The sequence below is a fragment of the Gouania willdenowi genome, chromosome 13 (genome assembly GCF_900634775.1).
Source record: "Gouania willdenowi chromosome 13, fGouWil2.1, whole genome shotgun sequence".
Classification (NCBI taxonomy): Eukaryota; Metazoa; Chordata; class Actinopteri; order Blenniiformes; family Gobiesocidae; genus Gouania; species Gouania willdenowi.
The window spans coordinates 16,228,894-16,300,982 of record NC_041056.1 but is presented as its reverse complement, the minus strand read 5'-3'; the positions used below and the strand labels follow the sequence as shown (position 1 = coordinate 16,300,982).

Below are 72,089 nucleotides of genomic sequence, written 5' to 3'. Positions count from 1 at the left end.
TTGTGATAGCCTAATCTCACAAAAAAATCCAAAATTTTTCATTTTTATGCCTTACCATAGCCTTACCTCTGTTTGTGGTGTTTGTCCACTTCTTTCTCATTTTCCACTTTTTTCTCAATACTCATGCCTTACTGCATTTTTGCCCCAGTTTAAGTGTGCTCATCATATTTGTACTAGTTTATAGGGTCTTGTTGATAGCTTAATCTCAGAAAAAAAAAATCCAAAGTTTTTCCATTTTAATGCCTTACCTCTGATATGGGGTGTTTGTCACTTTTTTCCTCATTTTTCATGCCTTGCTTCATTTTTGCCACAGTTAAAGTGTGCTCATCATATTTGCACTAGTTTATAGGGTCTTGTGATAGCCTAATCTCAGGAGGAAAAAAAATCCAAAAATGTTTCCATTTTTATGCCTTACTATAGCCTTACCTTTGATTTGGGGTGTTTATCACTTTTTTTCTCATTTTTCATGCCTTACTTGCATTTTTGTGCAAAAGAAACGATTATAGCTCAGTAGTAAAGTGCATGCTTTGCAAGTGTAAGGTCTAGGGTTCAATCCATGGTGTCACTGTAAATAAACATATAATGCAAATTCAGCTTGTAGGGCTTGTAAAGACCTTTCTTCTGATTTGTGGTGTTTTTTGTTCACTTTTTTCTCATTTTCCACTTTTTTGCATTATTCATGCCTTACTGCATTTTTAACCCAGTTTAAGTGTGCTCATCATATTTGCACTAGTTTATAGGGTCTTGTGATAGCCTAATCTCAGAAATAAAAATCCAAAGTTTTTCCATTTTTATGCCTTACTATAGCCTTACCTCTGAAATTGGGTGTTTGTCACTTTTTTCTAATTTTTCATGCCTTGCTTCATTTTTGCCACAGTTAAAGTGTGCTCATCATATTTGCACTAGTTTATAGGGTCTTGTGATAGCCTAATCTCACAAAAAAAAAATCCAAAATCTTTCCATTTTTATGCCTTACCATAGCCTTACCTCTGATTTGTGGTGTTTGTCACTTCTTTCTCATTTTCCACTTTTTTCTCAATATTCATGCCATATTGCATTTTTGCCCCAGTTTAAGTGTGCTCATCATATTTGTACTAGTTTATAGGGTCTTGTGATAGCTTAATCTCAGAAAAAAAAAATCCAAAGTTTTTCCATTTTTATGCCTTACTATAGCTTTCCCTCTGATTTGGGGTGTTTGTCACTTTTTTCTCATTTCTCATGCCTTACTGCATTTTTGCCACAGTTTAGGTGTGCTCATCATATTTGTACTAGTTTATAGGGTCTTGTGATAGCTTAATCTCAGAAAAAAAAATCCAAAGTTTATCCATTTTTATGCCTTACTATAGCCTTACCTCTGATTTGTGGTGTTTGTCACTTATTTCTCATTTTCCACTTTTTTCTCATTTCTCATGCCTTACTGCATTTTTAACCCAGTTTAAGTGTGCTCATCATATTTGCCCTTGTTTATAGGGTCTTGTGATAGTCTTATCTCAGAAAAAAAAATCTAAAGTTTTTCCATTTTATGCCTTACTATAGCCTTACCTCTGATAAGGGGTGTTTGTCACTTTTTTCTCATTTCTCATGCCTTACTGCATTTTTGCCACAGTTTAGGTGTGCTCATCATATTTGTACTAGTTTATAGGGTCTTGTGATAGCTTAATCTCAGAAAAAAAAAATCCAAAGTTTATCCATTTTTATGCCTTACTATAGCCTTACCTCTGATAAGGGGTGTTTGTCACTTTTTTCTCATTTCTCATGCCTTACTACCTTTTTGCCACAGTTAAAGTGTGCTCATCATATTTGCACTAGTTTATAGGGTCTTGTGATAGCCTAATCTCAGGAGGAAAAAAAATCCAAAAATGTTTCCATTTTTATGCCTTACTATAGCCTTACCTTTGATTTGGGGTGTTTATCACTTTTTTTCTCATTTTTCATGCCTTACTGCATTTTTGTGCAAAAGAAACGATATAGCTCAGTAGTAAAGTGCATGCTTTGCAAGTGTAAGGTCTAGGGTTCAATCCATGGTGTCACTGTAAATAAACATATAATGCAAATTCAGCTTGTAGGGCTTGCAAAGACCTTTCTTCTGATTTGTGGTGTTTGTCACTTCTTTCTCATTTTCCACTTTTTTCTCATTTCTCATGCCTGACTGCATTTTTGCCACAGTTAAAGTGTGCTCATCATATTTGCACTAGTTTATAGGGTCTTGTGATAGCCTTATCTCAGAAAAAAAAATCTAAAATTTTTCCATTTTCATGCCTTACTATAGCCTTACCTCTGAAATGGGGTGTTTGTCACTTTTTTCTCATTTTTCATGCCTTGCTTCATTTTTGCCACAGTTAAAGTGTGCTCATCATATTTGCACTAGTTTATAGGGTCTTGTGATAGCCTAATCTCAAAAAAAAAAAATCCAAAATTTTTCCATTTTTATGGCTTACCATAGCCTTACCTCTGATTTGTGGTGTTTGTCACTTCTTTCTCATTTTCCACTTTTTTCTCATTATTCATGCCTTACTGCATTTTTGCCCCAGTTTAAGTGTGCTCATCATATTTGATAGTCTTATCACAGAAAAAAAAAATCTAAAATTTTTCCATTTTCATGCCTTACTATAGCTTTACCTCTGATTTGGGGTGTTTGTCACTTTTTTCTCATTTTTCATGCCTAACTGCATTTTTGTGCAAAACAAATGATATAGCTCAGTAGTAAAGTGCATGCTTTGCAAGTGTAAGGTCTAGGGTTCAATCCATGGCATTTCCATGAAATAACATTCTGATGCAAAATCTGTTTGTAGGCCTTGCTAAGGAGTGTTTGTCACTTTTCTTTCATTTTTTAAAGCCTTACTGCATTTTTAACCCAGTTTAAGTGTGCTCATCATATTTGCACTAGTTTATAGGGTCTTGTGCTTCTGTCCATCCACTCTTTTCATTATATCCATGTCTTTCAAGGCTTTATTACATAATGTCGGCTGTCGTCCGGGCCGCCGCCATCTTGGTTTATGTCGTCACCAGCGCGTCATCGCCGCAGAGTTGCACGAGCACAGAATGAGTCAAATAACTGTAAAGAGGTCTTATATTAGTCTATTTTCTTTATGTATATAATATGTTCCCCACAATATAAACAGGTTCACAATATAATTATTTTTTATAGTTTCTGTTTCCACTGTATCCAGAATAATAATAATTCTCAACAAGAACTATTGATTAATTTGTCACATGACTTTTCCAGGGTTTGAGTTTGTTTTATTTAGTTTCACATCAACCTGTAGCTCATTGTTTTTTAGACTGATGACAACTTGTTTGTAGTTTTATTTCAGAAAGTTTCACTTTTACAGTTACAGTTGGAAACCTTTGTTAATTGAATATCCTAGTTACATAACAGCAATCAAATTAAACTATATCAACTAAGTGAATTAATAAAAATGGCCTGTGTAAAGGCTTTTTCAAACTAAAAAAATATCTTGTGAACTCTGTGACCTGTTGAACTTCACAACTCAAAGAATCAGAATCAAGAATAATTATTTCTTGGCAGAAATGCTTTTAAACACTTGCTGTTATTTCAGCTGACATAAAAATCTTGTTTTCAAATATGTAGAATAATTGTGAATTTATCAGTAGTAGTAGTAGTTTTAATATTTTAGTTAATTTTTTGCAGGCACCTTTTTTGTCCATCAAATGTATTTAAAATAAACTAAAATTAAAGAAAGAACGTAATTTAACTGTTGAACCTTGCCATAATTTTATTTATTTATAGATTTTTTTAAATTGAAAAAAAAAATGTTTATGGTCTTGGTCTTGGTCTCGGTCTCGGCTTGTCTCGGTCTTGGTCTTGACTCGGTCTCGGCTCCCGAAAGTCTTGGTCTTGTCTTGGTCTCGGTGCATTCTGGTCTCGGATAGTGTGGTCTTGAACACAACACTACTAAATGCTATACGTAAGTTCACAGTGTATTAGTGAATTGATCCAGCGTGGCTGCTGCAGCTGCTACGTTCTCTAGCTAGAAGCGGGATAACACTACAGGAAAGATGACAGCGCTAGAGACGATAGAGAAACTTTTATTTGAGGAAAAACAAGAGCTTTTAAAAGATGGAAGACCAACACTCGAGCTTCCAGACCTTCAGAAAAAATAAGGTCCGAACATTGGTATTGTTCACAGTGAATGGTCCAAAAGGAAGGATTGGCCTTGTGGATGCGCCTCACTGAGGCTGTTCTGAGTTGTTGTTGTCATTTTCTCCGTGATGCGCTGCCATGTCATGAGATATATCTTGTTGGAAGAGTATGGAGGCTATATTGAATAAATGCTTATGGTTCTTTATTGGTGTTTTACGATGATGATTTTGATTGATTAACACTTGCCAGCAGAATCATATGAAATTGTCATTGGTGGTTTCGATTTGCAACGTGCCCACCCAACTCTAGTGGTCACGGCACGTCACTGTTAAAAGGTCTATGTATTTTTGGGTGTCCATGGCCCCAGATGCAGCATGATTTTCTGCCAGCATTTTGAGCACAGAGGGGAAGTGCTGCATCTTCCTATTCTTCATTTGTTGGAGAAACAATCCCAGTTTTTCCTTGAAAGCCTCGACAGCATTAATCATGTCATTGATTGTCTTCCCCTTGCCTTGCAATTGACAGTTCAGATTGTTTCATTTATCTCTCACATCTGCTAGAAATGCCAGGTCCAGAAGCCATTCAGTGTCAGACAGCAGAGTTGTATCCTCATTTCTTGCTTCCATGAAAACTTTGATCTCTGTCAGAAATGCTAAAAAGCGATGCAGGACTTTTCCTCTGCTAAGCTATCTGATTTCTGTATGCAGCAAAATATCGCCACATTCTGATGACTGTTCTTCAAAAAACAACTTGAAACTTCGGTATTGTTTGGCCTTTGCTCGGATAGAATTTATTATCTTCATAACAGGTGTCATAACATGTTCAAACCCCATGACTTTGGCACAAATGGACTGTTGGTGGATGATGCAATGATAGTTAAAAAAAATGAGAAAAATCTGGGTCTTGTTTGCAGTTTGCAATGAAACCATTATGCCTCCCTGTCATGGCCGGGCATCCATCAGTTGTTATTGACACCTATTTTCTAATGGCACATTCTTTTGGGCAAAGTAGTTCTTCACTACGTTGTAAATGTCGAGACCTTTAAAGAGTAAGTACACCCCAAACCAACTTTTATCTGCTGAATATATGTGTATTTGGGTATTAAGTAGTGCTGTTGATTGATTCTAGACCCACTCTTCACATTTTAGTAAAAGTATTTTAATTTTGCGTATTTAGATGTTAAATGTCCGGTATACAGTACTGGCCACTAAGGGTTGAATGCCTGCTATTACAACTGATTTGTCCCATTGGTTGAACGGTAAACTCTTGAAACCCCTACATCATCACTTTAACTTTTGGCCCCGCCTCCCCAATAAAACCTGACATCTGCCTCCTTGCAAACTGTAGCACGTAGGTTGGATTGACAGAGTTCAGAATTATTGTTATTATCTACCACTCGGAAACGTCACCCATCCTCCCCTGCGTCTTCACCTCCTCATCCTCCTCACCACCGGCTCCTGTCTGTGCTAAAGGCTCAAACACGTATGGCTGTGGACCACCGTGGTTGTGACTGTTGGGAGGAGACTCTGGAGGCGAAAAGTCCTCCACCTCATCATATTTGTGCCTAACTGCACCTCTGATATAGCAGACAGGATTTCAGGGCCATTCCTGTGATCTTTGAACAACGAATTAGCCACGAGAGTCATTGGATTCGTGACAAAAACCCAATCTGTAAAAGGTTTTCTTTTCTTTGATAAATTATGTGCCACTTTGAACGACGCTTCAGTTGCCGCATCAGCTCCCTTCACTGGTTTCGTGAACCATGATTGCTGCCGTTGCAATCCCACTTTCAGCTCACTCACCTTAGCTAGCCGCAGGCTGCTGCCAGAAGGAAAATCCCGGTCAAATTTCTGGTGTGGTGAAGTGCTGCTCCACATTGCCTTTCTTCTCGACTGCAACGCTCGTCCTGCAAATCAAGCACACACACCTTTCTTTTACACTTGTGAAGAAATACTCAGTCTCCCACTCTTGATGGAAATGGTACGGCTTCTGTTTTTTCTTCGATGGCCCTGCCTCAGTCATTGTTTAGTTGTTTGCTAGCTTCAGTCCCGTTAAAATAAAATCCATGTTTGTTCTTTAATCACGTTCACGTTCGGCTTGGAAATATTAGCATTAGCCGCCGGCTTGCATTATTGTTACTTAAACCTGATTGGTTGATATTCATTTTGGGGTGGGGGAGGGGTGGTAGTGGTGGTGGTTATATAGATCTAGAGTTGTATTAAGTAGATAGAGTTTGCTATGAGTGAGGTTTTGTTTATGCATAGGGTAGATTATTTTTATTTAATTTTTTTATTTTTTTATATTTTGGATTTGCTTGGCGAGCTACTTATTGAGAACCTGCGAGCTCCCGGTAGCTCGCAAGCCCCCTGTTGGAGATCCCTGTTTTAAAGTAAAGAAAATAGTTCAATTTTAATAGTTTCTATGCTAAAGTTGCAAAGCATGAATAAAGACAGAAGTAAAAGCATTAGACTATTGTAATTTGTTGATTTGAATTTTCTCCTAAAAACACTGTCATTAACATGATCTGATTAGTGTTTACTAGTTAAAAATTAAAGAAACGAAGAAAAAATATAGGAAGCTTATTTTTTTTACCCTTTCTTTGCGTCACACACATTGTTTTCGGGCGAGAGAGAAAGCTGAGTTTTTGTTCATTTTCCTGTGAATAATCTTTTTTGTCTTTTGTTTTGTTTTTTGTGTCGCAAAATGGCTTATATTATTTATAATGTTTTAGCTAAGAGGTAGAAAAAAGAAGCAAAAAATAGGTCTTTATATTAAAAAAAAAAAAAAAAAAAAAACAGTAAATCCTTTCTGAAAGGATGAACATTTGTTAAAGTAACATTGCTTTGCAATGGCTCTGCCTGCTTCTGGAATCCCAGCTGGTGTCTACCTGACTGAATGATACACGTGCAGCAAGTCTTTTGTGAAATACAAAAGAAAATGTCAGACTAGGCAGCCTTTGTCCTCACTGGTTTGTGCATTACATTTTTCATGAAGGTCCTAATAGGATAAAGAATAAAAAGCAATTTTCATCTCAGTGCTTCAGTGTCAGAGATTATTGTGAAATCCCTTTTGAGAGTATGTCATTGATGTGGGTGAGAAGACGCTAATATTAACATTATATGTATTTAAGCTTATCTTTATTGAATACTTCTCGTGTTGTCACTGACAGTCAAATGTTAGGTTGACTTTGAAGACAACTATAGAAAGACTTAGTGGACAGATTTCTATAAATCACTGCAATCCACATGTTTTTATCTCTCTGAAATGTTGCCTTTTCCTGACTTCTTTATAGTGTGTTGAAATAACCCTCATCAAATGATGTGGTAACACTATGTGAGAAAAGATCATTGAACTAGGATTGACATAACTTATATTTGCTAAATCGATGCCTTCAAGACACTAGAAAAAGACTGGAAAAATGGTCTAAACACCATTTGCTGCCAATATGTCAGCAGGGGTTTCTGTGAAAAAGCATAATTGTGAAGGAAAGGCTTTGAAAGGATGACGAAGTGGTGGTGTTTTACATTTAGGTACGGGAAAAATAACTATTGCTATTCCATCAACTGTGGATCTTTAGTTCAAAAATGTAGTTCTTTGCACAACAATCACTGATTATTTTTTTTAACCAACTGTTGAAACCGAACAGTACGTGTATAATTCCTCCACTGATCTTTTTCTGCTCTCTGTCAGTTGGTAGGAAATCATGTCTCTCACACAGCAAATAAATCAAAAATAAATAGGTGGTCCATCTGATCGAGGGACAAATAATAGGTTGCCGACAGCAGAAAGGATTCTTGTGTGTTATTGTGTTTGTGTGTGTGAGGGAGAGAGAGAGAGAGAGTCAAATGGATGAGATAGAAGAGATGGGGACAGATTTTTGAAGACCTAGAGGAGAAGAGTTATGCAGGTCTGTTTCTTCTCGCCCTCCCTTCACCATATTCACTGAGCGAGGAATGAGACCATAACCATCTGGCTGTCTGACTCCATATATTTCTGTGGACTCGTTGCACTCTACAAGAAAATAGGAAGATTATTTTTTTTTTTTAAAAAAAAAAAAAAAAAAAAAAAAAAGTGGCAAGGGATAAATTGAATATAAGAGATAAAAATAACCTCCTCCATAGAAAAGAAGAAGTAGCACAGAGGGATTTTCTGACTATTGCTCAGGTAAGACGCTTCAATGTCTCATGATTCACTGCATGCATTTGCTATAACATTATTTTGCAATATAAATATTTTTTTTCTGGGAACTGATTTTTACACTTTATATGAATAAAGACATTTAAAAAAACAAAACAAAAAACTAAGCCATACTGCACATTATTCCTGTTAACAATTTATAGCGATGATATACTTAATCAGCACAAATGTCTGAGGTCCACTGTTAAGTACGCACATGCATTCATTTGTTCGCTCAAACAGCAAAGCAGCAGAAGCAGGTACCTCCAAAAATGTATCTGAATTCAGAGTAAGTAATGAATTAAACATGTGATTAAATGTATGCGTGCTGATCTACACATAGATTAAAGAACGCAGAATGCATGTGTTGAATATGTCAGATTTTGTTGTATGGTATTAGGTTTCACAGTTTATTCACAAGGTATGAAGTACACAAAGTACAAAGCTTTGCATTGCTTGACAAGCTCAGTGTGAGTGAAAACATTTCAAGGCAGAATTTTGCAAGATGCACAGTTAGTGTTGAATTTAGTGCCACCTGTAATGATAAACACTGTAATGACTATAAGAAATAGAAAGGGGGGGGGGCACATAAAAAAACCAAAGGTGTTAGAATTAGTCTCCTTTGCCACCAGTATGATCTTTAGTGACGTTCAAAATCTGATTAATTCAGTGATCCCTTGTTCTACAGGGTTTTATTGTCAAAAGTAATGAATTAACCGAGGCTGTGACCTCCCTTAATGAAAGAGCCAGTATAGCTGGTAATTAGATTTGGACGCCAGTTTGGTTTTGCCCCACAGACAAAAAGATCCTGTGGAGTAAAATTCAATGTATCTGTTGCAACGATATCAAAGACTGAGTAAATAATTTAAAGACAACCCAGAAGCTATAGACAAACGTCATACAGTTACATTTCTACAAAACTTGCACGTACATTCCTGATCTAAATATCAAAGTCACCTCATCACCACCTTGGTGACTCATATTTGTCAAACCACTGCTTCTACCAGCTTACTTTGAGCCACTCTGTTGTTCAGGATTAGACGTTACTTATAATGCATGAATTGCGTTGGTGCAAAAATGCCATCAGTCCGTGAGGGCACTAAAAAGTAAATCTGATGAAAGATGAGAAAAGAGAGCAAACAGTTTGAGTAGAGAGAGAGTCATCCAGCCACCGTCTTTCCTATTTAGCATTTTGAGTGTACTCAATTCTCATCATGCCTTACAAATTAGCAGCAGGGTCTGTATGGTTTCTACAAAGGCCATGGCAACCGCGTTACCAGGGAAAACTGGATTTCATCCAGTCTGTCAGATAAGGTAAAGTGTGATCACGAAACACAATCTAACAGGTGATTATAGATGTGTCTAAGAAATTAGAACACCATTCAATAAAGCTGACTGCCATTGAGATGGGCTCTGCAGTCGAAGGCATTGATAAGGCAGCAATGATCACTCACCGGCTTTGAGTTGGACCTGCAAGGTTTTTAACATCTCCCTAAAATGAAAATATTTATGTGAGACTTTTTGTTGGGGAGCTATAATCAAGATATGATTATTTGGCCCCTGGTTTGCATGAAGACATTCGTCATACATTAAATGGTACATGAACTGCTTAAAGCTAGGGTAGGTGATTTTCTCCAGATACACTTTTTACATTTTTGGTTGAAATTGTCTTTATGTCCTGACAGAAATTAAGATCTTATGTTCTCTGAAAAGGAAACTAAGAAAACTAATCATCTATAGCAGCTGTAAACCTGTAAAAACGTTGACCAATGAAAAAAGACTTTTCTTTTTTTCTTTTTAACCAATCACGTCTCCCTGTCTTCCTGCTCGTTCTCAACCCCTCGCGTACACAAGCTGCGTAGGTTTGGCCACCCACATCTTTAACTTAATCATGCCTCGAAAAAAGTAGCCACAGCTTACGATAGCCATTTTTTTTTATTATTATTGTTTTATAGGGATGTTTGATATTAGCTTTTTGCCTATGTGATGCCGTTATTGTCGAACACAAATTTTTCGATTTGCTATATTTACCGATATTGAAATTTACACAGATCCCCTCCCCACCAACCTAATTTTAGGGCACATAATATATCTCTCAATAAAAATAACAGGTTAGGGCTACTTTTAACGAGATGCCTCAATGGATGTATTTCATTAATAAACATCACTTGTGCTAAACAAGAATCCTTATTCAACTTCAGTAATTGATAAACTGCCATATTTTTTTTTAAGTATGTTCTCTCAAACATCATCACATATTGATTTTTTAATATAGGTGGAAAAACCAATACCGACGTCAACCAATATCATATTTTATGGCTATAATCCGCAGGTAATATCAGTCGGCTGATAATAACACCTGTCTTTAATTTTTAAGCATAATGAATTTTTTTCTCAGATGAAGCAGAAGATTCAGAATTGAGTCCCCCAGTGGTTCCTGGGGCCCTTTTGCAATTCCATGGTCTGCTTATAGCAAGCTGACTGTTTAGAAATAAATACGGTTAGTGCTCTGAGGCAAATACAGTATGTGGTACGGATTAAAGACACAGGGATGACAACAAGTGATGAAAAGAAGAGGAACAATTGAGACGCATCTATCTTAGTGGCCATGATGGGTGAGTCGTCCCACCCCAGAAAGGTATGATCAGTAAGAATATCCAATAGTGTTTGGACAAGTAACCGCAGATCTGGAACTTGCTATGAAGGCAGTTTACATAGAGGAAATAAATCTGCAAAATGAAAGTGATGCAGTAAGAAACAAATAAGAAGAAGAAACCTGAACTTATACCTAATAGCTACAAGACTGCATGAAGTGCTGCTTTGTATTCATTGGCCATAACATTTCATCTTGACATGCACAATTACTTCAACAATACCTGCCAAAAAACATTTTAAGTGAACAATGAAGCATGCAATTAGGTACCCACAACGTAGTATACAGAATTATCTTACGGAGCCGTCATAGTCATGAGGTGTTATTTGAAATAATAGAAAATACAGACATTGAGTCAAAAACAAAAAAACAGCCTCTCAAAAGGTTGAATAGAGACCATCACAGCTTTCGTTTATTTACTCTTACTAATGAAAGTTCAAAAATACAACTAAGGAAATCATTAATCAATCTCTCCCCCAGCCTTATTTCAATCATTTTCAGCAAGTGTAACGGTCAGAATCCAGACTATTCCGCTCCCAACTTCAACAGTCAGTAATAAGAGACCTGACAATACCATTCATTCTTTAACATCCTAATTGCTCAATGATCTGATACCTGTCCATCTACAGCATATTGTGTGTTTAAAATGAAACTTTAAAAGGAAATTTCTTCTAAAGGTTCACAATGTTCATATTTCTAATCAATCCAAATAGGTACGGTACCTCAGCTCTGGAAAAGTTCAGTTATTATTTCAGTCCCTGAGAAATGCACCCAAGTAAACAACGGTTTTAGACCAGTGGCTCTGACCTTTAACGTAATGAAAGCATTGGAGAAACTGTTAATTCAGCTTTGTATGGAACCATACGTGGATCAATATCAGTTTGCGTACCAAAAAATATGGAGGACGAGGAATGCCACAATTAAATAATTAAATACACCATTAATTAATTAATTAATTGAAAGTGTCAATAATTTATTAAATGTGCCAAGGATGAAATAAATGTGTCAATAATTAAATCAATTTTACATTTAATTTTCATTCTGAAAAGTTTGAAGTATAAATATTTCACTATTTATGTCATTATTTCATGGTCTGGTGTTGTTGCAACACTTCATGAATTAATATGATCTGTTTCCTGGTTACCTGCACATCAAGTCAAGCTAAATCGATCCCTGACAATGGATTGATACAGAGCTAGTAAACATTATTCTGATACACTGGGTGGCGCTATATTCCTCTTTCTACATTCTCAGCGCGATTTCAAATCTTTCTCACCAACTCACTGGAAAGTTCAGTCACATCCTCCATTGTCGTAGCCGCCGTGATTGAAAAGAGTGAAGACCAAAGCAATGGATTTGACTGGATCGATGGTAACCCCGCCCCCACAGACTTTTGACGAGCGAGTTTGACAGATAAAATTAATTCATGATCTGCTGCAACACCAGACCATGAAATAAATAAATAAGTCATGAAATATTTATACTTCATATTTTTTCAGAATGAAAATGAAATGTAAAATGGATTTAATTAATTATTGTTGACACTTTTAACTAATTAGTGAATGGTGTATTTAATTATTTAATTGTGGCACTCCTCATCCCCCATTAAAAAAGGGAGTATGAGTATGCCATTTGCATGCATTTTCTCCATCGTCTCAGAAATGTTGACTTTCTACGAAGCAAATGTGGAGTCTGCGTTTATGGTATGATATTACCAGCTAGTTCGGCAACTTGACTGTTAAATCAAGAACTCAAATACAAAAATGGCAGGAAAAAAAACATTGTTACGGCCACAACTGTAACAGCCACACTGTTTGAACGAACAACCTTCAGACTTGCATAGAATACTCTATCTGACACGTCTCATGTACTGCACTCTGATGTGACTAAGACAGATTTCAACCATGGAAGACAAAAAAAGACACTTTTTCTTAGACTTTAACTTATTTATACACAACACTCATGCTTTTCATGCAGTTATATTCTAATATCATATAGTTAGAGCCAAAACTTTTCACAAAAATATATACAGTATAATGACATGTTTAGAACATCTGAGTGCTTTTTGATAAACAGTCAATATTTTCTAAAATGACAAATACCCTAATAGTTATTCTGAATATGACCAGACCGCACTTGACAGACGTAAACTGTAAAAAAAAATAAAAAATAAATTTGAAGCTTCTAATGTAGATTTAAGGGAAGCCCTTTAGCTTGAATTTGTTCTCAGTTAATGCAACTAAGAAAGATATGCAGCTTCTACCATCATATATGAACGTTTTCTGCACATATTTATGTGCACTGTTGCACAGCAAAGTATCTGCGGAAACATGAATTCTACTTTTTTCCTCCACCAGATTTAGCATCAAAATTGACATTAACATTGATATTTTTACCATTTAAATATCCATAAAAGGAATTAGGCAATAGATGCCAACAGGAATTTTCTCTCTACGTCGTCTTTATAACTGTAGGCTCCCTAATATTTCCATACGACTGCAGCAAAGGATAGAAAATGGGATTTACCAGCGAATAGATTGAAAAACCGAGGGTGCATGGTGAATCACAGCAAGACACTTCACAGGCACTGGGGTGTAAAAACTCTTTCCAGGCATTTTAGACAAGTTAGTGAGGCTTTCAAAACATTTCCAAAGACAGATCATGTGTTGTTCCACTTCAATGCCCCTGGCTTTTTATGAATCACCCCTCTTTTAAAACGCCTGGGAAAAACCCTGCTGCCAGGAGTCAACCTCTGCTCAGGTCAACGTCAGGTTTGTCAGGTTTAACTTTTTAGTGTGCACAACAGTAGCGTAAACCGCTGAACAAACAAATAATATACATTTATTAGTAGTACGTGGCTGTGGCTTTGCTGTAAGGTTACACCACTGTGACTGACATCAGTCTAAGCATTTAATGCTAGAAGATGACCTCGGAAGCAATCATTTTTGTTCATCATTAATTCAATAATTATTAAGTTAGTAATAATAATATATATATAACATAAGAAAATAGTTGAAATATCAGTAGCGGTATGTAGAAAAGTACTATAAATATTGGAAGTATAATATATCTAATATCTAAATATAACATTAACACTACGGTAATATAGAAGTTAATTAGTAACAATCATAACGTAACCATAGGAATTCAAGAAGAAAAACAAAAGTAAAAAATACAAAAAATTAAAATTAAATTTAAAATTAATAATAATAATAATAAAAATAATAGTAATAATAACAATAATAATAATAACATTAATAATAATAATAATATTAATAATAATAATAATAATAATAATAATAATAATAATAATAATAATAATAATAATAATAATAATAATAAAGTTGTGATATTAGGAAATATGAGTAATTGACAATAATTACAATAATAATAAAATAGGTGATAATACTGTGTAATAGTGTGATAATAACTCGATGATACAGGTGAAATCAATATTATGGGTGTCAGCACAGATCATTTAAAGTGTATATTTTGATTGGTGTGTCAGGGGTTTCCAGGGAATATTATTGATGAAATGACGAAGCGAAATATTTAAGTACATAAAAAATAAGGTCGTGAGTTTACGTTAGTTGAAAGTTGAGGAGGGGGGACCAAACAAAGAGGGGTTCTGCTGTGTTGAGTGGTGATGGGTGTGTTTTGCAGATAGATGTGTTCTTCCAGTGTGTGGTGTTAATCGTTTCCAAAGATTTACTCTCAAAGCTGAGGAATCACGCTGTTTATCCATTCTGAATTGGCTGCTAATTAAACATCAGTTTTCACATGATTGTAATTCTAGAAAATCTTGTTGAATGTACTGGCGTTTGTCAAGTAGATCTTGTTAATTCTGTTTTAATTGTGTCGTTTTTCAGGTTGGGCTGCAGAAACATGGACATTTTCATGGACAAGGATTTAATTGTAAAAGCTAACAACAGCCTCGAAGTGGGACAAGAAACACTAGAAGGCAACAAAGGACTCAACCACAGTGACCCATTGGATATGTTTGTGGGCATGGAGATCCTACTAAGATTCAAGCCTCTCTTTCTGCCCCTGTACAGCATGGTGGTGGTGGTAGCTGGTGTGGGAAACCTGTTCCTTTTGGCCTGCATCTTAGCAGACAAGAAACTCCACAACGCCACCAACTTTTTCATTGGTAATTTAGCAGCTGGCGACCTGCTGATGTGTTTGAGTTGCGTTCCATTGACTGTCTCGTATGCCTTTGATAGCCATGGATGGGCTTTTGGAAGACCCCTCTGCCATTTGGTCCCTTTGCTGCAGTGTGCCACAGTGTTTGCAGCAGTGCTTTCACTCACTGCCATTGCTGTAGATCGCTACGTTGTTGTAGGTAAACAACACATTTCATTGAAAATATTATTATACAGCACACTGAAATATGAAAAACCCTACCTTTATTTTATGGAAGGATGCTGTACAACAGTGTTTCTCAAATGGGGGTACTTGTATCCCTATAGGGTACGCAATGGCACTACAGGGTAAGGTACTTGAGAGAGAGAGAGAAAGAGAGAGAGAGGTTGGAAAATGAACAAATAAAGTGTCAGTCTTGTGTCCAGATGACCAGAAATGAAAACTATAGAAATAAATCTACTCAGGAACCAATAAATCACTCTTTTTCAACCTTGGGGTCAGGGCCCCATGTGGGGTCACCTGGAGTTTAAATGGGATCACCTGAAATTTTCTTTTTTATTATTATTAATAAAACAACACAATCTTAAACAACTGTATTTTTATAAATCGAGTTCAATTAAAATGCAGTGAGCTCAGACATGATCAAAAACTTATTTAAGAAAGAAAATGTCACTACTGTACAATACCAAAATAGTTTAAAGTATGAAAGCTTTGGTATAAAATGTTTTGAATTAATTTCCTTTTAGACTTTTAGTGACACAATCAGAATAATTATACATATCACTTAGTATTTGTTGCTTCTATCATCTACCATGTAATAGGTCTGCGTTTTGTCCATGTCTTAGCTCATCCAGTCCGGAGGAGGATCTCCGTGTGGGGCTGCAGTGCAGTGACTCTGGGAGTGTGGCTTATATCATTGGCACTGGCTGCACCTCCATCTATATACACTCGATATGTGGACCTGCGGCCCAGTGGAATAGACCTGGTTGTGTGTGAGGAATTCTGGCCTAACAGCGGCAACCTGCGTCTGACCTACTCCTGCTTCATCCTTATTACGTCCTACATGATTCCCCTGCTGTCAGTCAGCATGTCCTACTGTGCCATCACAGTCAGCCTGAGACGTTACTCAGTGCCCGGGGAACCGTCCAACAGTCAGCAAAGCTGGAGCCAAAGACGGAAAAAGACTTTTTCTCTGCTGGTAGCTTCAGTTCTTGCCTTTGCTCTGTGCTGGCTGCCTCTTCAGGTAAGGCATTTGGTTAAAACCTAAATCTACATACATGACAAGTATTTATAAATGCAGGATTGGTTTAAAACAGTTCAGTGAACGCAATTAACTGTTACCTTAATGTCACAGGTGTAAATTCATGCGCAAAGACTCACATAAAACTAAAAGACGTTCGAAAATAAATTGCCTTCTGCAGACAGCTCATAGCTCTCCGGTTCCAGCTGTTTCCTAGAATATATAAAATGCAGTGGCTATCCGTACGGTCAATATACCGACATTTAGGTCACGTGATAGGTCAGTCATTGGTCAATTTAGGTCCCATGACAAAGACTAAACCAAACCCTAACCCTAACACTAAAAATTGTTGCAAAATTGGGTGTAAACCTAACCCTAACCCTAACTCTAACTGTACCAATAGCAACAGGTGTTGTCCGTACGGCAACCGTACAAATAGACACTTTCTATATAAAAAAGAGGAGATTAATCACACGCGCTACACCTGTGATTAATCACTCACAGAGTCCCTCCCTGAATCACCTCACCTCACTCTGTTATACTACAGAGTTTGCCTGATCAGATCTTGTTCTTTGATAGATAAGGCTCTGTTTGTGCTAAAGCTATCTTAAAATCCTGCATTTTATAGCTTACGAACAGTGTAGCCCTGTTCAAGTGATCAGTTGAAAAGCGTGTGACAAAGCATGGCATTTGTCAATATGAGAAAATCTAATTTTTAAATTTGCTGAAAATAAACAAATACATTTGGTTGTTCAAATATTTAAAGGAATCAATTACCTATGTTAAGTATAATTTATGGAATATGTGTCATCACATATGTTTTAATTACAATTTAACCACTTTTTTTAATGTTTTTTTTTTTTACCTCTGTCCTTATTTAAGTGATATTAATTTCAATAATGCTGTGTGTGCAGGTACTGAACCTTCTGCTGGATCTGGACCCAGAATTCCACTTAGTAGGAAAGCGCTACATAAATGTCTTGCAAATCTGCTGTCACTTGGTGGCAATGAGCTCTGCATGCTACAACCCTTTTATCTACGCTTCTCTGCACAGTAAGGTGCGCAAACATCTAAAAGGATATCTCTGTCCCTGCCGCAACCCACAGAGAGGAAAGGTGGAGAGAACAATATCCAGGACGTGATCTAATAATACTTCTGCCGAGGCTGCTAATAATCATCAGTATTTATTCATAATTATATCCTGCACTTCATCACCAAATAAACCCAACACTAGGGATGTAACGATTCACTCAACTCCCGATACGATTCGATTCACGATACTGGGTTCACGATACGATTCTCTCACGATTTATTTTACAAAATGGGACTGTATATAAATGATTGAAAAATATTCCTTTATTTTTTTTGGGAAAAAAAGACTAGAAAATACCGTACTATTTTCCTTTTATTTTTCATTGTCAAAAGAATTCCTTGATAAACTATTCAAAACAATACAATTTCACCAAAAATAAATCTTGAATGAAATAAATAAAGGAATAATACAAATGAAGAAGCCTATTAATTTAAATTCTGGTTCTATAATAAACAATGGAAAAATGCATAATAGTTCTTTTTCTTTTTAAAAGTGCAACTGAAAATGTATTTTGTGCCTTAACAATTGGACTTTAAAAAAAAAACCAGTCATTTCACTGTATTTAGGTCAGATATTTGTTTAGACCAGCAGAGGGCGCTGGTAACACAGTGGTCGGTTGGCATGCAGATATCTTGCAGTGAAGAAGAGAAGCTATGCTAGCAGACAGAGCTAATAGAAAAACGTGACTTTTACAGATATTCAAGTGATATTACAGATATTCTTTCAGTGCTAAAGGCGAAATGAATCATTTATTAACATATTTAAGAGTAGAAGGCGGCCAGAAAGAAAGTATTGGCAGACTCCGCCCGCCGCCTACACTTGTGCTCTCTGCTGGTTAAAAAAAGTACTGCGATTCAATTTTCAGAAAATCGATATCAACCGTGATACCTATGAATCGATTTTTAACTGCCTTACGATTAATCGTTACATCCTTACCCAACACAAAATCACCAACATTTGTACAACCTGTTCTCAAAAATGCATGCTCAGTATTTGTGTGAAGCTCGGAGTAAACAAAGCAATTTTGAGATAATGGTAGAAGAAACACAGGTTATGATCGAAATGTCACAATTTCAATGGAGAACACATTCACTGACAAGTCACTTAGAGATGACAGCAGCTTTGAAAGAATGAGTAAGACTGTAAAGACCTTGACAATAAAGAGAAAATTGATTGCGGCAATTATTAATGAAGGTGGAATCGTGCAGAAAAAGGTTTTTGTCCTTTTGTTATATGTCTATGTGTGTGTAAAACTGTATTATCTCTTTTCTATTGAGTATTTCTCATGTAAGGCATGTTTAAAATCCTGCTCCTTGTTCTCTGTTTGTGACGATACAACACCAGATTCATCTCCTTGATGAAATAATCTAATTTGCATCATTGTTTGTATGTATGTTGTAAGCACAGCTTGTGGGAACATGTTGCAAAGATTACCTCGTAAAAGCAGCTGAGTTTCCCCCCCCACCCCCATTTTGTGGGATTTATTTAGACTAATTTTCTAATGGTGTGACTAGATTAATAACCAGGGCTTTGGCTCTGTCTGGAAAACAAGAACAACACAATAATCAACTTAATATTCAGAGCATGACCAATAAAATCACACATAAGTGTCACCGTGCTACTGCTGCTGCTACTACTGAAGCTCCACACAAGACATTCATCACTATTAAGCAAAAAGAATAATCATTTTTATTATTCTTTTTTGCAAGAACAAAACATGCATACGTAGATGTCGCTAAAAAAAATTATCCCTCTGGAGTCCAGGGGGAACTCATAAAACCATAAAAACTGTTCCGCTTGCCTTGTTTAGTATCATTCTTATCAGCACAACTTTAGCTGCATGAATTTAGAGTTAATTGTTTATTTTGACATACTGTATTAATACAATGGACTTAAAATACACAAAAACACAAAATCTGAGTAGAAAAAGAAATAGGTCTTTTCATTGTGAAAACCACAAATGTCTTAAAATGAACCGATTTAATGAATTAATGTAATTATCTAATAAATATGTAACATTTCTCAAAAAACCCATTAAATGCCTCAATTTACATTAAAAGATGCAGGAAATGCCTCAGGCGTTTTTTAATAACTCATCTCAAACTGTTTACAAAACATCTCAATCAGATGCCACAAATGATTTGTGACACTAACACAAATAGTTCCTGTACACAATAATGGTAAAAAAAAAACTGTCAGTGTCTGATGTGGCACTGTTTATATCTTTATGGCAGAAATTCTTCCAACTGAAAGACATAATGGATCAAAACACGATGTACAGTATGTCCTAAACCTGTACTCATACTATTTCTTACTCACACTGAACGTGTCTCTGTTAAAAGCAGATTATCCATCAGCCAATCCAGCCTTCCGATTTTATAGCACAATAGCACAGGTACAATCACAAATATTGACTTTAGGTCCCACTCAACCCTGCCTGTCGTTGGGTTTAAAAAATCAAATTACTTTGGTGTCTGTTGCTTGGCAGCTGAGTTTCTCTGTTTTTTGGCTCTGAGTGAACCTTGAGGCAATATGAGTGGATTCAATGTTTGACTTCAATGCACATTTGTTGGGGGCTATTTGTTGTCTATTGTTGTGCACTTTGCTCGTGACTTTTTCTTCGCCTTCTTGCAACATAGCATATTTTTACCATTTTTAAGAAACAATTTTAAGTATTAAGAATTCTTATTCCCTTTCCCATTTGGCACAAAATTAAAGGGGACCTATACAGAAAACTCTCTTACAACAGTGTATGTAATGACATTCCTATTCATATCATTTATGAACTTGGCAAAAAAAACTTCTATCATCTTCTATCTTTCATGAGCGAGTGAATTAACCTTTGGCATAATTAGTTTGTAAATGAATCTCGATAACTTTATCACAAAAAATGGACATAAAATGCTTGATAATTTTCCAACAAAAACTGTATACTGTTACACAGAGTGGCAATGTGTAATTAGTGTTAATAAAAAAAAAGTAGCAGAATAGAAAACAAAAACATCAATGCACTTCATCCAAAGATGGACGAATCGTGAGATTAAATGTGGAAAAACTTGTAACAGATTTTTGGCTGATATATTTATTTTTGACAATAAGGTGTTCATCAGACTTAATGTATGATGCTTTCTGTACAAAATGTTGTCAGTAGTTCTGTCAGTTTTTTCTTGTTGTTGATGTTGTTATGTGTAAAAGCATTAAGGTGTGTTCACACCGAAAGCGACTTCAGCGACTCTGGCGACTAAATAACATTCAAAATCAATGTAACGCGACATAAGTGCTGTGTCTTGACATCCAATGAGTTTCTCTCTTCGTCACTTACCCGGTTGTCAGGTCACTGAAGAATCATGGATGCGGCTATCCCGTCTTGTAGGACACCTGTCCTCCTTTTTACCCAGACCGCAATAATATGAAATACCGCATCTAGCCTTCCAGCATTTCTGGATTTTGTACAACAAATACAGTGCTGCAATCGTTGTAGGATCAGCCATGTTATATGTAAAAATTAAAATTGAGCCAGAAACTATGATGAAGCACTGAAGCGAGCATAAAGCGCCACTATGTTTGAGTGACTATGTTAGGCGATTTAAGCAACTATAGTCGCTGAGGTCGCGTTCGGTGTAAACGCACCTTTACACAAACATACGTTTGTAAGCACAGTGTTACTCAAAGAAAATAGATGTGAAGAAATGTTGCTACTTGTCTTCTTTATGAAAATTAAACTTGAGGACCTTGTTTTGTGAAATGTTTTGATAACTTTCTTATTATACATTTGATCATAATCTATAAGATTAAAGCATGCGTGGAAGTGTGAGCAGCAATAGTTTTCGGTGTGAATTGGATTTGTCTTGATTATATTGACGTGAAAGAATTAGAGCTAAAGTGTTTTAGCAATGATAAATCAAGTTTTTTAGTTAAAAGATACAAGCTGAATACAGTGTCTATAAGAGCAGTGTTCTACATCAGGCTTTACAGGCCCTGTTTATGTACGTCCAGCTTAGCAAAGGTGACGTCATCACTAAAACACAGAAAGCTTGTTATTACAGTGTTTTTCCTCATCCGATGCCCTTTAAAGTTTAACCTGTAAAGCACCAGATTGTCCTTTTGTAATCAATAATGCATTATTTTTCATTCCATAATAATTCTTTATGTTGGGTTGCAGTTCAGATCCAAAAATCAATGCCTAGTTTCTATTTTTGTTATTGTGGCAAGACGAGGATCGTAGGGTAATCAATTTTTGTTGCTGAACAACGCCACCTGGGGAATTTCACTCCAGGAAGTAATCACCAATTTTATCAGGTAGGCTAAAGGCTTCACAGGTTCGAAATCACCACGGGACAAGAGACAGTGTTTGGAGTACAAATAATCTTTATTAACAATGATTGCTAAAACAATCCCACATTTGCTTTCTATACCTAATGTTAGATACGGGGCCAAGAGAGGGAAATGGACAGTGCTGGGTTACCTCGGCAGCCCAAAACCATGGAGGGAGGAGGAAACTATGCGATCATCCGTGACACTGCACACACAAACTGAAACATGATAAAACCACCACCAGGGTTTGGGTTGCCGCCCAGAATCCACAACACCCAGAGGTGTTGGGGGTGTTAAAAATACATATCCGACAAAAAAAAAAAAAAAAAACCGCAGGGTTTTTCCTGGGTTAGGGCTAAAATAAAAGGGTTAGCGGGGTAGCTAAAAAACAATTATGAGCTAAAATACAACTGACGGAACATTAACGTGGTGCATCTATCACGTGGCCTAAACTGGCCAATGAGGGGCGGTGTGTATGGATAAACTGTGGGTCAATTGACACGTATTACATACTGATAGCCACTGCTATATAAATCAAAGAAGCAATAAAGCCAGCTGGGCACGGAGAGCCAAAACAGCAGCGCCGTCCAGAGAGCCGTGATGGTGAATTAGCCTCTGACTGGACCTCACTGGTGCAGTGTCACAGCAGGCCAGGCAGCGGAAATACTCCACGACTTCGCTCGGTCCAAACACCCACGACCCACCCAAGAGGACCTCTAGCGGTGCAGCCCCAGTCCCCATAGCAACAGTAATCCTGAACACTGAAGAAACAGCGTGCGCTATGATCTCACAAGGATACACAAACCCACCCAAGAGGGCTTCCAGTGGGGCAGCCCCAGTCCCCATAGCAACAGTAGTCTGAACACTGAAAGGAAAGTGTGTGCCATGATGGCCAACATGCCAGACAGCGCTCCGGTGCGTGCACAGCCACACCACAATGGCTCCTCCACACCTGTACCTGCCACGCCACGCCAGTGGGCCCAAGAAGAATGGAGGAGAGGCCGGCAGGTGCGGCCAGACCCGTTTATATATCAGTGGCAGAGGAGGGGTGACGAACCGCACACCTATACACTATATTTCACAGGCAGAGCCAAATCATTCTCCGTATGCAAACAAACAACCTTATCAATATTTCATTATTAAAAGCTCAGTATATTATTTTCAAGATTTTATGGACTCCCTATTACAATGAGGGCCACAAGAAAGTGTTGTTGTTTTTTTTCCGTCTGAGTTCCACAGAATACAATATTGGCCAATTGGAGCATTATTGTAAGAAGGGACTAAAGTTTTTTGTGTTTTCAGAATCTTTTTGTGATTTTTCTTATAAACCTGTTGTGTTTTTGGAATTATTTCTTGTACTATTCCTTCAATGTTTTTGTTTTTTCTGCCATTTTGTGTATTTTTGTTGTTGTTTTGTGTGTTTTTGGAGTTATTCTTGTACTCTTTCAATTGTTTTGTGTGTTTTTTGAGTCATTTTGTATGTATTTTTATTGGAGCCACCCAAAATTAAACAGAGGGCCGCATGTGGTTCCCTGGCCGCCAGTTGCCTTTGTCTGCTCCATGCATTACAAAATTTGGTTTTAATACATCAACTTAATTTAGTTTAGCTGTAAAATAGATATTTTGAAGTCCATCAATCAGTAGCAAATGCACCACTAACCTGCAAATGTATGAATACATATAAGAAGTGGATGGGATTGATTAGTAGTTAATGGTTATAATTGTGGAGTGAATAAAAAATTATTTTCCATTAAGCGCTTTTTGGTAGGGAGCACACTGTTGACTGAAGCCAGAGGACATTGTCTTTTAATGGATTGTCTGCTGTATATGATGCATTTGTGGTCAGTATGAAGCAACGAGACATAACAGCTCATCAATAGATCTGTGTGATGTTATTATCATAGTTCTGATGCAGCCCATCACATTAAAAGCTGTATGTAAAATATTTAGCTTTACTGTGGTGTTAATAATGGGGACCTCATCCAACAGGACAATAGAAAGGATGCAAACCTTTGATGGAACCACTTTTGGATGAATGATAGTTAGGTTTTCTTAAGTTTTCACTTGTGGTTGGTTATAATTGGATATTAGAGCACAAACGGGACATTCGAGAGATATTCATGTAGTTTTCAGTGTTTCGGGGTTTACTCTGTGCATCTTTTCCTTCTCTAACCATCTCTGTAATGCAGAGTTGAATATCTCAAACCTCATTTGTCTGTTTCGCTTCAAAATCCTGCATTACTCCCTTTAATGCAAACAAACAGAGAGAGAGAGAGTAACTACTACTCCAAATGAATCATTATTCTAATTATTTGAACCGCTCAAAGTAACAAAACCAATCAAATGCCATAAATTGTCATATTAGGGGAAAAAAAGTGGCACAAAACATTTGAAACGCTTTGCTTTATGAGGCAGTCAAGTGGTTGTTATTTGTTGCTAACCGATTTCAAGGTGTAACTCTCTCTTCGGATTTCTTTGCTTTGGAAACAAACTTGCTTTGCTTGGAGTACTTCCAGGAGCAAGAGGTTATGTAACTTGATGTATGAAGGGTGACATAGAAACTGCCTTGACCATGTTTGTAAATACAGAAAAAGCTAGCATATCCTGTACAGATCTTTGAGAGACCATAAGAAATGTGTTACTAACCACGCAGATAACACATATTTAGGCACCAACACTCTTTATTCTGTTGCTATTAATTTGAAACATACATATATCACCAAAATCTGATGTCATTTAGGGTGATGAGAAATAGAAATTGATTGATTTTCTTCTAGAGTCTCTAAGGTTATGCAGTCAAAGTTCAAAAAATGATATTGTGTAAATATCTATTCAAGTTTTTAATTGACATAGATTTATCACATCTCAAATTGTATTTTTCCTCACAAGTTTTTGCTGCAAAAACAAACCAATTTATTATCACCTTTATTGCTGTTGTCAGCCACTCTACAGGCAAGCCGCGATCTGGAATGATAATGTGAGATTACGTCTCAGAGCAGTAACAGCCAGTGTTTGCTTATATTAACTTGCCATAATCTGTGTTTTCGTTTTATTTTGAAAAAGGTTAAAAAAAAAAACATTAACTTCCAGAGAAAGAAAAACTCACCAAACAGAGTCGCTATTAGAACCACTACTTTATTTGGTTTTATATCTTTATTTTCCATCAGCACACTGACTTGATGGATTTGGACATGCTTGAGTAATAAAGGTGTTCTCTGTTCACACATTCATCAAGTGTTGTGGAAGGGGAACACAAGTGCTCTTGAGCTTCAACAAACAACAAAACCGAAGTGGGTGCCATGAAAGAACCCCCTTGAAAGCTGAACCTTGGACTACAATCTATTTAATCAGCCATGAGACGTATGTACTCCACTCTCTTCATGCTGCATTGTGTTAAGGAAATATGAAAAGGCCAAATACAATAGCTGCTCAAATGTCTGCTGATTACTATTACAAAAAGCATTGATTACTCTGGAAAGGTACCTCTGTGTTTAAAACACTATGTGATATTTACAGTGCATCTATTTACACACACATCACACAAACACATGCATGCAAAGAATATTGTGTTCTAAATCCGTGTACTGTTCATTCTTTGGTTCAAATACAAACAAATGGTGTAGTTATTATGTTTTAATGACTTAAATCCAAACAAAAAATACAGAAAAATTAAAAACCAGATAAGCATTGTTTTTCTGTTTTCAGATTAAAATATTAATGGCAAACCGGCAAACAGGACCAGAACTGAAGTCTGCTGCACTTCAGCACACACTAGGACTGTTTAGCAATTATTTCATCAAAATATAAGAACAAAAAATATTTCTTCTGCAAAAACAATTACAGCTTTTTTGAAGGCAGTGAAAATAATTATTTTTGCATGTTTTAATACCTCTAGCCACTAACAGTAGCCATCAACACACACGGAAGATGATCACAAGATATGAGGAACACCAGTAGACTCATTACACCACCCCTGGTTCCTTTAATCAAATATTATCATGCATGCTTTACGTAACATCCATTTTTTTGTTTGGATTTATTCATGTATTACTAACGTTTCAATTCACCAGTTCATCAGTAATGTGACTTATATGTTGTTTCTTTTTTGTCCGGGAGTAAAAGCGCCACCCCCATCTGTGGGTCCCCTCTGTGTGGTGAGCTTAAAACACAAAGCTCTTGTCCTAGTTTCCCCGTAACTATCCAAATAGCACACAAACAGAAGATTTAATCTTAAAACAGAAAAATGCTGTTTGTCTGTTTTTTTGTTTAGTTTTTAAGTCAGAAAAACAAAATAACCACTTTGATTAGGTTTTAAAACAGAACAAACAAAGAACGAATGGTACAGGGATTGTTTTACCACGTGCAGCATTATAGTTCATATTAGACAATGGCTGGATTTTAATGTGGTGGTGGCGGTTAGAACGCAGGCCTCTGTCTTTGTCGGCCTGTGTCTTTTCCAGCATATTTTCATCTTCTCCTGAACTAAGTTACTGACCAGCACATACAGCACAGGGTCAACCACACAGTTCAGACTGGACAGTGACAGCGCAAAAGAGAAGTAAACATGCATGTTTTGTTCAAACTGACAGTAGCGTCCTTGAGCGCTGGTGTCATCTTTGTTGTAGTAGAAGACTAAAGAGCGTGTGAGCAGGAGAATGTGATACGGAGCGAAGCAAAAGGAGAAGATCCCGATCACTCCAAAGGAAAGCAAGCGGATCTTTTTCTTAACCTGAGCGCTCAGGCCAGGACTTTTGCCCACAGTGGCCAGAACCCTTGAGTAGCAGACGGCTAACACCAACAGAGGGAGCAGGAAGCCGATTGCCACTCTGACGAGATTGAATAGGGCAATAGGCTTCTGCATTGGGTAGGTCTCATAACAACGATCATTGTTGTTCTGGTCATCATGGGCGTCAAGGAGATTGTCATAAAACAAGACCACAATGTGCATCACTACAACCACAACATAAACACTGAGACACTGAGCCCAGGCGTAGCGAGACGTTCGGCGGGCCTTGAAACGCAGAGGATAGGTGACCACCAAGCAGCGGTCCACAGAGATACAGCAGAGCAGGTAGATGCTGATGTACATGTTGGAATAGTAGACGAAGCCAGCCACACTGCAGACGTTCACACCAAGCCCCCAGTGGTGACCCTGGCGGTAATAATTGATCCAAAGGGGCATGGTGAAGATGAACAGGATGTCTGAGAGGGAAAGGCAGAGCAGGAAGATCCCCAAAACGTTTTGCTGTTTCACTTGTTGATAAATTGGTCTCAGAGTGAGCATATTAAAGATCAGACCAAAGACAAAAGCTATAATGTAAATAGACATCAGGAAGTGGCTGATTGCACTTTGTTGGATCTGAACACACATCATCGTTAGATCTGTGGTTGCCGCTGTTGGTGTTTGTGTGATGTTGCTCATTTTTGCTCTTCTTCACTTCCCTGAAGAACACAAAAAAAATAATTATTGTAACAATTAATGATTCATTGACACAGTTTGTCAACCACTTTTCTAACAGTCTTTTCAATGGTATTTATGGGAACAGGTGTTACTTTGTATTCATTCTTTTGTTTTTGGAGCTTATGATGCCTTTGCTTCGCAGAGATAGGAAGTTGAAAGATCTCAATCAGATAAGACAAACATAAGACGTGTTAAAGGGGGGGTATCATGTTTTTTTCAGGCACATAGTGCCATTCTATAGCATACTCAAATAACTATGCTACCCAAATTTTTTTGGAAAATGCAGCAAATATTAAAAAAAACTTAAAATAAATTTCCCTGTGTAGCGCACGGTTCATGACACGCAGTTATCTCTCAGCTGTTTGCTGTGACTGCAGCTGTTTTGATGGAGCTGGAAGCGGGGGAGGTGTACGAGTTTTATTTACATTTTTTATTTTATTTTTATTTTTATGCGTACATTAATGAGTACAGACAACATAAGCCAATGGTTTCTTACAAAAGTATTTAAAATATGTAAATGAAAAGCTAAATCTGCGGAGGCGGGAACTGTGGGCTGAACTAAGGAAGAGAACACAGGAGGGGGAGGGGCTCTGCTGTGGAATGGGGGGCGGTAACTCAGCTGGTGACCAAAGGTCCGAGGAGAGGAGTCTCTAGGAGGTGTGGGCGTTCCTAGGTGGACTCAGTCGTATATACACCTAAAATGGCTGCCGTCAGAGTTTTTAAAAATTACTCAAACATACATAACTAAACCAAGGCAACACTCCAGGCATGTTTTTAATGAGGGAAGTGTTAGGGTTTGTTCTGTTTCCCCTCTTTCCAGCTTGTCTTCAGGATATCATCCACAGACGAACGGCCAAACAGAGCGGGCAAATCAGGACCTGGAGGCAGCCCTTCGATGTGTCACCACTCACAATCCTAGTTCCTGGTCTATCCACCTCCCTTGGATTGAATATTCCCACAACTCCATGGTTTCCTCCGCAACGGTATGTCCCTGTTTATGGCTGCTAATGGCTTCCAACCTCCTCTTTTCCCAAGCCAGGAGAGTCATGTTGCAGTTCCATCCATCCAAAGGCATCTACAGCGAGCTCGGCGGATTTGGCATGAAGTTCGAGCAGCTCTGTCTCGTACCGCTGCAAGGAATCAGAGGCTTGCTGACCGCCACCGCACTCCAGCTCCGGACTACAAGCCTGGCCAAAGGGTTTGGCAATCATCTCATGATCTTCCCCTGCAGACGGAGTCGAAGAAACTGTCTCCCCGGTATATTGGTCCGTACGAAATTTAGAGAGACATTAATCCTATGGTTGTAAATCTCAAGTTGCCTCCTTCGTTGAGAGTTTGTCTTGCATTCCATGTATCTCTGCTGAAGCCAGTTGCCACGAGTCCTCTCAGCCCTCCGGCCGAGCCCCCGCCACCCCCCGGGTGGTGGACAATTATCCTGCCTTTACGGTTCGGCGGCTGCTGGATGTTCGGAGGCGGGGTCGTGGCTTCCAGTACTTGGTGGACTGGGAGGGTTACGGTCCGTAGGACCACTCCTGGGTTTCCCGGTCCCTCATCTTGGACCCTGCTCTCCTCCGGGACTTCTATGCTGGGCATCCCACTAAGCCTGGTCGGCCACCGGGAGGCGTCCCTTGAGGGGGGGGTACTGTTAGGGTTTGTTCTGTTTCCCCTCCCCCTTGTTTTTTGTTTCTCTGCAGGGCTGTTGGTTGACGGGGGCGTGGCTGGGACCTGCAGCAACGAGGCACACCTGGTCCTTGATGATGAGCCTGATACAAAAGCTCTGTTAGTCCTCTCCACGCTGCCAGAAAATTCCTTCACGCTCGGTACTGTTCGAGCTGTTTTGTTTGATCACTAAGGATTTTGATACTTACCTGCTTCCTCCTGTGCTCAGGATATCTTCTGTGCCTCACTGCGTTCCTGGGTCCGTCTGCTCCCAGCCAGCCTCCGTCACCTCAGCCAATTAATTTTTTTGTAAAATTAAATTCTTAAAGCTTTCCTGCCTCCGTCTCCGCTTTGGGGTCCAACTTGAAACCTTAACAGGAAGGACATAGTTGTGCTGTAATTGTTTTACAGTTGTTGATATTTGAACGTTACCTAGGGCTGTTGTTGGGATCAGCCATCAGAGTGTGTGTGTTGAGTCACGTGTTGCGTCGCAGCCGAGTGACGGTGTGGGAAGTGTAAAAATAAAGTATCAAAGTGATGGCACGTGGTCCGACTCTTGTGCGCATTCCTCCAAAGAATAGAAGACGCGACAATAGAAACATGATATAAATCTTGAAAAAGTCGATTTTATATAATACCCCCCTTTTAAAGCTTGAATGGTTCTCTGTCAGGGAAACATCAGAATCGGAATCAGAAAGGTTTTTATCCATTTAAAAACAGTACATGGAATTTATCTTAGTAGTTGGTGCAAAGAAAGAACAGAACAAGCACAAAAAACAAACCAGAAACAATATTAATAATAATGATAAATATAAAGTATAAATCAAGGATAAAGGTAATATGGGGGGTGGATGCAGGGCTGTGTTCATGAGGCTGGTGGCAGAATATCATACCATATCATGCTTTTTATTGTAATAAAATCATGTATTTGATTTCGGAATACTAAGTACATTATTAAACACTAATGCAGTTTTTCCGACAGACATGAAAGAAAAAAACGTCTCCTCCACAGCAGCAAGCTGAGCTCATTATTTTATGTAAATGCAATTGAGTTTTTTTTAAGCCGTACCTAAAATGTTGCGTGTATTGCTTAGCGTTGATTAAGACTGAGTGACAGGCAGGAGCAGCAGCACATACTTAACTCCTATAATAAGGTTTTGCATTTAGCAGAAATGATTCCAGCTTAATGCAGCTCAACTTGTCATCATAATGAGAGCTTCTGATTGTTTGGTGCAAAATAAATATTGTCCTGAGACAACGAAAATGTCTAACTTAATGGTTGACTTTAATACAAACAACATGAGTCACATGAATGCAGACACTGTGGATTGAACTTTCTAACTTTGTACCCTCAATAATAATCAGAATAATTTGGTATATCCATACAGCATTAGGCCTGCTTCACCTCACAGTTATGATGCTACTTTTGAACAATTCCTCCAGTTTATATTTCACTGTGCTGTTTTTTTTTTTTTCAAAATGCCAGACAAAAGTGGCTGAAAATAATGTTTCAAAAAGGAAAAGCTGTGTACTGTCATTGTGTTTGTCTACTGAATGTCCCTATGTGCCTGCTGATTGTTTTTGCCCTTGTACTAATAGATAATCTAGAGTGGTAGAGCAAACATTGTTCTGGCTTCCTAGAGCATTATTAGCTTTAATCTATTTTATAAGCCTGGTCTGTTTGTTGGCTCAGGATGCATCTAATGCCCTTAATGTCTTCAAAACTCAATAACAAGAAACCATTTGGCGTCTGGCGGTAGTGTGTGGCTGTACATGTGAGTGCATGTACAAGAGGAGGTCGTTGAAGGAAAGATTGAAAAGAAGCAGACGGATAATATTACTGGAACATTTTGCTCACAAATCTCATACCCTTTTATGACATGTTTAGTCATTGTCTGGCTCTGCTGACTAACCTAAGACTAGTTATTTATTCCGTTAATCCGAGTCTTTTAAGGAATTTTCAAAAGTAGCAAATACTATAGTTTAAGATGTTTCATCTCATACTTCTTCAATCATGTCTGTTCTATGCTTTTTAAGGCTTCTATACACAACTGACCCAAGTTTGAACCCCTCCTCTTATCTGGCCGAGCCAACTATGTGTTTGTCATTAACATAAACTGAGCTCAGCTAGAATGGTGTTAGAAACCTTATCTGGAGGTAATGCTTCAAAAGGTTACAGTCAAACTTTTCTCTTGAAAAAGAATGAGAACAAGTCACATTTATCATTTTTCAAACCAAAGAACATTTCTTTTTTTCTTTTTAGCTCCCTGATGAAACAGCAGTGATTCAAAGCTGATAGAATTGGCCGTATACTCCTTTGGCATTCCATATTGTCATCCTGTCTCAAAGCGTTCTACTTTGCTCTTCAGTGTGCTCCGCTGTGGGATAGCAATCTTTCCAATCCTCCAATAGACTGACATTTAAAACTTTGTTTCACTGCTGAGTTACAAGGCTTTTATGACATCATCACTGAAGTATGGTTAGGTTTTAAAAACATCAAGGTTTAAGAAAAAATAAAGAATTCCTTACATTTGTAGGTCCATGATTGTTACCCATACATGTTGCTCACCTGTTGTTTTAATAAAGATGTGTGTCTTGTTTGGGCATCAATGTTGTCCAGTGAGTGACAGCTTTAAAATACATTCCAGAGCCACTCCAGGTTGGCAGGATTTAATCCAGCGAGGTCAGACGATGGGGCTTCTTGGGCAGCTCTTCACAAATACTGACTTGCATCCAAACCACCACAATCCCACATGGTCCTTTCAGAGTCCGAGTAATTATCCCTGACTGTAACAACCCCAGACAGCACTTTTCTTTTCAGACACTGTGTGATTATTTTGTTCGGGTTGTGGTGATTTCCTTCTGCGGAGCCACGGCTGAAATGTCAGCAAGCAGCCTGCTGTAAAGATGAGGCAAAGTACAAAAAAGGAAAGACACATGTAGGAGGAGGGTAATTTAGTTACGCACACATGCAGTAAGTATTTGAGAGTGGGATGAACCACCAGTCACTGATAGAACCGATGTGATGCATCCCCTGCGTCTGAAAAAAAGACACACTGTCTGGTTTTCTAGAGGAAACTATGAATAGATCAGAAACTTTCCGTTCTACTTCACGTCAATGTTTTGTAACACCTGCGTAAACATATATTAGAGGAAAGTTTCACTTTCGTCTTCCTTTCATTTATCAAATTTATACCAAGTCAAGTCAATTCTATGTATGACTCACCAACCAGATAGCGATATAAACTGTCAATGATTTACATGTTTAGTAATTTGCACCAGTTGTAGTGCACTTCATATATCAGACAGTGTTATGCACACACAAAATGTGTCAGTAGGATACTGAATGCTCACTTTGTTGTTAAAGAAAGATATTTGACAGAATCCTGGAACAGACCTGTGAGCATGTTGAGTCAAGACCAGCCAGATGATCATTTTTGTGAGTAATACTATTGAACACTTTCCAAATACATTTCTTAAAGGCACACCGTTGACTTTTTGACCTAAAGAGTTGACCCATATGAGTTATTTTAAATGATTCCTCAGGCCAATATACAGCACTTGACAGTATCAATGCTCCGAGCTGGGCTTCCCTCTTGAAATACTGACCATGTAAGTTTGGAAAGACGGACCTTTTTTGGCCAGGTCATGTGACCTGGAGAATGCCTGGAGAACATATCACTTTACGGCAGTCACGTGACCACAGGCTCAGATATACACAGTTTCCACATATCTTCACAACATACAGGCATTTGCCAACCTGGCGCCATTGCTGGGGGCAGCTGAAACGAGTTTAGCCTCTGTTTACAGCCAAAAGAGCACAATATGGTAGTTTCGTGTTGGGTTAATGGTGCACTAATCGCAGTGATAGTTGAGTTAAACGTGGATTCTTTAGTAATGGAAGTCGGCAAGTCAGATCCGTAACTTCGAGATAAGGATTGGCCACCGCCACCCTCCTCTCCTCGCCACCAGAGACCCGGCCCCCTCCGCCGTCCCGCCATCCGCCCAGCATCAGACACCACCCCGTGCACGCTGGGTCGCCCGTCCCCCGTCTGCCCAACCAGGGAGTAGGGGGAAAGGAGGGCGGTGGTGGCGGCTGCTCCTCCAGCCGCAGCACAAGCCCAGCCCGACCGACTTAGCCCTTAGAGCCACTTCTTATCCCGAAGGTCAACAACTGTCTGCATACACGATCAAAAGACATAAAGGGAGGCTGGCCCGACTGACTGTTGATTTTTGCAAGAGTGCTACTTCGCTTGTGGCCACTAGGGGCACTTGACATCATTGTTACAGGTCTAGCGCCCCTAGTGGCCAAAAGTTATACAGTGTGCCTTTAAAGGTGCAGTCCGCAACGCTATTTTAAAGTATGTCAAAAACATGTGTAAAAAATAATTGCGAATAAGTACACCTTAAAAATTACACGTGAATTTAATTTAAAGTATATTTTAGTAAAAGATATTTTTAATAAAGTGTAATAGAGTACAGTTTTTTTTAAGTGTGTTAAAAGTATTTCCGTAGTTTGGATCAATCTGGATCACTTTTGGTGACTTACAATACAATTTAAATTTGTTTAACAAGAACAAAAAGTTGGGGATTGACCTGTAAATGAAAAACATGACTAGGCATAGAATTAAATGATTGCCCAAATACTTGTTTTCATTCTGAAATAAGAGTCCAAAAATTATCATATTTGCTGTGATACTTCAGAAATGAAGAATTGTCACTAATCCATTCTTGAAAAACAAAATAAAATTGTTGTATTTTAGGGATGTCTTAACATGTTTTTCTACTTGAGGCAGCCAAAGTATCTGAAGAAATTGTGCCTCTAAAGGGAAAGCATCTTTTATATTTTGGATGGAGCCAATGGTAACCAGCATTTAAAAAACATTTGCAAAAATGTAACCTCAGTCTGGAAGTTTCAGACATTCTGTGTTGTTACACGCTTCTCACATTTGTACCCAAGTGACTCCAACAGGAAGCATGAACGTCAAACATGATTCATATGCAGCACAGCAAAGATGCGACACAAACACCAGCTGACAGTTGTCCTACTGAAATGCAGGCTGCTTAGTTTTCTCAGGTTAAAGTTGAATTTGTAAAACAAAGGTTGTGAGGGTTTAACAGCTCGCAATAAACAGAGACTTCATGCCCGAACAGCATTTTGGCATGAATTTTATTCATCAGTCATACGCATTTATTCATACTTTGATCCTGAAGCTGTTTGCTTCCTATTTAATATGTGAGACATTCATTTATGATTCAGGTTTTAAAAATCTTCAAACACTCTTTGGATTATTGTAGAAAATTAGAAAGTCTAATAACTGCAGCTCCGACCATGGATAAATAGTAGAGCATGCAAACAACTTGTCTTACCATCAAAAACCAGCTTCAGTTCCGTTAAACCTACACATAAGGAGTCATCATAATAACAGGACTTTTAATCATCCATTATTCAATTAAAAAACCTCTGCGTCATCATACAGTGACGCAGTTTAACAGCTCACATCTGTTTGATATAAAACATTTTATGATGTGAAACGGTACACATTGAGGCATCCGCAGTGCTTTAAAACATCGATGATCATCTGCTAGTAGACAAATTATAAATGTACACAGCAACACAAAGGAGCCACTCTCTTTTACACATTATGCCTAAGTGCAAGGGCAAAATCAGCTGCTGGGAAAGCTTTTTAATGTGCTTGATGGGATGATAAACTACAGGTCACTTATTCTGCAGTCACAGTTGATGAGGAGAGGGAATCATAATGTGATCATGTTACACAGCAGCTGAACATTTCCTCACTGCAAGCTAGTGTTGTGTTCAAGACCACACTATCCGAGACCAAGACTTGCCCGAGACCAGAATGCACCGAGACCAAGACTTCCGGGAGCCGAGACCGAGTCAAGACCAAGACCAAGACAAGCCGAGACCAAGACCAAGACCAAGACCATAAAAAAAAAAAAAATTAATTTAAAAAAATATATAAATAAAAAAAATTATGACAAGGTTCGACAGTGAAATAACATTCTCTCTTTAGTTTTTAAATACATTTGACGGACAAAAAAGATGCCTGCAAAAAATTAACTAAAATATTAAAACTGCTACTGATAAATTCACAATTATTCTACATATTTGAAAACAAGATTTTTATGTCAGCTGAATGTACAGCAAGTGTTTAAAAGTATTTCTGCCAAGACATAACATGGCTGGTCACCTACACACCGCGGAGTGTTTCCTCTTTCCTGTGCTTTTACAAATGTATTATTTGTGGTTCGTGAAACTCAAATTTCACAACCAACAAGTTAGCGGACATGTCTAGCTCCCGCCGCTCTCTCTCCTTATTGTGTCTGTGTGTCACACACGTCACTCAGTCACATTAAGGAAGGTTGCGGTCATTATCCGGGCTGGATTAAAGAATGAATAAAGGATTGTTTTATCCCATTCTTCTCCTTGTTATTATCACATTATAAAAAAGTTTAAAAATAGCAGGAATTAGTGCTGGTCTCGAACGGTCTTGAGGGAAAATCCCGAGTCCGGGCAGCCCGAGTCCGAGACAAGACCGAGTCAAAATGCTTCCGAGTCCGAAACGATACCGAGACCTTTAAAATTTGGTCTCGAGACCAAGACCGGTGTCAACTACTAAAACACTACTGCAAGCTTTTCTGCTTCAGGAGTTTAGCTACAGTAGTTTTGGTTATCAGAAGATTTCTACTAAGCAAAATAACCGTGAAATAAATGTTACTTAAATAATACCTTAGGTTTTTTTTTTTTTTATGAGTGAAATACACCCACATTGTGCTACGAATAATCCTACATCTATAATAGACGGATTGGCACAAAAGATAAATAAAATGCCTTGAGTTTTCGTACACCAAATATGTTACTACATTTTAATTTGAAACTACAAGCTGTAATGAAGAGTTTGTGAGTGAGTGAATATGACCAGAATCTTCTTAAACCAACCCAAAATTGCTATTAACAACCAGAAAACACACAATATTTCACCACAAAATGATGCTTTAAGTAGAAATATTAACCCTTTACACATTGTGTGCAATCATTTACTAAAAATAACAGCCATGTCTCATTTGTGCCTTAGAGGGAAGCATAATTTTAGTAACAAATGCAGAACCATGGGATTAAAAGTGAGAAGCAAAGGGCGGCAAACTGAGTGTTGTGTTTCAGGTATTTGTTTTCTATTTATATATTTCGGAAATTTGCAAGGCGGAGGAATAACTAAGCTTGTTTCTTGTGAGAGTCAGTTCAGGTGGTGAAAAAAACATATGGTAATGTTTGAAAATGTAGTTTATTTTTTGATCTTTACAATTTGTTATTATAAAATGAAGTAGTACATTAATTGCTCCGTTTTGTGACTTTGTGGATCTCTCAAGATTTGGTAGTTAATGCAGATGTACAGTGTTTTCTTTAGAAAATGCTCAAACATTTCCGGATGCACTTATTTACACTAAAACTAAGAGGAAATGAGTTTTGAACTCCAGGTTTACACTTGGCGCTATGTTTATGGTTAGCCTTGACTCAAAAATGCAGCAAATTCAGTTCAATTTCCGCCTCCAGATTGTTAATCTAAATTCTCCCCAGCCATTATTTGAGAAAAAATTGAGAAAGACTACAGTGCTACCTACTCCATGCATGGAATGATGCTCCTGAATGCCACAATATGACAGTAGAGCATTTCTACTTCAGAAGATCAAAGCTTTAAACCATAACCTTCTACATTTATGATAGCTTGCTACTCACTACTCCGCCTATAAGTGAGTGACCTCTGAGTCATTCAGCAAACGCAGCTGTGTAGGAGGGTTGAATGTGCGTTTTTTACTAGTGTAGTTACCAGAGGGGCACTTATCCTGGAGTGCGGAACAATCTAGTCCGTTTCCTTCTGCAGTCAAAAGGTCTGTTTAAGTGCCACTCTGTCTCTATGGTGAATTATGAGTTTATATAAAAAAAATTTTTTTTTAAAAAACATCCTAAACAGACACTATATTGTACATGAGAGTGTGTGACATTGAGGAACGGGTCGTTCTTCATCAAAATCTTGACACCAGATTTTGAAAGCACCGATGAAGGACCGTTGGAGGAAAAATTATTACGTAAAAAAGCGTTGGGTGCAGGCATGGTTGCTCATTTTTTTAAAAAGCCGTTTGTAAATAACCAACCATGTCGCGATTCTGGGCGTTTTTTTTTTTTTTTTTTTTTTTTAAATCAAAAAAGATAAAAGATATTTTAAATGAAATGTCAGGTAAAAAAAAAAAGATGTTCAGGACAAGAAGGTTGATGTTGGATGTTTGTTTTACTCTCATTTAGGACATCATCCTTCCAATACAGTACACAGTCTACACATTTCCTATACAATGGTATGAGACACAGCTAGATCTGTCTACTTCATGGAAACATACAACAAGTAAAAAGTAGTAAGAGTTCAACTACAAAAATATAAAATCCCCTTTGGCTTACCAAGCTGCCTGTCTATGTGCTAATATCTCATCATTTATTGTGTTCGTGAGCTGCTTGACTACAAAGGTGAGAGAAAATCAACAACCAAAAATAGGGCAATGGTCACTTCTCAAAAGCAGCCGCTGAGGCACGTACGTGTGTGTGGTGGGGGGGTGGGGGGGGTGGAGGCGGGGGCTAATAGCTTTGTTTTCATACTGCCTATTTTGTCTACTGTGGTTAAAATCCAGTGGTTGGATAATTACTGCTGATTTCGATCAATGCGTCCTTAGCAGAATGAATTTGTGGGAATGCATTTGTGTACGGGTTCACTTCCAGTACGTTCACTTTAGATATAAAAGTCTCATCACTGAAAAGCGACTGAACAAAGCTAAAAAAAAAAAAACACTTTATTCTAGTTGATCTTGTTCAAGAAAGAAGTTTTTTTTTTTTTTTTAAAGCGCTAAACACATACTTTGTGTTTATTTTATTCTATTTATTTGAAGGCTGATGGTGTATCTGTAGATATTAGACAGCAATTAGTGAATTATAGCCTGGACATTAAAAGCTTCTTACTGCTTCACTTTTAGGCACATTGCAGCTTGTTGTTCTCATGCAAAATGGTGATTTACCGTTAGAATCCATTTGATCTGTGAATACTTGGTGGGTCAGCTAAGGTAAGAATGGAAAATGAACTGAGCAGTCTCACTGATGGAAACATTTCCCACATCCACACAAATGAAATAGGACAGGAAAGACTCAATTCAACTCAATTCAGTTTGAGTGTTTGGGTTGGAGGAGGGAAAATTGATCTATTGCTGTATCACTGGGAGCTGGCACACAGCAGATACTGAGCAGTGAAAGTCTCGACAGCTAGACATACTGGATCTAGTTGCATCACACTTTTTATGTTCGTCAAGGCAGCTTTTTTTCTCCTTCTTCTCGACTCTTTTGTCCTTTAAAGAATCATCGGTGCCTGTCCTCAGAGGATGCTGACCCGCTCAGTGAGGCCTTGAACATCCGCATCCTCTCCACCCTCCTCATCAGAGGCCATTCCGGAAGGCGGAGGCACAAAGTGGGCGGGGTATGGCAGGGTGTGCTCACATGCAAACATTTGCCAGCGGCTATCATCACTCTCATGAGTTATGTAACGCTCGCCTAGTTTAGTCTCCAGCTCCCGCAGGTCCAGCCATGCTTGGTAGTCCTGCAGAACAAGAAGCAGCGATAAACTTTCACTTTCATATGATTAAAAATAGATCAATGTTAAAAGGGTTTTAATGTGCTCCAAGTGCATCATCCTGTTTGTACCATCAACACTCGCTCCAGTAAGAACATAACGACAAGAAGATTACATTTGAACCCACAAAGCAGGCCGACACTTTCCGATTTATCCCAAGTTTTATTTACATTATTTTAGGAATTATGAAATATAGTAGAAGGAGAAATGTAATCTTAGATGTTCTGGAAGTTAGAGTATGGCAGATCCTGTGTCTATTTCCTTACATCAGTGCATTTCTAGTTACTGCATATTGAGAGGGGGGGGGGGACAACTCCTACTTCTCCTGGTCAGGTGTGGAAAAGAAAATAGAAAAAACAAAAAGTAAGAATCCAGAGCAGATATGGAAATGAGGACAACGTGAATCCAGAGACAAACAAACACATACACCATAATAATAGCATTAATTAATAGAAATGTCTATAGATGTATTCTGAAGGCTTTAAAGCATATGGACAGACAGACAGACAGACAGACAGACAGACATTTGTGTGTGTGCGTGCCTGATGCCGCGACGACAGTGCGTGTGATTGCTGTGTGTTGCTGCTGAGCTGTCAGTGCATGGAGTTGCTCCATTCCTCGGACAAAGGTCTTCTCTGCCTTTTTTTTTGCTGGCTAAATTTGAGAAACGTGAATTTGTAGACAACTGTGTGCAGCTAGAGGGCTGGTCATAATCTAGCGTTAGTTTGTATTGAGCTGCCGTAAAGCAGTACGTCTTGCCAACGGGTCGGAGAAAGGGAAAGTTGCAAGTGCTGTTTTCTGGCCAGACACAGAAGGGGGGATGAAAGATCCCCAATCACCCCATAAACACTTGTATTACCCTCACAGAGACTACGAGAAGGATTCATTAAGGTGAAAAAGTTACTTAGTTCTGCTTTAAGGTTAATCTATAGTGAAAAAACAGCAGAGAGTCTCTTTAGAGAGTTTCTTTAGAAAGTAAAGCCGACTAAAACTCTGACAACATGCTAATGTGACATGTACATGGTCAAAAATCTGTTTTATTTGACATGAAGGACGAATGCGTGATTAATGCATCTCTGAGCAGCTTAAAAGCAATAACCTACTGACAAAAGATCAACACTAAATCCAAATATAACTGTAAACAAACATTCAAATATCAAATAAAAAGTCTAAACGTGATGTACTGTCTTCACTTTGAGGGCATAGAACTTGACTTTAATTCAAACAAACAAGTACACACATAATTGTTTTAATGTACAGGCCAGGGTGTGTGTGTGTGTATCACAGATATTTACCTGAAGGTAAACATGACTTAGACTTTTGTCCACACTGTAACGTTTTCTCATCTTAACTTGCAACAGGTTGTTGATCAAGTCGATCGCTAAAACGACAAAGAAGCAGAAATTAAACAAAGCAAATAAAAGCTACATCTCCAAAAACCCTGTGTGTTATGTTCATTGGATTTTTCAAATTGTCTCTGGGAGTGAATACGTGGTGTTTTGTTTTTTTTAACTTATTTCTTCATTTTCAAAGTAGACAACTGGTAAATTTTCAAACATAACTTTCTAACTTATTACATTTCCTAAAGTTCTTACAGCAGTAGCTGTATTTAGTTGTAGTTGTGATTGACAGACAGTGACAATCGGATTTTAATAATAGCAGATATGAACATATTTCAACCACAAATACATTACTTTAGCAAAGTGATGTTACTCATAAAGGCAACCAGTTATAAATAAATAAATAAGTAAATAAATAAATAAATAAATAAATAGAACCAGATATGTGGGATTGATAAAATTGGTTTGGAGAGAGTGGATTATAATGTGGGTGGGTTGAGATCATTTTATTGCACGATTATGACCTCAGCAGGTTTCAATCTAGTAAAAAATATTTCTTTCTTGAGTCTTAAAGTATATGTGATTTTCTCCATGTGGTATATTTCTCAAAGTTTTTCAGTCCACACATCGTATGTTTGGGGTTTGGTTTTAGCCAATTAATTGTAATACATTTCATTGTTGCTATTGCAAGTATTTGTAAGAAGGTATTTTCTAGCTTTTCTATCAATGCCTGCTGGTATTAGGCTGAGAATTGCCACTCTAGGATCTTTAACATTGTCCCAAAATTGTCTCGGTTTTGTACATGCCCAAAAAATGCCAGCATGGTTGCCTATTTGTGTGCCACTGTTTGTTGATCCCATTTTAGCAACAATTTCCTGTGTTTCCTCTTAAACTCCCTCCAAGTATTTGAGTTGGTCACTAAATGTGCCGTAGTGCAGATTTCCTCCCACTTCTCTTCAGGTATATCTACATTCATTTCAGAGAATATGTTTTTTTGAACAATGCACAGGGCATATCTGCACAGTTGTTCTGTAACAGGCCAGCTCCGTTCAGTACCAAAACAAGGTCTGTATATAAATGAAGCCACCCTATTGGTTCTCCCCACCCACACTTTACCATCAGCGGAGATCTGCTTCCAGGGGTTGGGGGGGTACATGAAGGCTGCATTGCGGATCTGGTCATTTATATCTTCATCCTCATTGAAGGGGAAGGTCCCACTGAGGCTTACGTACATGATGACGCCAACCGACCACATGTCCAGTGAGCGATTGTAGCCCTGGTTCAGCAACACCTCTGGTGCCAGATAAGCAGGCGTGCCGACCACAGAGCGACGAAAAGACTTTTCACCAATGATACGTGCGAAGCCGAAGTCACAGAGTTTCACCTTCAGAGGAAAAAAAAACTTAACTTTAAGTTGCATCTGCGATACCTTTAATGCGCAGGTGCATTTGTGTGTGAGTGCTGCTGGGAGCAATGGTTTGAATGTGCCAGTGTACCTGTGGAAAAGGATCCGCAGACGCAAGCAGCACATTCTCAGGCTTTAAGTCACAGTGGACGATGTTTTTAAAGTGCAAATGTCTCAGAGCTGCAAGAATCTGCACAGAATAACACACAATCTGATCGACAGGAAGTGTATGAATACAAATTCTCAACCACATTTCTCAGTTTACACTGAAACCTTGTCTCAGTGATGCAGGGAAATGCATCATATGAAACCAAGAACAACCAAGAGGAAGAAGCATGCTCGTCACACTAGAATTTCATTACGTGTTATGAATTCACACACATAGTGCTGCATATATGTATTTAGAAACTCAAAGAAATCCCTATTTATAGCTGGAGTGTACACACACCTGTGTGATGAGGAACTTAGTGAGCCGCTCGGGCAGCCTGCCTTTCTCGCTGGAGAGGATCATCTCAAGCATGTCACCGTGGAGCTTCTCCATCACCACAAACACTTTCTCTGGAGTCTCAAACATACACTCCAGGTTCACGATGCCCAAATGACGTAAACTCTGAAAGATGTCAGGCAGAGGTGCCATGATGAGAAAACAATTGATATGTTTTAAAAATAACAGAGAAAGATTAGGGACGTAGCAGGGGTGGATCAGCTATTTCAAAAGTGAGGTTGTTCTGAGGGAAGGCCAACAGTCGACTCCCAATTTAGTTTATTAAATCAATTAACTAAAACCATGATAAAGCTGTTATTAAGTCAGTGATACTCAACATGTGGCTCTTTGTCTTAATTAGGGCCCGAGCAACAACGGTGCATAGGACCCTATTGTAATGCACCTTGTTTTTATTATTATTATTATTATTATTATTATTATTATTATATTATAAAAAGTGATTGCATTATTGAGGGCCTAAACACGTTTGTGAAAATTTGAACGCATGTTAGGACTGGCGAAAAAATTTGATATTTTGGGGGAATTGCACATGTAAATGGCAAAATGACTCAATAGGGGGGCTAGCTCAAATAGTTTCACGTACATCTACAAAATTCTGTAGAATTCTGACATCATCCCTGTAGAGGTAGAACAGATGACGTCATCACTGTAGAGGGAGAACTCTAACGGAATTTGTAAATCATTTAGTTCCTCCGCCAACAGACAGTGATGATGTCATCAGTTAGAACATTAGAACATTGGAACATTTGAAAATGGTCAGCTACGTCTCAACACTTTCAAATTTCTGCTCCTTTTTACCTTTTTCTTCAGCCTTTTTGCAACTTCCTTTGTTAAATTTTTGACTTATCACCAAAACAATTTACACTTTTTTTTTCTATTTTAGCTTTCTTTTGCCAATAAATATCCCTTTATCCTAAATTTTGTCCATTTTTGCTAGTTCTTTTTGACACTTTTATCCAATTTTTGTCGATTCTTTAACTATTTTTTTTGTCACTTTTCAACTCAATAAGCCACCTTTACACAAAAAATAACACTTGTTTCCTTTTCCCCTATATTTTGCCCCTTTTTGCTCCACATGTTTGCACTTTTTCTCTATTGTTTGCCACATTTTAATCATTAAAAATGCCTTTTGCCATTACCTACCACCTGTTTCTTGTTTTATTTTCAATTTCTTTTTGCCACTCTTGACTGCTTTTGGCCCACTGTCACTTTTCACTCTTTTCATGCTCAGTTTTTGCCAGTTTTAGACCTTTTTTTTTTGCCACTTGTTACTCATTTTTTGTCTTACACTCATCACTGTTAACACTTTGTTCACCTTCTCAGAACAGCAGCTTTGTCAAATGGCTGCAATTGGCTTGATCACCATTCAATCAATCTAACTGGACAAATATGTTTTCAACAATGAATCCCTCTGTAAAAAGTGAAGGGGGTGAATTTTTGTCACATCCCCTGCAGCCCCCATGGGTGTCACATCACCCACATCCCCATGTGTGAGACGCACCTGGGTAGAAGGACTTTAGAGCCAGGAAACAGAAAATTTAACTGCCAAACACAAATGCTGCGAAACACTCTGAACGAACAGCAATTAGGTTGGTTTCTTTGGGTTATGAATAGGCAGAAGTGAAAGCAATGGCTTACAAAAATTCACATTACTGTAATTGAGTTGCTTTTAAATGGGTACTAGTACTATTTTTGAATATATTTCTAAATCAGTAATTTCACTTGTACTTTCATACTTTTTAAAAGAAGTAAATTAATTTATTACATTTCTACACCCAACAGTTACTGAGTAAAGTAGTTTAAAAATCTTTTAAAAATTTCTTCTCTTCCTTTTTATGCATGAAATTTTTTACTGTATGCAAGGAAACCGTGACAAGATTTGTTACCAACAATAAATGTGGGGATGAAAGAAACTAGTAACTTTATCTTTGAGTACTATTTAATTGAGCTACGTTTTACTTGAACTTGAGTATTTTATTTATGACTTACTTGTACTTGTGTAAAATTTCAAACAAGTAGCGGTAGTCCTATGTGAGTAGGATATATCAGTACTCTTCACACCTCTGGTTTTAGAGCAGTTAATGAGTTACACGCTGCTCTATCGCCGCCTGCTGGAAATTTATTGTAAGTACTGTAAATAATAATAATAATAATAATAATGTTGAGTGTATATTTGGTTTAGCTTAGTAGCAGGTCAACAAAAAAGGTCCCTACTACATTAGAAGTCCTTCGATAAAAGGCAATTTAAGAATGTTTATCCGTGTGTTGTTCACCTGGAGGATGGCAACCTCATTCCTCAACTGACTCTCCTGCTTGGTAGGAAAGCGAAGCTTGTCGATGACTTTGACTGCAACGTCTCTTCCCGATTTCCTGTGCTTTCCTGAACAACAAACAAACACAGATGTGTATAAACAACTGGCCTGGCTCAAATGTGTTTGTACAGACAGGCTCTATTTTGTGTTTTGTACAGATGAGAGTCTCCACGTCTTCAAAAAGTCCAGCCAATGTGAACGCACCTCCGTAGACAACTCCAAATTGTCCAGATCCCAGCACTTCATCAGCAAAAATCTGGTACACTGTGCCGATATCATGCTGTAAAGCAACATATACCAACAATCAGGATGATTCTCAGAGCTTCAGCGAGCCGATCGTTGAGAGATTTAAGCAGATCGTACCACATTCTCCTGGATTTCACTGTTCGACACAGATATGTTGATAGAAGCTTGTCCTAGAAGAGAACAATGCAGTTACGTCACATTATATTTATGCCACATTACATTATGCATAGTCATCTACAGTCTTATGGGGCACCGATTGTAAAGTTACGCTTGCTAAAATAAACAGCAACTTTTTTTGCAACATTTAGCAACAAACCATGTTTAAAAAACGTGCAAATTTTTTTTTATTATCATTCATATAATGTCAATGTTAAATCTAAATCTAAATGTTTAATATTAAATCTAAGCTAATATTCAGATTCACTGGAAGTACCCAAATAAAAGCTTGTGCTGGCGAATTTGCAAATTAGGTAAATATTTCGTTTTACCCGTGTCATTTAGATTTAACATTTAAGATTTAGATTTAATATTTAGATTTACATTTTAACATTTAGCATTTAGATTTACAGTAGATTTAATATTTAACAGATTTAGATTTAACATTTACATTTAACATTTAACATTTAAATTCAGATTTAACATTTACATTTAACATTTAACATTTAAATTCAGATTTAACATTTAGATTTAAGTATTGCTGTAAATCTGGTCAAAAGTGACATAAAATTATTTACATACGTTTTTTAAATGTGGTTTGCTGCTTAATGTTGCAAAAAGTTGCTGTTTATTTTATGTGTAACTTTACAATCGGTGCCCCATATAGTCTGCTTTAAAGTGTTTATTTTATCCCCATCACATCAATTGAGAATATCTTTGACTGAATTGTCTCATCTCCATCACTCTCCACTTACTATGTGATGCTTTCCCCTCAGCTGGTGGAGCGTCCTGAAATATGACAGGCATGAGAGCTTGACGAATGGCGCTTTCCCATGCCTTTGCCACCTCCCGCCCAATGCCGCTGTTGGGTGCCACCTGGCTGGGGGAGGGGGGTGTCTCGGGGACAGTCTGAAGACTATTTGTAGTCAAGTAGGGGAGGGAGTTTGGATCCTCCCCTACAAAGTAGCACATAGTGCCAGTGATTAGCTCAAAACAGTGAGGGTTGGTGCCTTGTGGGGCGAGACTGAAGTTAGCAGCAGGACGCAACTCCAGAATCTCAGACAGAGGAATTTCCTGCATGGATAGAAAAGTTAAGTTCAACAAATAACTCCACATAAAAGCTAAATAAAACAAGCTTTTCTTACCTTGTAGTATTTGTTGGAGGTATTATTCTGGAAAAGGATGATGCACTTGCAGTCCAGACGCCAGTAGTGCCTCTTTCTCTGTTTGAAGGAAGTGGTACGGAAACACGAGAGACACACTTAAGTTGAAAAACACATGACTGACATGATTTGGAAGTAAAATTGTGGGTTCATTATGACTTCCCTGTGTTGCCAGATGAGAAGAAAGATGAGAAAAAGTATATGTTGCAAAAGGAAGGCTGGAAATAAATACATACAGAAGTAAGAAGAGGTCAAAAAGAGTGTTGGCGCAAGAAATTGGCTTTTAGCAATCTAATCACACATCCAACAGTTACATTACAGCTTCGTAAAAGCATGTGCACAAGCAAGCACAGTGATTTAAACAAAAGGAAGTAAGATCATGTAGAAAAGTAGAAAGAAAAATAGTAGTTTGTAGAAAAAAGGGATAAACATCTCAAACTACAGTTTCCTTAAAGGCATGATGGGCAAGTTTAAACAAGGACGAGTTAAGTAAGGGTATAGCTTGTGATTTTAATGTCATACCAGTGGGTCCTTATTGCTGTAGTGAACCATCCATCCTTCTTTTATGGCCGTGCTGGATCGACGAGTCGTATGTCTCACAGACTGTACCACTCTCATCAACGGGATGTAAACACTGAGAGAGGACGGCAGAGGTCAGAGAGTTTCTGTGCATTGAAGACTTCACCAGATCATCTTATGGCTAGTATTTGCTCAAGTCTCGTACTTTTGGTCTCCACTTGTTCCGCCCTGGTTATTCTCAGGAGAAAAGGAACCAGGGATGCTGCACAGCTCATCCGATTCCTCCATTTGTGATTTGTCCGTGGAGTCGTACTCGATGCTGTAGTCCATTGGCACCTCTGGATCTGCACTTGGACTCAACACATCTGGGACAAAATCACAACAAATATTAAGATGACGTGATCGCCATCACTTTAGTTTTGCATACCAAAGATGACAGCGGGCAATGATTCCAGCTGATGAACAGTAGAGGTTGGTTTGGGAGAGCCTGAAGCTTAGTAATACTCACCACAGTTACTTCTGTTCTCTAGGAAGTGAAGAAAATTAGTCAAATAAGTTTCATTGCTGTTGGGCGAGTGTTTTTAATCATGTAACATGTACAACAGTAACAATAGAAATATGCAAAGGATGTATTCAAATAAATGACATGCACTAAGTGTCTTAACTCACCTCCAATAGTCTCCCCGAGGCAGTTATTAGGAACTTTGTAGGCACAGCCTTTGTGGCAGTTGAACTTGCAGTCTGAATGAAGAATTAGATCATATAAAACATTCTGCCCAACACTGGACATTCACAAATATTCGTCTTTTTGTATAGCATTACCTTTGCACTGCAGACCCTGCCTGAAAAGTCCTCTGAGAAGCCGTTTGCAGTATTGACACACAGTAGGCCGTGTGTACGAGTGGACAGCAAACGTGTGAGGTACTTTCACTTTGCTCATCAGGAACTTGTCCAGGTGAACAGGCCGACCTGTGTAAAAGCGTCGCGCATCACTGGGGGTTCGTGGCTAAACAGGAAAGAGAGAAGAGAATAGATAACACTTTATTGAGTTATTTCATTCATTTACATCAGGGGTGTCAAACTCAGTTTATGAACCAGTTTGACCTGAAGTGGGCTGTAGATTTCAGGTGGAGAAAAAAAGAACAACTTTAACATTATTGTTCCCTAGTTTTCAATATCAGTTCAATTCACTTAAAAAAAATATTGATTTTGTTACCAAGTTTTGTGTAATTTAGAGAAATCTTGTGGAATTGTTTGTGAGGAATGTGTGGAAAAATTGGGAGTTTTTTTCTTTAAAAATGACTGCATTCACGTGATATAAACAAAGGAAAAATGCAAACCCCTAAAATATTGTGAAGTTGCATAATTTGAAAAATCTACAATTGGATTATTTGGTCATTTGCACAATATTTCATGTTTTTTACATTTATACTTTCTCCTGCAGGCCGAATTGGATGCTCTAAAGCAGCAGTTCTCAAACTTTTTTGGCTCAAGTACCACCTTTTTTATTTCTGAATCCAAGCACCCCCTTTGTCTGACCTCACAATTTTGCATAGAAAACTATATTTAAAAAACAAATATGGAGCACAATAATGGAATGACTGATAACACACCTTTTAAAGAATCGCATTTCGTAAATAAGTGCAAAGAAACAGTATCTAGGGCAGTGGTTGGATCGTGACCCCATTTTGACATCATGAATTTCTGCTGACCCTAAAGACATTTATTTATTTTTTTGCTCCATTTTAGTTTAACTATATTAACAAAGTAAAAGCATAGAAATACAGTTGTTTAAGATTGTGTATTGTTTCAATACAAAAAAAAATAAATTACAAAATTTCAAAAAATCTATTTTAATTTTTCAGAAATTTCAGGCGACCCCATTTAAACTCCAGGCGACCCCATATGGGGTCCCGACTCCAAGGTTGAAAAACACTGATTTAGTGGCTCCTGATTAGATTTATTTCTATATGATTTGTACCTTTTCCAGTCATCTCATGCCTGGTGTGGGACAAAGACTGACACTTTAATTGTTAATTTTCCTCTATCTTTCTTTCTCTAAAGTACCCCCTGTAGTGCCATCGCATACCCCTAGGGGTACACGTACCCACATTTGATAAACAATGCTCTAAGACCTGATTTAAAAGCTTGGTAAAGGCTTGTTTTGCTTCGGCCTGGAGAATAACTCCACTTATCTATTGATTTATGTCTTTTGCTATGGCCCAGGAAGTCCTGATGGCTCCTCTCTCCTTTATACAGCTCAAACAATGATGAGTGTATACCATTTGTGTGTGTGACCGGATGAGGCTGGTGTCCTCGGAGCAGGTGCTGGCCGTCCCTAGAGTCAACACCGACTCAGTGTTGGAGAGACGCAGTGATTGGCTGCTGCTCAGCGACGTGGTGGACAGACGCCGTTTTCGAGCTCCGCTGCAGTTGTTTGGGATGTTGAAGGCACAACGTTTGTGGTAGTTTAGACCACAGCCTGCAAAACACATTCCATATTGAAACATATGAACTGCATCAACGATCATTTTATGTTACGATCTGTCGTCTCTCACCGTCACATTTGAGTCCTTGCCTGACGAGTCCAAACAGCATCTCCCCACAGTGATCACAGAAGGCCGGGGCCCGGTAGGAGTGCACGTTGAGCGCATGTGGGCGAATCTGGAAATCTTCAAACGTGGCTGCAGCTAAGACATGACAAGCAGGTCACAAATAAGAGTGTGCATTACAAACTGAACTCTACAATAGGTTATTCAAAGGAATAAAGAGCAAAATGGAGGAGATGAAGAAGACAACTCACCGGAGAGAACCACCTCCACCATGTCACCTTCCTGAATGTCACTGGCAGCTTTGACCAGCTGCAGAATGTTGTTGGTGGATGTGTCATGTTTGAAGAGCAAGATCTTGTCATAAATACCATAAAAGCCACACTCGGGAAACTGAAAGAGACAGACACAACACAACACAACTGTTAGTTATGATAGTCGTATTTACAAATGACCAGTTGCAAAAGACTTCTGTTTAAAAAAATCAAGAAAGAAATAGCATCATATATGTATGAACAGATGAGCAAATAAAACAGAAAACCATCCATTCGCATGTAAAACATTCAACTTTGTGACAAACATTTTTTTTTTAAACCATGTAAAGGGCGATGTACTTGCTATTTGACTTAGCCTGAGAGTTAGGATGTGTCACATTATTACAAAACTGGAATGATTAATTGGAACTAGTTCATCCTGTTAGTTGCTAATTAGGAACCTATAACCTAGTTTAAAAGAGCATGAAAAGTTGGTAAAGAAGCTATTCAGACCAATATTTGTGTGTGATGGTAGAAATATCCTCAGTTAAACTAATTTAATAACTTAATAAAAATAAAACAAGAAGGCACTAAATCAAAATTTGCTGTCAAACTTAACACTGGCTTACATTACTGTTAATCAAATTGACACAACAGTAAGTGTGTGCTTGTGATAGTGTTTGTGTATCTCATCCTGGCACTTTTATATCTAAAAACAGCACAGCACTTTCATGGTCATTTTTTCAGCGACCACTAGAAAATGTCACGCTTATAACATCAGTTACACAAGAAACAGATGACTATACAAGGCCTAAAAGAGCTCCAACACCAAGAAAGCAGAACAATGGAGAAACATGATCCTATCTGAAACTATTCCATGAGGCTTGGACATAAAAGGAATGGGAGTGTCGGTCAGAAGTCAGCAAAGCAAACAAGGCTGTCATAGGGAAACCCTGCTCTACTGAATAGTTAATGCTGTCTGGTTCACTTATGTGGCCTCACCACAAAGAACACCTCAGGCACACAGAGAGACAGACACCTAGCTACAGGGGTGCCCAAATTATTTTCATTGAAGGGCCAAAAATGAATCGCGGGACGGATTCACTAAGATCTGAAATAGAGGGTGGTAAACCAGTTGTGTTCCTAAATCCTTTGGTGATGCAGTTTCCTCACTTGCTGTGAGGAATTCACTAAGATTGCAGCAATGATTAGTGCACGTGCAGAAGTGGTGGAGACCGCCTTACTTAAATGAACGTTTTGCTTGTTCAATGTGGAGACGTGAGTGCACAGAAGTACACAATGACACTTGAGGAAGTTAAATTAGAGACAGATGGACTTCTCTGTCTGTTGCTTCTGCTGCACAAACTTTTAATAATGTAGAAAACTAATTGAACAAATAAACGTTTTTTGTGTGTTTGTTTTTTAACTTTAAAACCTAAAGATATTTTTCCCCCTAATTGAATGTGGCTGCTCCATCATGTCCTGTAACTTTGCTCTGATCAGTCCATGAAAAACAGGCAGATCTGGACAAAAACCATCCTATTGATCTGTCAATGATCGGAGTTAATGCAGCAACACAGTCAATCAGTTTGAAGATGATCTACTGACCATCATACAGCAGGTCTGACCTCCTGAGTAGCGCTGTGTCATCACACTCTCAGATGTGAACATTGTTTCTTAGACTAGAAAAAAAAAATTTTTTCCATTTATGCTGTGTTTTGTGTAAACATTTACTGCAGCGGATCTCTGCGTGTGTCTGCACCTGCTTGTCAGTCGTACTATTTTCCTGTGCTAAAACAATCACCACAAACAGCTCCAGATATGATGAATTGCATTGCGCCCACTGAATTAATGTATTTGCATGTCCTCCTCCCATTTATTTGCGCTCCCTTAAGAGATCCGCCTACTTTACATATTCATCAGAGGGAAATGCGCTAAATGGATTTGAGGGCGCATTCTGACGCGCTGAAGATGCGCACTCCTGATTCCCAAGAGTTTGTACTCCTTATTAGGACGTGAAGTGACTTTTGCACACCTCTAAACCTTTAGTGAATTCGCCTCTCAATGTGCAGTGCATGAAAATACATATGCCAATAACATAACTGTGCAAATTAAACACCTATAAAGTAGTTTTGAAATTGAAGAACACTTTTCTTTACTGTTTCATGGCATAGAATTATGAAACATCTAAATGTCTTCATTCAAAGACAGTTTAGTGCAATATGAATTCAACAAAATCAGACACAACATACCCCGCCTATATGATGAAAACACTATTTTTCACTGCCTTGAACAATCCTTTAAAACCCAAGAAAAATTATGTAATTGGCCATTAGCTTTAAATGTATTTTCTTATAAATCACTGTACTGTATTACATTTAATTCTGGTTGAAATAGAGATTATATAGAGTACTATAGAGAGCAGAACATGCTCCAAAAAAAAATAAAAACAACATGACAACTGAGCTATGCAGTCAGTTATGGGTAAACTTCAGAATCAGAATCAGAATCAGAATGAACTTTATTGACCAAGTGATGTATGTTATACACACAGGGAATTTGACTTGGTGAACTGTGCTCTCTCTAATAGTGTAACATCAAATAATAACAATCAAGTAGAAAAAAAAAATATATATATAAATATATATATATAAACATAAATATAAACAGTAGTTAGACTAATATGTGCAAAACTAAATAAAATAACAAGATAACGATAACAAGATAAGATAATAATAAACTTGCAAGTAAACAGCTCATTTGTACATTTTAATCCCACATGTCCTCCCTGCATTTTGGTTGTTGTTGTTTTTCTCAGTGTGGAGTCAAACGCCCTCATCCGGCCAAACATGAGCAACTTACAGGAAGGGGAACCCTGGCCTCCACCCTGGAACAACAGGATCACATACATACACCTCTGCTTTCTACAAGACCAACCCCCCCACCACACACACACACACACACACACGCACACACACACACACACACACACACACACACACACACACACACACACACACACACACACACACACACACACACACACACACACACACACACACACACACACACACACACACACACACACACACACGCACACACACCACAGAGCAAAAGATCTATCGATATATACCCTCCCTGTTCCTTTTTCTCTCCTCTGCACAGACACAATCTGCCTCTCGGTTTCCCAGCAGTAGCTCCACATGGCCACACGTGAACTCCAGGCCTGGTTTGTCCCAGTGCCAAACTAACAACCGAGCACACTCCACCCAGCAGAGGCCTTCTACCATCACCACACAATCCACAACAGCACAATAAAAAAGCTGGTACAGCCTCAATTATGAAAAAAAAAAAAAAAAAAAATAGAAGTGACAGAAGAAAAAAGACCATACACAAAGGAAGATTCCATTAAACTTTGGAAGGGATGTTGAATCAATATTCACCAGTTCACTGGTATCACTGCTACTGGATCAGTTTGAAAAATTGAAAAATCATAATCTCTCATGATTGGTAAATATTCCAAAAATTCACATCTCGGTTCATATTTTCATGAAATTTCACTCAGTTTTGTCAAGTATGTTCTTCAATTACCCCACAGAGTTTCATCCAGATTGGATCCGGATTGTGCATTTTATTTTATTTTTCTAAACGGGGGTACCCATATGTATTGTTTTTAAGGGGGATATAAATTCTTCCAAGCCTTTAAAGTGTCAATAACCATAATACCACGATCAGGATCACTGATCCAGAAAACTGTTAGTATCTGGCAAAGAGGTTTGATGGTGGGTGGAGGTTTGTGCTCTCCGAGAGCTCTTGTTCTACATTGTTTTACATTCTGACTGATATTGCCTTTGTGTCTTGAATAAGAAGTATGAAAAATATTAAAAACAATAACAATGGTCATAGCTCAGTGACACAAAGCTCTGTTAAGATCAATGACATGCAAACAGTGAAAAACACTTTGTCAGTTTCAGATAATAAGAGACATTTGATCTTCATGAATATGAAATGTGTTGTGACTCCGTCTTGGTAAATAATTCTGTGATTTAGCACTGCAATCACTGCCGTGAGAAGAAATGACAAGAAATATAAAAACGTTTGAAAAAAACAAAATAAAACTTAAACAGCCTCTAATGCTGAGAGCATTTCAACTTATTAGTTATGTTGCATTTTGCCTTAAAGTTATTTGTTTTTAATTAAAAAAGAAATTATTTTCATAAAACAATCTATATGCTTTTAGATTATTCAGTTTGTACACAAAGGGTTAAAATTCTCTTTGTCATGGGTTACATGTTAGACAGGTCAACATGTCAGTTTTACATAGTTTGAATCTTTCAAGGGCCACAAAATATTGAACTGTTATTGTAAAATTAACTCCCAACAGCAAAAGTGACTTTAGTCAATCTGTTAAATACAAAGTGAGGGCTGATCTCTAAGTCTTTGTTATATATCGTTCTCAAGGGGAATGTGCAAGAGAAAAGAGTGTAACAACTGCTACGTGCCAACTTTTGTGGTTTAACAGAGGAACTAAATCATGTCAGCAGGTTTTACTTCAGCTGCGAGAAAACGCAAAGAATTCACATTAATCAATGACTGCGTTTCCCATCATCCTTCAGCCTATTACTTGTAAGGCTTGCTTTTTTTATTGCACAATACTTAAAAAGGATTTTTTAAATCCAACAGAAATAATTTAACATTTCTGGCACAGTTTGAATGAGATGAGACTCCAAGCTTTCCCGACACCAGACTTTGGAACCCAAAGATTTGAGTCATGTAACAACTCCACGCAATTTGCACCTTGGGTAGCCAAAAGTAAAAGCAGCTGCTGTCATTTTTAGAGGAGCCATGCAGTCCACCACAGATCCACAGACATCCCTCAGTCTAAACATTCTATAAGCCTGAGGTGCTATTTGACGCTGCTACAACCCCCTCTGTTACGCCTGCTGCTGATTCCCAGCTTGATCTACTCTTGAAAATATTATTGTTGCCCTACTGTCCAACATACACAACACATCAACCACAACTGCAGCTGTCACATCTGGGCAAACCCCAAACCTTTAACAGATCTCAATAAAAAGGAGACAGAGGCGGAGTTTCCTCATTGGTTCATGTTGAAATCCAGGGCTGATTTAACAAATTAATAAAACGAGCTTATCCAAATTCCCCCAAACCACTGATACCTCAGCAAAATGAGCTGTTCAATGTTTTCTTCTTCTGTTAACGTTTTTAAAGAAAGTGCTTTGAGCACAAAGAGCGGTAGTGGCCTCTTTGATGGACACAAATGGTGCACACAAAAAAAATCCCTTTTTGTCCATAAAGTATCTAACCATCTCCATGTGCCAGCATGTGCTCTGTCAGGGTTAAGTGTAGGAGTATTGTTCAAAAAGCTTGAGTTTACATGTATACGTGTGTGTGTGGTTAGCAAACAAAGAGCCACATTATCACATGTGTGGTAAAATAGTACAGTTTGCCTGGAGATGGGGTGGGTCTGTCTGTTTTCTCTCTGTTACCAGGGATCGAGTTACTCGGCGTTGCCTGCGTCTGTTTGTGCCACTGAAGCCATAATGACTTAGATGAATTATGGACTAGGCTCACTGAAACCTGTCCACTCTGCCTTTTCACTCATTTTTTCTATTCTCTTCATCTTTCAGATTTACCTCCCATTCAAAATTAAATTCTAAATATTTTAAGTTTATGTAAGATTTGGTCACCAGTTTATCATAGAACTAGAGAAAAACCTCTGGCACATATATTTTCTCCTATCGCCACTTCACACACTAGGTTATAAGTCACTTTGATGCTAAAATCCTGCAAAGAAGGTGTCTGTCTGTTTTTCTCCAATCCATATTTATGGGCTTTCTATCAAAATGTAGCAGTTACAAAAACATTTTTCTTTGCACACTCCGTGCTCTACTATAAACTTCAGCATAAAGGCTGGTTCTGTATTTCCTCCAGTGTGTAGGCTACGGAGAAGTGAAACGTGGCTTATCTACATTGCTTTTCAGTTATGATATAGTGCTTCCTCTACGTCTCAGAACAGCATGAAAAACACAGTTAGATGGATTTCTGAGTGAGTCCTAACCCTGACCGTCCCCTGAACAAGCCACACTACAGAACTCACTCACACGTGCTGTCTCTTAGAGGAGAAAAAGACTAAACTGGCACATATTGTTTGGCTGTTTGGTAATAAATACGCCTGTGTGGAATCTTGCATCAGCAAATTTAACCCTGAATTCTCTTTCTGGTAAGAATGTATTTGAATTAAAATGATCGAGATTTATATCAAATATTATTGAGAAAAAATATTGAGATATGAGTTTTGAATCAAATCGCCCAGCCCCAATTATGAGTTGGTCATGAGTTGAATTTTGGTGACTTTGGGTTGCCAACCACGCTTCTACATTTGAACAAAAAACTACCCATGTTTCTGTGAAAATCAAAAATAGACTTTAACACTAATGAACATTCAATGGTATGGTCATCTTATTGCCAGCTCTATCCTGACCTGTGACCAAAGAGGTGACGACGCGCTGCACTTTTCTGCATCACATCAGTCTTGGTGCTTCAGCCACAAAATATAGGAAAAGAAAAGGCTTCGAAAATCAATAGCTTATATATACGTATATATACAGTGACGTGCAGTCAGGGTAGGCAAGGTAGGCAGTGCCTACCTAAGGGTGAATTGACATTTTGATTATTTGTTTTAATTATAATATAATTACAAATTATTTATTTTTCAAATTCCGATAGCCTACAGTACCTATAAGTTTGAAAGAGTCAGAATTTTGTGCGTTTCATAGCCCAAATGACTAAACAGCGCTATTTCCTGGTACGGCTGCACAGTCTTACTCCACTGTAAGGTAGGAGGAGGCCACACCCCCTCAATAAAGCACATTGCTGCTCTGCCTCTGACCCCATAGCGTGTTTTTATGTTTGCGTATGCGCAGTCAGTTCCCCAAGATGAAAATCATTTACGTCCAAAGGCAGCTCTCTACGCTGCTTTTGGATGTAACTGTGCTATGCTAAGTGCTATACTGTATGTAAGTTCACGGTACATTAGTGAATTGATCCAGCGTGGCCGCTGCTACGTTTTCTAGCGAGTGGGCGGGATAACACTACAGGCAAGATGACAGCGCTAGACAATAGAGAAACTTTCTTTTGAGAAAAAACGACAGCTTTTAAAAGATGGAAGACCAACACCTGAGCTACCAGACCTTCAGCAAAGATAAGGTCAGAAAATTGTTCGTATTGTTCACAGTGAATGGTACAAAAGGAAGGATTGGCTGTGTGGATGCGCTGAGAACTGAGGCTGTTCTGAATTGCTGTTGTTGTCATTTTCTCCGTGATGCACTGCCATGTTATGAGCTATATCTTGTTGGGAGAGTATGGAGGCTATATTGAATAATTGCTTATGTTTCTTTAATGGTGTTTTACGATGTTGATTTCGTTTGATTAACACTTGCCAGCAGAAACATATGAAATTGTCATTGGTGGTCTCGATTTGCAACGTGCCTACCCAACTCTAGTGGTCACGGCACGTCACTGTATATATATATACATATGGATGTGTTGTATTGTGCAACATGTCCTGTGTAAAATACAGCTTGCCATGTATTGTAGACAGAGTGACCTCCACAGCCCTACATGGTCCGTATCCCTGCAGCAGCAGCTAGAGCTAGTTATCACAACAGGAACCCGTTCCAGTCATTTTTTTAGTCAAGAGGAAACACGCTGCATCCCTTCAAGCTATGGACATTGTCCAAACATCCACTCCTTACTGGGTTACGAATCACGCACCCTGCTGCACATGCGTTTGGATACACTACTACTACTACACACACTATTGAGGGACATGGAGATGGGTTACTTAGCATCCAGCTGATTTATGCAGCATCTTTTGCCATTTTATTAATGATTGACCCACTACTTCCACCATTATTAACTGGACTCAGGAAGCTTGATAACGTCCTAAAAAATTACGAGGTGTTTAATGAGGGGTTACCATAGCAACAGGCACATAAAGACGTCAATGTTCTGCTCTCATTAGTTTCCGACAACAACTTGGCGCAACGCAGGAATTTTTCCTATTGTGTTGTCAGTGCTGGTGGCAGAACAAACATGTTGGAGGCACCACGTGCTATTTTAAAATGCAGTGATGTCACGAGATGGCAAACAAAATAAAATGTGGAGGTAAAGAATGCTCCCCAACCCTGGCCTTCTACACCTGTTGACTATATATAGACCACGCTGTCATGACTTAAAAAAAGCAGTGCACACAAAGTGTTATGTTTGAAACACATTCAAATCAGAGGGTGAGTAACACACATGACGTCAACTCACTGCGGGGCATGTTGGCACAAAAGAGAAACAAGGAGAGAAAACGTAATGTCCCAGTCAACATATTACAGTGTTTATTACCAGCTATTAGCCTTTATTATTAGTGTGAGTGTTAAAACATTATCCTTGATAGTTATACGCACAATGCTAAAAGCTAACTGAGCTAATCAGCAAAGGTGAAAGTAACGCATTACAAGTACTCACGTTACTGTAATTCAGTTGCTTTTATGGGTGCTTGTACTTTTTTTTTTTAATATCATTTCTAAATCAGTAATTTAACTTGTACTTAAGTACATTTTAAAAGAAGTAAAGTAATTAGTTACATTTCTACACCCAACCGTTCCTAAGTAAATTATAATTTTTTGTTTTACAATAATCGACGGACATTGTGAAACTGTAAAAAAATGAAATGACCAGACAACAGTCAAATGCATCACATCATAGACGACCAATCAGATTAAACGTAATGCACAGTCCCAAAACAGCATTGAATGGAGGTTATTTTCTCAGTTTTAGAGTTCATAAATGTAGCTATACTTAGAGCCTGAGAATATATTTCTATTTTCAATTTAATTCATTGGGGTTATTTTATATATAACCCCAATGAATATATATATATATATATATATATATATATATATATATATATATATATTAGAGATGTAACGATTCACTCAACTCCCGATACGATTCGATTCACGATACTGGGTTCACGATACGATTCTCTCACGATTTTTCCATTTACAAAATGGGACTGTAGACAAATTTTTTTTTTGGGAAAAAAACTAGAAAATACTGTATTATTTTCCTTTTATTTTTCATTGTCAAAAGAATTCCTTGATAAACTATTCAAAACAATGCAATTTAACTAAAAATAAATCTTGAATTAAATAAATAAAGGAATAATACAAATGAAAATGAAGCCTATTAATTTAAATTCTGGTTCTATAATAAACAATGCAAAACTGCATAATAGTTCTTTTTCTTTTAAAAGTGCAACTGAAAATGTATTTTGTGCCTTAACAATTGGACTTTAAAAAAAAAAAAAAAAAACCATCATTGTACTGATTTACGTCATATTTGTTTGGACCAGCAGAGGGCGCTGGTAACACAGTGGTTGTTTGCGTGCAGATATCTTGCAGTGAAGAAGAGAAGCTATGCTAGCAGACAGAGCTAATAGAAAAACGTGACTTTTACAGATATTCAAGTAATATTACAGATATTCTTTCGGTGCTAAAGGGGTAATGAATCATTTATTAACATATTTAAGAGTAGAAGGCGGCCAGAAAGAAAGTATTAGCAGACTCCGCCCACCGCCAACACTTCCGGATAGCGCTCTCTGCTGGTTAAAAAAAGTACTGCGATTCAATTCCCAGAAAATCAATATCAACCGTGATACCTATGAATCGATTTTTAACTGCCTTACGATTAATCGTTACATCCTAATATATATATATATATAGAAAGGTTGCACATTTTTACAAACCTTTTATTTTAGATGCCTTTGTGGAAGAATAAACTAAGTTCCAATTGTGCAAGATTTCTCCTCTTCCTTTGTAAGTTTATACACGAGATGTTTACTGTACGCAAGGGAACCGTGGCAAGAACTATTACCAAAAATAAACTAGTAACTTTTACTTTGAGTAATATTTCTTTGAGCTACTTGTTACTTGTACTTGAGTATTTTATGTACGACTTACTTGCACAAGTAACAGCACTTACTGTACTTGAGTAGGATATATCAGTACTCTTTACATCTCTGCTAATCAGCACAACAATAAATCCAATAGTCCAGTTGATATAATGTTACTAATATAATATGATGAAATATAATGTAAATATAATTTTTAAAAAATCATAAATAAAAAATTGCATAAATCATAATATGATATGATCATGATCATATTGAAAAATATTTTTTAAAAAATAGATTTTCTTTTTGTGATTTAAAACATTGGTAAACTCTGGGAACACTACATACTAACTAGGGATGTAACGATTAATCGTAAGGCAGTTAAAAATCAATTCATAGGTATCACGGTTGATATCGATTTTCTGAAAATTGAATCGCAGTACTTTTTTTAACCACAAGTGTAGGCGGCGGGCGGAGTCTGCTAATACTTTCTTTCTGGCCGCCTTCTACTCTTAAATATGTTAATAAATGATTCCTTACCCCTTTAGCACCGAAAGAATACCTGTAATATTACTTGAATATCTGTAAAAGTCACGTTTTTCTATTAGCTCTGTCTGCTAGCATAGCTTCTCTTCTTCACTGCTAGATATCTGCATGCCAACCGACCACTGTGTTACCAGCGCCCTCTGCTGGTCCAAACAAATATGACGTAATTTTTTTTTTTTTTTTTAAAGTCCAATTGTTAAGGCACAAAATACATTTTCAGTTGCACTTTTAAAAAGAAAAATAACTATTATGCAGTTTTGCATTGTTTATTATAGAACCAGAATTTAAATTAATAGGCTTCATTTTCATTTGTATTATCCCTTTATTTATTTCATTCAAGATTTATTTTTAGTTAAATTGCATTGTTTTGAAAATTTGTCTACAGTCCCATTTTGTAAAATAAATCGTGAGAGAATCGTATCGTGAACCCAGTATCGTGAATCGAATCGTATCGGGAGCTGAGTGAATCGTTAAATCCCTAATACTAACAGTATTTAATACACAGAGCCACACACACATAGGGAACTACTGAAGAGAAATTATGCATGGCCTCATACTAGACACTTTCTCTGCCATTTTTGCACCACAGATCAAGTCAAATGTGACGAGCGCGCTCTGCACTGATGACGTCACAACTGATGCATCATTTTGTACGAGTGTGTGAGAACCCACGTGTACAACACAGGAATGAATTCCTCACCTGGACGCAGCTACGTACCAGAAATAGCAGTCTAAACCTGAAAGACTGGAGGATGCACATGCACACGCGCACACACGCACACTTTACAAGGTTGTTTACATACGCTTCGTAGAAATACGTTTGTAAGAATGATAAGAGGAATAAAATATTGCATATGAGACAAAAAATAAAATAAACAAACAACAGCTGTTAAATGTAGACTAAAAATCACAGTTGGTCACAAAGACAAATGTTTAATTTCTGCACAAATAAATCCAGTTAAAAGTGAAGTAAATATTGTATTGAAAGGCATCCAGAAAAGTCAGTCCCATAAGGTAATGTTATGTACAATGATGTATGTGTGTGTGTATGTGAGTGTGTGTTTCATTAGGAAGCTCAGTCTTGTGCACGAGAACAAAGCAAGTCATTCTTGCTCCAGGCATCAAGGAGGACGAAGGGGTAATATGAGAACTGTGACCAGGCATGAGAGAGGGTCTGAGGATAAAGGTGGCATGCACTGCTATTCTGAACAAGCCTTTGTTGGAGGCTGCTCCTTTTCCAATTTGTTCTCCCCTCGTCTTTTTGCTTGGCTATAGGCAGGTAAGTTGATAGGGTTATTGGACTTAGCCCACGTTCTGCGCAATGAACAGCTTATTGATTCATGACAAGCAGTCGAGACAAAGATGAAGACAGACTCGTGGAAAAGCATCAATGATAAGGAGAAGCTCAGACCAGATGTCCAAAACTAGTTATTACAGTATTATTTAGATAAATAAAAACATATTCTAGCTATTGTGATGAAGTCAGAGGTGACGACATTAAAAGCTGTTTTCTTGCAATTTCTCTAAAATCCAGTCAGTTCTCTGGACACGTACCCGTATAAACCAGTCATACTGTGATGATCAGGCAATAAATCATGCATTGATCACACAGGGCACAGCCAGGGTGTGGTGATGAATTAACCTTCATTTCAGTTTTTTTTCTCCACCACGTTTACTAGGGTTGTGTATTGCCCTGCATCTGGCGATACAATTCATATCCGATACATAGGTCATGATACAATACAATATCCCGCTATTAAAGTATAAGTCGATTATTGCAATTTCTTTTAAATATTTGACTTGAGAAACAACTAATCTATAAATTTGTACACCTTCGTGGGAACATTATGTATGAAATATATTTTATTGGCATATTTTACACTCAAAACATAGGCTTTAACATGCCATGTGCCAACAACTTAAAATAAAAAAATAACATACAATCTGCCTGTGGCTTTTAAACCAACTTTGACTTTAGTGCAACATGACTTTAGTGCAACTTAACTGAGGTATATGCCTAGAACAACAAATAAATGCAGAAAGATAGTACTTTCTTTAGAGATTTTATTGAAAAAACACAAGCTGGTCAACATGCCCAGGTTTTAGCGCAGTTCTTTGTGCAGTTACAATGTCATCTTATTTTATTAATGTTAGAAATGTTGAATCTCTCGGCCACCTTTCGTTTTGCCTGTTTCCTCCTGCACCCATCTGTGGGCGTTAACACTTGCCTGGAAAATGTGCAAAACTATTACACAAGAACAGCCACCGCAATCAGTTCCAGCATTCAACAACCCTAAGTAGATGTCATACATTTCTGAACATCAGCGATTCCTGTAGCTTTGAACAAACCTCAGAATACACTCCAGGGTGAAACGTACCAAAGAAATACTACAAACCCAACAAATCATCTGATAAGTGTGTGTACATCCTCTGCCACGAGTGCAAAGAGTTCCATGGGCTCACAAACACACAAAGCTGTAAGCTGAGGGCCTCAATAGGTAATGAGTCATTCCTCCGTTAATATCCTCCGCCACAAATGTGGAAGGGGGATATAGGTTTAAGTCCGTCCAAGTTAAAGGGGACAGCTTTTCTCAAAAACTGTTTATGATAGGATAACCAAATTTGGTGTATGGCTTCAGGGTATCAATACCTTGATGGAGCTCGAAAATGAGAAGCGTGCAAGTATTTTTTACTTGCCCTTTTTCTGTTTTTTGTCTTTGTTCGAGGTATCTTCAAAAGGGGACAGCTTTTCTTAGAAACCGTTTAAGATAAGATAACCAAATTTGGTGTGTGACTTCAGGGTATCAATACCTTGATGGAGTTCGAAAATGAGAAGTGTGCAATTGTTTCTTCCGGAATTATTGCCCTTGTTCCGTTTTTTTTTTACTCTGTTTGAGGTATCGTCAAAAGGATGTGATAATATATTCTTATGTATATCTAAGTTAGATTTAGGACATTTAGGAAAAGGTTGTGAATTATAATGAGAACCAATCTGACGGGGGATGTTGATGACTATGTCTTGTTATATTCGTTTGTCTGTGAACAGCCTAACTCCAAAACTAATAGATAGGTTTTGATGATATTTTCAGAAAATATCTGAAATGCGATAAGGAACACGTGAATAGATTTTGGGAATGATCCGGATCAATGTCCCGAATTTTGGATCAGTTAAAAAAAAAAAAAAAAAACTCAGTTGAAAAATCCTTTACACATTACAGTAGAAAGCAGCTTTAAGACCGAAGACACTGGAGGCTGCACACAAACCATCAATTTGTAGATTATATTTGCAAAGATGTATAAATGAATTTAAGGAGATTTAGTTAACAAAATTATACATAACATAATTGTGTTTATTAGATAAGCACCCTTATAGTAAATATTGTTTTATGTAGACACACAGACCTGTTAGAAAATAACATATATAAGGTAACTATGTCTAACTTCTACACTGAAATCAAGTTGAACAATGCCATCACAAAGCTTCACTCGTTTTCTGAGTATTAAACTATTTGGGTATGCACAGACATGAGCCTTTTTCCTTGAATAAACTCTGCTCCTCTTGTCATAAAACGTGCAGTTTCTCACACACAAGAAGTGTGGCCTAATAGAACTGGATGCTATGAACATTTCGCATGGTGAACTGACAACAACAGCAGCTCAACTCCACAGCCACCAATTGGATTATGGTACAAAACCGATTTCCACTGGATTAGAATCATAAGGTCTCCTTTGCTCACAACAGGAGAAGGAATGCAGGGATCTTGAAAGTGAACGAGCGCTGAGACACAGGAAGTATATTACAAGTACACCCTAAAGGAAAATAAAAAAGTTTAGGTTTTTTTTCCCCACCTTATTTTACATCCATACTAGATGACATCAGAAAGACTGCATCTTAATGTGGACAATATATTTAGTTTAGGTGGTGTATCTAATCTTAATGTAAGAATCCCCTTCACATTCCATCATTAAACTCCCCTCTGGGCTGCTGTGTCTTTGGAAATAATCAAATGAACCTGCATGGAATGATCTATTCAGCCCACATCACCAGCCAGGAGACACCAGGCAGACTCACTCATGCAAAGCTGTTCCGCTACGATGCAAATAAAGAGGGAGAGCAGGGCAAACACGGTGACAGAAACATAACTGATACATGCTGCTGTATGTACAAACATTTGAAAATTAGCCCCAAGCATCAATGATAACCAGGTTTACATAAATATGAGTCAGTCAAAGTTTTTTTAATATAACAATTTCTTAGTTTTGCTATTACAACGCAACACATCTAACATTTCCTGCTGTTTTTGGTCATCAGCTTTGTTATTGTTAGATTGTATCTTAATTCATTCCTACAGCTTGATAAAGTTAAAGTATTTTCACAATGTTAACCGACTATAAGAAAATGGCTGATGGAGTGCATCTCTGTTCACAATGTACAGTGAGCTCTATCTACAGATGTGGCACATTCAGAACACAGCCCAGAAATAACACTAAGAATGAGCTCATTCATATTAGTAGCCAGGTTTAATAAGAGAAAGATCCTACAAAGAGTGCTCTTATAATCAACACCTACTTCATCTAGTAGCATGTTGTTAACAGAACTATCAACGCCTCAGATTGGACAAAAGGACCAAAGTGGATACACAATAACTCAAAGTTTTCTCTCAAAGTCCTGCCAGAATGAGACTTGGTGTTATGAAGTTAGAGCTGAAAGCCCTTTGCTTCTAACTAGTCAGCCGGACACGCAAAGTAAATAAACAAAATTTTGCAGCTTGTGTCCTTCATCTTGTTGACTTTTATGAAAGTGAGTGAGTAGGAGAGGAGAGTGGGAGATATAGAAAGGGGAGAGTTAGCCAAAGCAAAAGAACCTTTGAAATAAAATAATATTATTTTACATAATATTGCAGAAATTTGTAGAAAAGCACAACAAAAACGTGATTATGGTGAAAATCAAAGAGAAAAAGTTGAAGCTAATTCAAAACACTGCCCAACATTTAGCACCTTTACGTCACCTACGTCCTAAATAGGCTGCTCCACATTAGTTCTATTTCGAGGAATAAAACAGCTTGGAAAAGCACTGTTAATGTTATTTTTTTTAATACGCACCTCTTTTGTTCCATGGAATTATTTAAACCATGCCTGTGCTTATAAATACAGAGGAACTTATCATGAAGAAAGGGCGACACATTCCTTTCACTTTCAGTTGTCTAGCACTTAAACCTATAATGTTTTTCCTAAGCAGGCTCTCCTTTACAATCATTTCCACATTGCAATCAGGATTGTTGGAACAGAGAGACTCATTTAAACATGAAGGGCTGCAAAACCAAGGTTGAAAAGCCTCTTGGTATCGTCTTATTCTATGATTCTTACACACATGTTGAGCCCAAATCAGAATTCACCATGAAAGTCATTGTAAATCCTCCTGTATGGATGTTAAGAACAACCAGTTTCAGTGATGGTTTGCTCAAATGTGATGATACAGGAAAGATGGCGCCACTTACCAGAATTTATATTCAGACATAAAAAGAACCATTACAACCTGTATCATCACTGGCCAAAATGTGACAACATTCTATTGACATTGCTCAATAAGAGAGCTAATCACTTATTGAGCAATGTCAATAAAACTGTCGTCTTTCCTGCAAAAATTTGTCACACTTTTTTGTCACACTAGGCAACTTTTTGTTCAGTTGGTCTTAAAGGGTATAGATTACATTTCAGTGTGGTATTGGCATTCATGTACGACAAACTGAAGTAAACAGGAGGTAGAGAAAGTATATGATCCCATTCCCAGGGCCAAACTGAGTCTCGAGGGAAAGCGATAAAGAAACAGCCCCTTCCCAAACAAAGGTAAAAAAAAACAATGTGCAAGGGTCAGGGCTCAGATGTGTGTCTGTGTTTTCGTGTGCATTTGTGTGTTTGTTTTTGTTCTTGGCAACCATTTTTATTAAAATGCTTTGGTACATACACTTCTTTCAGGTTACATCTCATCACACACCCAGTGACGTCAACTAAAAACTGCACAGATATCCCTAATGACGAAATACAATCAAGTGGTTGGTGTTGAAAGGACAGACTGGGTCGACACTCCTATGAAAAAAAATAGGTTATGGAATTGAATACAAGCCAGAGCTTGCCCTACAACATGTTTGCAGCACTGTTTATGAGTTACTTGCTGTTTTGAAGCTATAAATCTGTTACTTCAAAAAAAAAAACAATAGAGCATAATGATGGAATAAATGACTGATAACATACATTTTAAATAATCTAATTTTGTGTGGGACCAAGACTAACCCTTCTATTATCAGCTCATTTCCAACATCTTTATTATGTTAATAATTTTTAACTAAAAATAAACATTATACAACACCAGCTTTCATTTGTTAAAGGTGCAGTCCGCAACTCTCAGATCCATCTCTCCCCCTCCCTCCCCGCTGCTCTCTTGCCCTGCCTCCAAACTTTCCAAAGCCCCTCCCTCAGAGGCGAAAACAAGCTAACGCTAGCCCGACAGCAACATCACGGCAATATAACATGCTCTGTTAAAAGCATGTTACTGCAGTGCTTCTCTCTCTCAATGTGCACACACCTCAGCAGCAGCTGTAACAACACAGTGTCACTTACAGCAGCTCACACGGAGGCTGCTGCGCGCAAAACATGCGCTACAGAGTTCTAGTGTAACAATTACAAATCAAACATAATGTAAATCAACCAGCAGTAATTACCTTTCAAGTAGAAAAGTCACCAATTCCATCTTCTACTCCTCCACACCATACACTGTAAAAAAAGACGGTGCGCCACACCCGGGAAAGGGGCGGGGACTGTGAGCAACAGCTGTCAAGGCCATCTATCAAACACAAACCTGACTCTGATTGGTTCTTTTTGCTCGGTCATGGTGCATTCTGGCAATCTGCCAAAGGCTGCAGGAGCAGCAGAGGGGACTCAATGAGCCCGTTTTTTTTCACACAAACTACTAGTTTCATGTAAAGCTGTCCTTACATAGTGACAGCTTTAGCAAATATGACAAAAAGTCACTTTTATAAGAGTTGCAGACTGCACCTTTAATTTTCCAATTTCTCTCTGTCAAGTACCCACTGCAGTGTCATTGCGTACCCCTAGGGATACACATATCCTCATTTGAGAAACACTGGTTTATAGGAAAAGCATTTACCTTGCAATCCTAAAGTCATGGCGAAATGTGACACTGTCACGAAAAGTCATGTTGCGTAGCACAAAAAAAATGTGAAAGTTTGCGGTGGCACGCATTCGTATGGTATTATCATTCTGCCTCTTTCAGTCATGCTATGTCATTTCATTCTGTTTCTTTCCATGTATATTTCTAAGGTTGTGATATCGGATAAAGCCTCTAAGAAGGACATACAAGGACTGTAAATGGAACATAAATGAAAAATAAATAAAAGGTCTGAACAAAAGACCAGATGCCAGTATAACAGAGAAAAAAAAGGGGAAGCTGATGTAAAAACCTACAGAGATCGTCAAACATGGGGCCATAAATTAGTAGTAAGTAATAGAATGATGAACAAGCACAAATTCAACAAGAAGGAGAGGTTGTTTTCCAGAAGACAGTCAGAGGAAACTGACTTCATCAGGAAAGGAAAGGAAATGAACAAAAAGGAAAGGACAGCCTTTTACTCAATTGGATAAAATGAAGGTAAAATAAATCTTCACCCAGACAACTGAAAACTTGTTTTAAAAAAAAAAAAAACCTGGAAAACATGTATCATGAATGAATGGGAGCAGACTTCTGTCTTCGGGCGTTATTATTATTTCCGGTTACATCATTAGTGAGAGGAACTTTGAAGAAACAGTTGGGCTGGATTCATTGGAGAAAGAGGCTTAAATACAAGACTTGCTTTGTGATCGAATTGAAATATTCAAACCAGACATCGCTGGGGAAAAAGTTGTGGAATAGCTATTAAGTCGAACGGGGGTTGGTGTTGGAAGCGACGAAACAAGAATGGTTTGCTACACCACTGCGAAATGGGTAGGGAAAACATGTCAATGGAACACAAAGAGGAGGGATCCCGTGAATAAACACAGCCGATGACTCACCCTTTCTGGGATGGGAAAGATGATGGTGGGTGGGGGTGTGGGCATAGCACTCTTACTATCCTACATTAATGTAGGTATTCATGCATGCAAAGACGGTCTAAACTAATGTGTGGCACAATTTTTGGGCCAAGCCAAGACAAGCTGCCTATTGTTTAACTCTCCTACTTAAAACTACAGCTCCAGGCAGCCACAGCAGGAGTGTTGCATTTAGGGGATTTTTAGGGATTGCAGAATGGGTTTGTGTGCGTGCGTGTGTGTGTGTGTGTGTGTGAGAGGGTGAGAGTGAGAAAGAGACAAGCCTGACAATCTTAATAAAAATCAGACTTAGTGTCATTTTACTTGGGGAAATGCAGCTATACTTCCAATTGTATTTCATAAAAAACAGAAAGAAAAAAAGTAAAAGATGAGTATGCAGTTTGTCAGAACCACCTTCAACTATAAACTAAAAACTTTTTTCCCAAAAATACAAACAGAATTTGGTTTTACAGTCAACTTGTGCACACCATCAGCATTGCAATTATGTAACCTACGGCATGTCAAGACCTTGAAAGTCTGCAAAAAGCAACCGAAAAGAAATCTGTGGGTTTACTTGTTCTTATTTGTTTAACTTTGCTTAGCAAAAATATTGTTGGTTTATGGACAGTCACAAAAAGAGGAAGAGCTGCATGCACAGTAAGATGTGACGCTCTTAGCTCATCTGTGCACAGCTGGGATGACCACGGAGCAGACGGCAATCCTACATCATTATTGTGTCAACCGTCTGTGAACTTCTCCATTATTTAAACAAGTGTGATGAGAAATAACAAAGATACGATTGCTCATAAAAACATGAATGGAGTGGATAAACTGGTTATGAATAGCTACTGCTATTCTCCGGGAAAATATGCCCCATTGTGAGGGCTGGTGACTGGGCATTAATGCTGCAATAATGTTATCTCATGCATGTATGACATATGCATGTACATATACAGTTTAAAGGTCAGTGTATAACATGGCTGGGTCTACATGGCTAAGTGAGCTATTACTGGGAGTTGTCAAATAAAGACCATATTTCCCATAATCCAATGGGAATCCTGTTGAAGAGGAGGTTGCTATAACAACCCCCTCTTTAACAGAATCTGCAGAAAACACTGCACTGTGTAAACTTTACAAACTAGCACATTTACTTTCTAAATACAATTTATTTTACAGTGAAAAACACAATTACTTGCAGCAGTACAGAAGAAAAAAAAAAAAAAAGAAGATATTTAAGCCTAATATATGGTTCCCTGTCAAACCGACACCGTAGCCGCACGTAGCGCTCTACGTAAACATTGACCCCCACGCCGTAACCTGACGTGGGGCTCCCAAAAATCCTGACTAGGCGTCAAGGCCACGCAGAACATACGCGCTGTGATTGGTCCGCTCCAAACCTCAGCCTGTCACTACCTTTTCCAGGCAACACCACCATGTTTCAATTTTTGCGGAGCGATACGAGAGTTGTTTCTACAGTGGATTGAGTCAAAGCGAAAACCGAGACGGACAGAAAGTGCCAGAGTTTTATTATTTCCTTTTATGGCTGCTGCACGTGAAGCACTACCAAACGGAGTCAATCACAGACAAAAGGCATGTGTTTACTGTTATTATCTCTACTCTGTACCTACAGTGTGTGTGTGTGTGTGTGTGTGTGTTTCATTAACAGTAAACAATGAAGTTTTAAAGCGTCGCCCTGCTCCCAACTCTCCGCTCTACGGTGGGGCCCCCTTGCCCCCGACGTGACTGGAGAGGTCGACAGTGCGCTCGACACACTTTTATACTTTGTTTATGTGTTGCATCGATTTATATTGAAAAATAAAGCGCACCGTTGTTCTCACGTTTGCGCCCAACAACACGCACATAGTTAGGTCGGTAACTAATAATCCAGAAACGAATTAAATTTTAAGATGCTTAAACCACACACACACAAACAACCCCCTAATGGCATGGCGGCTAATTGCATAGCTATGCGTTCCCTCCACGCTGAAGTACAGTTGGCCAACCTCTGCGTCATGTTGACAGCATAGGTCCTCACGCAGAAGCATATACCAGGCTTAATACGTCACTCTTATTGTCATGTTTCAACAATAATTGATCTTATGTTGTCTGGTTTCATACTTGCACACTGTTTAACTAATGGAAATTAAACTCTATACTTTGTATAAATATACACATCTGCTCCCCTTGTCAGACCATGTGAGGAGCTGCAGGTACCATATAGCCAGTTTCAGAGCTTTCAATAAACACATGTACGACACATTTGTACTGTCAGATAACACTGCCCAACCTTGACTTAACGCTAAATCTGTTACGCCACTAATGCATTCGGCTGTGAGACATGCCCTAACTTGTAAATTCACCTAACACAGGCCGACTGAGCGACACGAGTGGAAAAATGCTAATTGCTGTAGTAAAGTTTAGGAAAACGAACTTTTCATCTCCTCGGCTGCTTGTTTAAAACTCTGTATCTGCTTCATGGAGAAAGTCTGTGTCAACCTTTAGGGATATTGAAGCACAACTGATTTAGTCAGAGAGGAGTGGGACATACAAAAAGAAAGATAACCGAAAAGGCACACTTTGTTGATGTAAGTCACAAATAGAAGGTTTGGACTCTTGAGTTTCTTTTGAACTAGGAAACCTATTGCCACTTGCATACCAGGTGTACAAACACCAAGTGCTCCACACAAAGCTACAGACTTCTTACCTTGGTGTCTACAATTGAGCAGGCAATTTGTTTTACGTAAGCCAGGTCAGCGGTCTGCGGCAAGAGGACAGATTCCCTGGTCAGACCGATCTGGATGGTGAAGGACACTCCTGCCTGGGTGGGGGGCAGTGAGGATACTCCAATAGATCCCTGCGCTGGAGTCAGATCCATTGGTGGGAAGCCACCCTGAGCAGGCACTGAAGACATGGGTATGTAGGTCCCCTGTTGCATCACAGTCGACCTCGGTGGCAAGGAGCCCCCGGGGGGAAAGAACACTTGGGCCAAGGCCCCTGAAGACATGCAAGGGCTCACATTAGCCATTTCACCATAGAAAACAAACAAACCCTGGTGCAATGTAATGTCCTCTTTAAAAAAGTCACACTCATCTAAAGACTCTCAGATGATGAGTGAGATGTGGCCCCTTCTCAGACCTTCTGGGTCAGTCCACCCCCTTCCAGTGAATTAAGGAAGAAACACTAACACAGGAAGCTGTGTTTTCCTGCTCTCTCACGCTTGATTCCTCCACAAAGGTCCTGGCATGACAAGCATGAACAATGTGTTGGAAACACTCACTCACTGAGGGAGAAACCAACCCTCATACAGCAGCTCTTCCCCCTTCTTTGCCACTTCGGTCCAAAGCCACGAAGCACTGAAGAGGAGAAAGTCCAAACTTAGTTGTTGAGCCAAGCTGAAAGTGGAGAAAACAACAAAAACAATGCCAAACTTTGCTTCTTTCTGGGCTTTGTAACAAAATGGCTTCCTTAAACAGGAAACTGTAAGAATGAAGGCGAGCTAGAGAGACTGCACTCCCTTTTTTTGTTTTTTTTTTGGTGTTGCCTTGTTTCAGTTTCAACACTAGTTCAGTCTCTTTGCTGAAAAAGTAAAGAGAGAGAGAGAGAGAGAGAGAGACACACAAAGTTGTGTGAGGGTACCTCCCTCCTGTTTTCTCATCTGTGAGGAAGTTAAATGATTGACACATCCAGAAGCCAATAGATTCTAAGAAAGTCCCACCCACTGAGTCAATGGGTAACACCTACTTCCTCTAACTTCCCTCCTTTTCTATCTCTCTATCTCTGCCTACATCCAGAGGAGACAGGTCGATGCCCCTCAGAGTTTCCATCATGCCTAATGGACAGCAGTTTTCAATAAAAGGTTGAATTTTAAAAATAATGGAAAGTTAATAGGAGTTTATTAAGTGGGGGGTTACAACCCTGACCCACACAAGCCTTAGTGCGCCATCTACTGGTGTGGTTGAGTAAATTCACGCTATACTCAGTCAGATTAGTTAGTTCGGCTCTGTAAAATAATGCTTTGTGAAAATAATATAAAAATAGGGGGTAACTGTTTTTTTATTTTATTTTTTTTAATCACCATTTTTTATTATTTGTTCATTGGTTGTGGACGTCACAAATACATTAGTTAAAACCCAGATGTATTGTTTTAAATGTGTTAGCACTCACGTGCTAATCTGCCACACCTGTCCACACCAGTTCAAAAGTAATGGAAGTAATACGTTGTTAAAACACATTAAATCACAATATTTTCTATCCGTTTTATATTCAAACTGATTCTCGGAAAAAATGTTCCTTTTTCGTCACAGCCACTAAATTGCTCCGAACCATTCTGTCATTCTGAAATAGTCCTAACCTTAACTTTAGTCCAAACCGAACCATTTCATACTGTAGCTGAAATATAATTTTCATTTTATGGTAATAAATAATTATCATCACCCCAAAACTACCTAAAAACATTCAGACTATGTTTATCTCATCATTCTCCAAATATATTCACCTTTCTATAAATGCGTTGTT

General features: G+C 38.2%; 3 protein-coding genes across 5 annotated transcripts; 1 reads left to right on the top strand and 2 right to left on the bottom strand.

The window, feature by feature from the left end:
- The first annotated feature begins 14,786 nt into the window (after positions 1-14,786).
- Positions 14,787-17,635, top strand: LOC114474722 (prolactin-releasing peptide receptor). The gene is made up of 3 exons (XM_028465203.1): positions 14,787-15,276; positions 15,923-16,320; positions 17,232-17,635. Exons 1-3 carry the CDS (start codon positions 14,820-14,822, stop codon positions 17,457-17,459), a joined length of 1,083 nt encoding a protein of 360 aa, XP_028321004.1. The 5' UTR covers positions 14,787-14,819; the 3' UTR covers positions 17,460-17,635.
- Positions 17,636-24,839: 7,204 nt separating this feature from the next.
- gpr184 (G protein-coupled receptor 184) lies at positions 24,840-31,898 on the bottom strand. 3 transcript variants are annotated; one of them, XM_028465202.1, is made up of 3 exons: positions 31,414-31,898; positions 29,054-29,214; positions 24,840-27,166 (listed from the first exon to the last, which is right to left on the bottom strand). In XM_028465202.1, exon 3 carries the CDS (start codon positions 27,144-27,146, stop codon positions 26,100-26,102), a length of 1,047 nt encoding a protein of 348 aa, XP_028321003.1. In that variant the 5' UTR covers positions 27,147-27,166; positions 29,054-29,214; positions 31,414-31,898; the 3' UTR covers positions 24,840-26,099. The 3 variants fall into 3 exon arrangements, 2 of the variants coding, with proteins under 2 accessions (XP_028321003.1, XP_028321002.1); XR_003675388.1 differs by lacking the exon at positions 24,840-27,166 and adding an exon at positions 27,174-28,948 and having other exon boundaries at positions 31,414-31,896; XM_028465201.1 differs by lacking the exon at positions 29,054-29,214 and having other exon boundaries at positions 31,414-31,893.
- A 5,137-nt stretch (positions 31,899-37,035) lies between these two features.
- Positions 37,036-71,199, bottom strand: prkd2 (protein kinase D2). The gene is made up of 19 exons (XM_028464383.1): positions 70,279-71,199; positions 48,977-49,115; positions 48,732-48,863; positions 48,456-48,655; positions 46,996-47,179; positions 46,843-46,914; positions 46,682-46,699; positions 46,379-46,538; positions 46,177-46,288; positions 45,637-45,714; positions 45,247-45,565; positions 44,453-44,505; positions 44,294-44,369; positions 44,051-44,157; positions 41,721-41,882; positions 41,364-41,462; positions 40,984-41,251; positions 39,823-39,908; positions 37,036-38,494 (listed from the first exon to the last, which is right to left on the bottom strand). The coding sequence occupies exons 1-19, from the start codon at positions 70,597-70,599 to the stop codon at positions 38,273-38,275; spliced, it is 2,808 nt and encodes a 935-aa protein (XP_028320184.1). The 5' UTR covers positions 70,600-71,199; the 3' UTR covers positions 37,036-38,272.
- Positions 71,200-72,089: the final 890 nt, after the last annotated feature.

Bases quoted from the DNA above. Each gene is read 5' to 3' on its own strand.
- LOC114474722 (XM_028465203.1), top strand. From the start codon at position 14,820: ATGGACATTTTCATGGACAAGGATTTAATTGTAAAAGCTAACAACAGC. The intron at 15,277-15,922 runs GTAAACAACACA...TCCATGTCTTAG, and splicing joins AGATCGCTACGTTGTTGTAG to CTCATCCAGTCCGGAGGAGG. The intron at 16,321-17,231 runs GTAAGGCATTTG...CTGTGTGTGCAG, and splicing joins TGTGCTGGCTGCCTCTTCAG to GTACTGAACCTTCTGCTGGA.
- prkd2 (XM_028464383.1), bottom strand. From the start codon at position 70,599: ATGGCTAATGTGAGCCCTTGCATGTCTTCAGGGGCCTTGGCCCAAGTG. The intron at 41,883-44,050 runs GTGAACAACACA...GACATCTTTCAG, and splicing joins ATGAGGTTGCCATCCTCCAG to AGTTTACGTCATTTGGGCAT. The intron at 41,252-41,363 runs GTACACTGGCAC...TTTCCTCTGAAG, and splicing joins CTGCGGATCCTTTTCCACAG to GTGAAACTCTGTGACTTCGG.
- gpr184 (XM_028465202.1), bottom strand. From the start codon at position 27,146: ATGAGCAACATCACACAAACACCAACAGCGGCAACCACAGATCTAACG.